The 72,089-nt window shown below is 44.9% G+C and overlaps 1 protein-coding gene across 2 annotated transcripts; it reads right to left on the reverse strand.

Moving 5' to 3' along the window:
- Positions 1–1,559: 1,559 nt before the first annotated feature.
- CERCAM (cerebral endothelial cell adhesion molecule) lies at positions 1,560–45,566 on the reverse strand. Of its 2 annotated transcripts, none has more exons than XM_063432584.1 (12): positions 45,444–45,566; positions 44,000–44,110; positions 41,534–41,651; positions 15,543–15,677; positions 12,696–12,900; positions 11,974–12,093; positions 11,736–11,815; positions 7,334–7,440; positions 4,314–4,446; positions 3,497–3,624; positions 2,335–2,538; positions 1,560–1,930 (listed from the first exon to the last, which is right to left on the reverse strand). In XM_063432584.1, the coding sequence occupies exons 1-12, from the start codon at positions 45,446–45,448 to the stop codon at positions 1,693–1,695; spliced, it is 1,584 nt and encodes a 527-aa protein (XP_063288654.1). In that variant the 5' UTR covers positions 45,449–45,566; the 3' UTR covers positions 1,560–1,692. The 2 variants fall into 2 exon arrangements, with proteins under 2 accessions (XP_063288654.1, XP_063288655.1); XM_063432585.1 differs by lacking the exon at positions 45,444–45,566 and adding an exon at positions 45,122–45,426.
- Between the last annotated feature and the right edge of the window lie 26,523 nt (positions 45,567–72,089).

The following is a 72,089-nucleotide window of genomic DNA, read 5'->3' on the forward strand; positions in this document are numbered from 1 at the left end:
ACGGATATTGATACTTTAGAGAGAGTTCAGAGAAGGGCTACTTAACTGGTTCATGGATTGCAGGATAAAACTTACCAGGAAAGGTTAAAGGATCTTAACATGTATAGCATGGAGGAAAGACGAGACAGGGGGGATATGATAGAAACATTTAAATACATAAAGGGAATCAACACAGTAAAGGAGGAGACTATATTTAAAAGAATAAAAACTACAACATCAAAAGAACAAATTAAATTAGAGGGGCAAAGGTTTAAAAATATCAGGAAGTATTACTTTACTGAGAGGGTAGTGGATGCATGGAATAGCCGGGTAGGAAAATGAGCTTAATAGAGAAAAAAAGGATATCTACTGCACAAAGACGCTTCCAACGAAATCAGCAGGAACTTTTCTTGCAGTTGCGTGTTTATTGTATAAAAAAATACACACAAGGCAGAAACTATCAAAAATAAATATATCTGTTAGGGGAGTCAAATCCAAACAGAAATCGAGACAAAGGAGGGGTGGGCACCCTAAACAAAAAAAAATGATTAGAACGCGTTTTGTGTCTAACAAGAGACGCCTTCTCGGCATAAGAAAACGGGACTGTTTACTGTGGTTTCATAAGAGGGACCGTACCTTCTTGCAAGCGATGGAACTTGGGAGTTGGGAGTTACAGTGTATTTCAGGGAACAAAAAAAAAACACATCACATAAAGCAGGAATTTACTTACAAACAGATTTATTAGATTTCAAAATATTTCATCATAAAAATAAGAATCTGCAGATTCTGCAATCTACGGCACTCCAGCTGTAGTGGACTACATCTCCCATGATGAAACAAACAACAACAGAAGTGCAGAAGGATGCCTACCCCTGATGTAGATGAATGATGGATGACCATGACACTGCAAATATTTCTGAACTACATTTCCCATGATGCTCATTCACTGGAAATGAAGACCATAAGCAGCTGTTGTGACCGTTTACCGTTAGAATAACACCCTCAGACCCCTTACAGTACAGGTTAGAAATATCAAAATGGAATTAAGTTAAAATACAAAAAAAAGATATAACAGTAAAAAAAATAAAAAAAATTCCCAACAACTTTGCAGCTACTTCGTTGTAAACTGTAATTACCTAGAAGCGGTTTCAGAAGCCTGTATTTAATGCTAGTGACACAGTGAAAAAAAATGCAGTTCCTTAAAGCTGCACTGTCGCCCCCCTCCCTCCACCTCCTCTCTCTCTTTTTTTTAAATGAAATACTCATTTTGATTGTGTTGGAATTTCACTGAAATTCCAACCAAGTCAAGAGAAATACTGAGACAAAGTAGGCACTACCTCCTAGAGATTCTCCTCATGGCAGCTTCTGTGATGCCATCATTACGGACGACTGGTGTTCAAATCCAATGCCTTTCACAGAGAAGCAGTGGGACACACCGACAGAGCACTGAAACTGATGATTTACTTTTTCAGTTTCTAAAAGACTTTTGCTACTGGAAACACAAACCAAAAACGTGATATGCAAAACACATTCAGCAATAATAAATAGTATCAGAGAACATAGACACATGCTGTAAAGTGCACTGTGAAGTCTTCCTTAAACTTTAACTTGTTAGTTCATTTAGTGCATACATCCCTTTTTTATCATCCACGATTAAAAGGAAGAGGTCAGATGGATGTCAAAAGTTGCAACTGTTGATCTAATTTTTCCAGGTCACAGCTCATCATGAGATGAAGAGTGTAAACCATGCTGAATCTCCCCCCTGGAGCCCTTGAGGGTTTTTTGGGAGCCACTCCAATCTGTGTGCACGTTATCATCATCCCAGAGAGTGGAGGTCTCCGTGTCACTCAACCAGTTGGGCTCCCCGGTGTAGTGGGTGGGATAAACAAGGAGTGGGTTCACGGAGTACATCTTTAGGTTGCGGTTCACAAAATGCTTCTTGTACTCCTCACTGTGGGGATGGAGGGAGAATATTGAAGCATGCACACAAAAATAACACAACTCATTAGCTATGAATGAAAAGGGAAGATATTAAAAAGAAACACATAAAATGAGGAAGGATGATTCCAGGATACAATGAATTCACAATTCTACGGGGATCTACGAAATTTTAAGTTGGATCATGCGCATCTGAGATGGGAACATTCTTAGATATCATCACAAAGGTTGACATGCAACATTTTCATGAAATTTCACTTGTAACTGTAGTCACAACTATTGGTTTAATGAATACAGATCAAAGGTAAAGAGATAAAAAAACAAACCCATCACAAACCCAGGCCAAAGAGAGGAGGAAGCTGACACAATGTAAAGACAGAGGCAACACAAAGTAACACTGAGCCAGGTTACACCTACTTTGGGTGTGTGTCGGACATGATGGGTAGAAATTCATCAACTGGGAGCATTTTGGACAGCGGCTCAGCATTCAGCAGTTTCAGGGCTCCTTGCAGTGAGATGATGTAGCACAGAGTCCAGTAGGAATAATCAGCCACCACTAAGTATGGTACATCGTCCACAGGCTCCTCTGGATCTGTAGTCACCTGCTTCCTTCCAATGTATCTGCAGGAGACAATGATCTGTCATTAGCCAACATTCTAAATAATGAGTATTCATTATTAGAAATGAGTACTCATGATATCTCACAGGAAATAGGGGTTGTGTAAGACCACCATGGCATGTGATTTATTAGTTAGAAATAGGGCACCTGTCATATCTTGCAGGAGATAGGAAACCTGTTAACCACTGAGACTCCATGCCATTTATTTTAAATTATAAAGTGACCTCATGTAATCATGGTGGTAAACCCAATCACGTCATGTTATTTATCAGAAGCACACCTCAAACCTTCTGTGCTTTAACCTAACCAAAGCTTCCATAAAAAGGTACAGGCAGGGCCGAATAAGGGATCATTGATGATGGATCCCAGGCTGGTCTCTGCTAGCAAGGCCTTTTTATTTATCATTGTTTAATACATATGGTAAGTGTGGGGCTTCATGGCAGAAGTGAGAGTGAGGTAGAGTTGGGTTGAAGAAATAAGGCAAGGCATGGAGCAATCACATGTAAGTGGTTTCGGCATAGCAAGGAAACAACCATAATTTATATATTTATTGATTCTACTGCCTCGCTAATTAGCTTCTGAGCTCTTACTATTAATACTGCTACTTAATGCGGCTGCCTGTCAACCCTCGTGACGCATTACATCATACCTTACTGTCGTAGAAGATGTGTAGAAGCAAGAAATTGTCGAGAGAGAGAGAGTGTGTGTGTGTGTGTGTGTGTGTGTGTAATGACAGCACTAAAGTTATAAAGTCCGATTTTATCTACAATAGTACAGTTAATAGGATGAAAAAAAAAGATAAAAACCAGGAGTGAAAGATATATAAAGCATAGTATACATTTGCCATTATTTAGAAGAGTGTCATTTAGTAATTGGGCACTTTACGATTTGCCTTGCCCTGCAGACACCATTAATAATACCCAGTGTTCATTACTAGTCACTGCATGCGTTTCTCCTTACATCAGGTCCCAATCGAGCTGAGCTTTGCGGACATCGTCCATGAGACGCATCATTTTTCTTTTGAAGAATGATCCAAAGCGAACATCATCCTCAAACACCAAGGTCGCGTTGAGCTGGTTCTCTGCAATCTATAGAGGAAAAGAAAAAAAGAAAGTTAAAATTGATAACTAGAGAGGGAAAAAAGAAAATAAAAAAGAGAGATTCCTCCCCCCTCCCCCCCCCACAAAATTGATATTCCAGAGGGGACATCACTAGTCTAACTAATGCAGTGGTTATGATTCTTCTTTGACAGAGAGCCCAGTAGTGTAAATTATGTCGGCTTTGGACATCACATTCTGAAACACCTCTGTTACTGCTATTCCCAGTTTAGAGAAGGCTCCAATGCTCTGGGCAGGGCAATGCTGCTTCTGATGCCTGTTGACTATTATGGGCAAGATTCAGCAAGGCTAAACGTGTGCTATTTTGAGGAACAAGGTGCTAAATGTTGTTAGTCATTCTATTAGTTTCCATGGTGATTGCTCATTATTTAGTTCTTGGTCCAGCAAACCTGTTTTTATCTTGATTACTTGATTAGCCACTTTACTGCACTAACATAAACAGGCAAACAGCAGTTCAATATATATAAAATATACACGAGGTTTAGCTGCTGTTTAGACAAAATTTGTAACGGACGACATGTGATCCAAGTGACTATGGATATGTATATGTTGTTGGTTCTGTGGGCGTACTGGTACATAATAGAAATGGCAAGTCAAGTGGCAAAAGAGTGTGTTTATTGGGAACAAAATCAAGGAAGACTCTGTCCTGTAAAAGTTACCTCTTTCCATATCTGGAAATGGCTCAAAAAGCAGCCAACCTCACCCTTCGTAAGAGTTCTGCCAGAGAATGGGTCATAATATCCTGGAAGCAGGTTGATGCCCATACGTTTAATAGCACTGCTGTTGAGAGCACTGGGAAAACAGAGATACACCATATTATTAAAGAAAGCAGTACACCCTTCTGCCCTGGCAGGTACCCTTAAACTTGAAGTCAAAGAAGTCACAGTTTTCTTACTACACAAAGTACGTGATGACTAAATTATGGGCACACCGTTTGCCCATGTAGGAAATAAAACCAAGCAATCACTCACATTAAACTGTATTTGCAAGGATCATCTAATACAGTTTCTGTAATATGCTCCAAATGTCTCCGGTGTAATGTGTCTGGACAGTAATACACATCAGTTACACCAGAGAGCCATCAAATATTTTAGAACATTCTGAATCACAAGGTGAATGACGGGCAGAGCTGCCAAGTGTGACATACGACCCACACATGTCATCCAAGCATCACTGAGGAGAACTTGAGAAAGGGATATGGAAATATTGTACTAAATGCCATTGGCATTTTGTAGAGAGCATTTGGTTTATTACGAGAAAACAGAAGAAAATAAAAATAAAATATAAAGAAATTGTCTATATTGCACCAACCCTAGCTGTAGCTCACTCAAAAAAAATTAATAAGGCATCTTGACCAGACCAACTCCATTCCATTTTGGATTGTATAAAATATTTAAAACCGGTTTAGAATTTGGCCTTTTGTAAAGGAACATTCCACTGCCCAGATTGTATTTTTTGTTAAATCACTATTTGTAGTTATTCCCCCAATGAATACATGCATGCATTTAATTAGGCGTATATCTAAAAACAGCTTGTAAAAGTATAAAATAATTTGCAAGCCCTCCCCTTCTAACCCCGCCCAGGCTTTCTGTGACTGTCCAATCACAGACTTCCCAGTGCGGCTCAATGAGAAGTCTTTGCAAGGCAGGTGTCTTTGCAAGGCAAAGTGGCAATATCTACTGAAATTAGCTCTTTTTATAAAATGAAAAATGAGGCAAACTCCTCGAAGCATTTCATCAAGCTAAAGTGCTCTAGGGGTCTGGAGTGTTCCTTTAAAGTATTGTCTCACAAAGGGCAGGGCTACCTTTACAGATCTACAGTTAGATGGTGTTTGCAGAGGATTTATATCTCTAGGCAATAATGAGGGGAAAATCAGCTCTTGACCCAAAGTTGGGTCCCCATGCTGTTTCAGTGGGTCCCTATTGGTTGCAACAGATCATATTGAAAAACAAAGCAAAAACCAAAGTCCATTAAATTGAATATAGCATATTGATAACAAGCAACTTTCTCTGTAACAAATTAACCTACTGCTGAACAATTACTGTTACTTGTTTGAGCAGGGCTGGATTAATGGAGCTGTAGCTCCAGGCCCAATGATTTAAAAAAAAAAGTAAAAAAAGTTTTTTTTGTTTTGTTTTTTTTTACACACTATTCTTAGGGTTGCCACCTGGCCAGTGCTGCTATTGCAGTAATACTGGCAATACAAATGGCGGTATTTTTCTCAGTATAAAAAGAGATTACTCTGCAATACCAGCACTGGCCAGTAGGGGTCGCTGTGTGTGTGGAGAGAGGCAGGGCTAGGAAGTTACAGCATATACCTGCATCTCTCTACTCACTAATCCGCGGGGGAGCAGCTACATAGCACAGAGAGTTCAGACAGCAGCTCCCAGCCTGCAGAGACTGCCTACAGCTCAAGGATGGGGTAAAGGCTGCAAGGACACATGGGGACACAGAGAGACCTCTGGGGATGCTGAGACACTTGTAGACACGGGGATACAGACAGACATGGGGACACTGAGACATGGGGACACAGACACACATAGGGACACTTGGGGACACTGGGAGACATGGGGCACTGAGACACTGTGACACATAGTCTCAGTGTCCCAAAGTGTCTCAGTGTCCCCATGTCTCACAGTGTCCTTTAGTAACATGGGGGCACTGGGACCATGGGGACACAGACACTAGGCGACATGGGGACGCTGGGCGACAGGGAGACACTATGACAGGAAGACACAGAGCAATCCATCTATACAGCAGAATCAAACTAAGTCGTTTTTTGGTGATTTTACAGAATTTTCTCTTATGTCACACATACATAATTAGTTATGTAAATTAGCAAGGCCTGTATTTTTTTTTTTCCAAGAAAGGTGGAAACCCTAACTACTCTTCACATACTCTTGCTTAAGTATGGAAACTTAAGAGGGATATATAGAAACAAAACTTATGTGGAGTAGCTGAAATGAAATTAGTTAAGGTAATGCTGACTTTGGTTTCTCTAACACTGTGGCATGTTCCCTTTCTTCTACACTCACTACATCCACCTTTTCTCTGTCTCAGACTATATACCAGGAGCTTCTTCCTGCTAGTAAGAAGGTAAGGAGACAAGTGGACATGTGATTGCAAGGGGACAGTCCTTAGAAAGCATGACGCGAGCGCATCATTAGATGCATTTATGCCATGCTCAGGATGCTGTTGGCCAGCCTGCATGATTGGCAGGCAGCCTGACATGCATTCATGCCAGGGTAGCCTTCCAATTCTTTAGGGGAGACACGCCTCCTCTTTGGGCATGTTCATCCCTTTCGGAAGTTCTGGTTATATGATCCACGTCAGTGGCCCACCCTTTTAGACCACCTATTGATTTCCTGCTTCACTGGACACTGCTGTTAGGGGGTATGGATTTACTTGAAAGATGAAAACATGAATTAGAGAGAGATTAGCCTATTTTAAGAGATTTTGAGTTTTCTTATAGCTGCAGCCTGTGAGTTTCCCTCCACCAGATACATAAGGCTTAAGAGGTATGACTGTTTTAGTGTTTTTTGTCGATAAGATTCTGTAATTAGGCCCCTCATAATTGTCACCTCCAGGCCCACTGGGCTCTTAATCTGGCCCTGTCTACAAGAACCAGTAATATTTATACAAGAACAATTGATAACACTACTCCTAAATAACAGCATACCTGCCATCTACAGCATCCAGAACTCGACACGATATCTCCTGTTGATGCAGGGAGTGTAGCATTCTCTCCCGTTTCTCAGGACGACGTAGCAAGTTAATCAGGAATATCTAGGATGAAGGCACAGAGACAAAGATTTTAGTACCACTGGAATCTATTCTAATTGGCAGGCAGATTGGGGAAATAAAGTAAAATCAGAAAAATTTGAACAGCAGAACGAAGAGTTCAAACAAACTGTCCGGATAATCTTAAAGGGACACTATAGGCACCCAGACCAATTGAGTTCATTAAAGTGGTTGCAATGTCACAGTCCCCCTTAGTCCTGTAATGTAAATCATTGCAGTTTTAGAGAAGGATTTCAGGATTAAGACGGCCTCTAGTCGCTGTCAATCAGACTAGAGGAACTTTCTGCTTGCTAGGCGATTTTTGATCGTCTGACACATGCGCATTAGCTCCCCGTTGGATGGCATCGGAGGAGGTGGAGCGGCGACGCATCGCCGAGGGGTATCGGGGCTGTATAAGGTAAGCGTTACATTTTTTTGTTTTTGCTGACGATGTCATGCTCACCATCTCTAAACCGGAGATCTCTATCCCAATACTCCAAGATATACTAACAGAATTCAGCAATTGTTCATACTATAAGCTTAACACCACTAAGACGCAAATTATGGGCTTAAACATCAGTAAAAAGCAACTTAAACTCCTCCAAACTAAATACCAATATGACTGGAGACTAAACCACTTAACGTTTTTGGGTATAGACATTACGCCTCAACTACACCAACTATATAAAGCGAATCGCATAAAACTACTCAGCTCCATTAAACAACAACTACAAAGTTGGAAAAATAAATATGTCTCATGGATGGGACGAATAGCAGCAGTCAAGATGTTGGTATTACCTCGACTGCAATACCTTTTCAGAACACTACAAATAAAAGCAGTTCCTCAGAGAATCTCAATAATGTATAAATCACTTTGTATGGGGAGGGAGACGCCCGAAAGTAGCGGCAGAAGTCATGTATAAGTACTTTAAAGACGGAGGGATGGGGATGCCAAATGTAGCTAGATACTATAAAGCAGCTATGTTGAGCACATTAGTACATTCACATCATTACACCAACCCACCATCATGGGGGAAAATAGAAACCACACTGGCGGGAGGGCTCCCACTCCCAACGCTGGCTTGGTTGCCTAATGAACATAGACCCAAGAAAATATCCATTAGCCCAATTACAGCAGCGACACTTCAAACGTGGGACGAACTTATAGGGAAAGATCGATTTACCTCACACATCCTACCAGTACTACCTCTTCAGATATACAAAATCCTTATCCCCGGGTTTGACTATGGCTTATGGACTAAACATGGGATTAGATATCTATCACAAATAATGATTGACGGTCGCATGGTTGATTTCACCTCTCTTGCCCAACAATTTAACCTATCAGGGAAAGCTCTTTTTTCATATATGCAATTAAAATCATGGGTAGGGAAACATTCGAACGCCAACAAGCCACAGCAATGTAATAAAGTAATACAAGAAGTAGGGAAACTATGTACATCCTCCAAATCTCCCCCCAGAATATTATCACATTTATACCAATTGATTACAAAATACGATAAATCATTTGAACCTAAATTCAAAAAGGCATGGGAAAGAGACCTCAACATGACAATACCTGAGGAAACATGGTCACAAATATTCATGGCACATAAAAACCTTACACTAAATACTATGCATATCGAAATTAGTAGGAAAGTCCTATATAGGGCATATCTAGTACCAACTAAACTACACAAAATGGACGCAAAAAGAACTAAGACATGCTGGAGATGCCAAGCAGAATTAGGAACCATGCTCCATATGTGGTGGTCCTGTCCACAGCTTAAAACGTTTTGGGAGGAGGTCTCCAGTACGATTACATCAATCATAGGAACAACGCTACCACATACACCAGATACATATCTCTTGTTGGTAATACCGAAAGACCTATCAACAATTGACCGTTACTTAACATACCATTCTATAATAGCAGCCCTAGCCGCAATAGGGAGATCATGGTTAAAAACTTGCCCACCAAACTTTCAAAAATGCCTTGAGGACATAGACATAACTAAAACATATGAACTGGAAACAAGAAAGAAAAGATCTAGAAACACAACGTGGTCCACAGCATGGGACAAATGGGAATTATGGAGACAGAATAAAAACCTTCCTACAAAATGACCTGCTGGTTACTTCAGGTTAAGCAAAATCGCGTAAGACAAATGACCGAATTCCTCCCTTCCTTCTCCCCCCTTGTTTGATCCGTCCTAGTTCACCCCAGTTACTACCCCTCTTACATAGCTAGAGAGGGAAAGGAATGAGGTTAAAAATCGAACAACTAGCAAACAAAGCAATAGAACATCTAGAGGACAGACAACATCTAAGATGCTGGAATATAGACACATGTGAAAACATTATAGGAATACTAAGTTAAGGGTACAATTTATATCCCTTTGGATGGGACTACATCACAATAAACATGCAACTCGAAAGATCTATAATTATATCTTCTAGTATTACTACACCTACGCATACCCTACGAACACCCTATCACACTATACAATCAAGAGAGAGACTACAAGGTTGTAAAGGGCAGCATAAGCTGACAGCATGCTACAGTTTTTCAGGAACATAACTCAGGATTTATTAAAATAAGAGGATATAGATATACTGTGTTGCCATATGGTTTACTGTACTGACATTGTCTTGCATGAGGTGATTTCATTGTAAAAAGCACCATCGATGAAATGTATTGTCTTTACCTCCCTCTTCCTTTCTGTATCCCTTTATGCTACTTGAAAACAATAAAATATTTTTACAAAAAAAAAAAAAAAATTTGTTGTTTTTGTTTTTGTTTTTTTTAACTCTTGCAGTGCTGGGGAGGGGGACAGAGGGAATTACAGTGTAAGACAGCGTTTCCCAATTGGTGTTCCATAAGGACACAACTGGGGTTCTGCCAAACTTTTTTTTATTAAATGGCCGCTGGCGGCAAGGGAGCAGTGGGCAGTGATCTCTCTGCTCACAGCAGGGATGCTGGAGCCAGAATATGATATCACTCCAGCTCCGGCATTACTAAGAGGTGCACAAGGGAGCTGAGCAGGGAGATCACTGCTCCCTTGCTGCCTGCTCGCCAGTGGGCGCCACTGGACCCCAGGGACCGCACACTTAGCCCAGCAGCCCCACTGAACCAGCGGTAAGAAATATTACATTGTGTGTCTGTTGGGGAGTTTGTATGTGTTTGTGTGTCTGTCAAAGAGTATGTGTGTGTTTGTCAGTGAGAATGTATGTGTGTCTGTCAAAGAGTCTGTGTATCTGTGTGTCAAGGTTTGTGTATGTGTCACTGTGTGTATTTAAGTATGTGTGTGTATGTGTGTATATGACACTGTGTGTATGTGTCAATGTGTATGTGCCAGTGTGTGTATATGTCACTATGTGTATATCTGTGTGCAACTATATGCCAGTGTGTGTGTGTATATATCTGTGTGTCAGATACATATACATACACACAGAAACACACTGACACAGAGATACACACACTGGCACGTACATAGATATACACACCTTAACACACACCGGCACATACAAACACAGATACACACACTTTGACACATATGGACACAGATAGATACATACATACACACACACACACACACACACACACATACACACTGTGTCAAGGTGTGTGTGTGTGTGTGTGTATCTGTGTGCTACGATGTGCCAGTGTGTGTGTGTATCTGATACACAAATATACACACACACACACACACAGATGCATACACTAGCACATACAAACACCTTAACACAGAGACACAAACCGGCACATACAAAAAAACTGCGCAATTTTATTTATTTTTTCCGGGAGGGGGGTATACAAATTTCTATTCCTTACACTATAGAATGCCTTTAAAAGAATGTCTGTACTTTTGATATAGATGTAGCTTTACTTATGTCATCTCATGGTTGATTAAGCGTCTCAAGTACACACCCCAGCCAATCATAATAGATCATCATGAGGTCTCTCAGGTAGGTACCATCACTCACAGCAACTGCAGAGATAAATCTTTATTTTGTATGTGCCTTTTAAAGACCAATTACGGCACTCTTAATTCTGACCTTCTTCACAAACTGGTCTTAGGTTTACTATAGTGGCATTTTCAGTACACATCCAAGTTTAATCTAACTCACTGTATCTGGTTGTAGTAAAGTTCTGTAAATTAGTAGTTTACAAAATGAATAAAGAGGATTATTAAAATGTAAGTCACATTGAAATAAGGAGGTGGTTAGAGAATGTGTGTAGTCAGGTAGAGCATAATATGAGAGAAAGGACAAATATTAGTGACAAAAAAACATGGTACCTCATCAAACCCCATCTTGTCGGGGTTCCTTTGTGGGGCAGGAACAAACTCAGAAGGAAGGAACGTGACACCTTCAACTGCTAAAGACCAAAGAAAACAAGCAATAGGCTGTGATTAAATCAGGGTCTACCAATCTTTCCATTTACTAGGGTTGACACTTCCCGCCACCAAAAATATTTTTAGAACAAATCTTCTTGATCTCCTTCACCCTTTCTCACCCCCCACAACTGTTCCTCACCCATGGCTTCCAGCATAAGGTGCACAAAGTTTAGATGGTCGTCCTCCATTTCTTGATGTGGCTGAGCCGGAACATTGATGTAACCGTAGTGGTGGTTGTTACACACATAGCCTTGTACTCCTAGAACAGATACAACAAGACACTCAACCAGGGTGGCCTTACATTCAGTGGAGACCTGTTTTAAAGAGCTTGCAATCTTAAGGCCGGTGAAATAGCTCAGTGGGCTAATGCATCAGCAGAATCTGTTCTAACCCTTGGGTCGCAGTTTCAAATCCTGGCAGGGTTGACTCAGCCCTTCAAAGTATAATAAATACTTTGTTAATATTATTATCTATTATTTCTAAACAGTAAGATAATATCTTCTGATATGTGTTTACCTTTCATTTTATCTTAAAAAGGGAAAGCTGTTGGCCATGTGATAATGATTGCAGTCGGTGGTGGGAACCTTTTTTTTTTTTTTTTTTTTTACTTGGAATACCCAAATGGGTACAAGGGGTGCCCACAAGGTTGCTTTTTGTAGAACTGCAACTACCATGATGCTTTGCATGCCTTTAGAATGACAAAGCATCATGGAAGCTGTAGTTTTAAAATATATGGGCTAGACTTAGTCTCTAATGTTCCTCAAACATCTCCCCCACTAGACTAGAAACTGATGGGTATAAAGCCTAGCTCATAGTGATTTTGAATTAAGAATAGTAGCTTTTTAAAAAGGTTTCACACACCTTCTGCTAAACATGAGTAAGCAAACACGATGATGTCATCAAAGGTCCAGGTGTAGTTGACGTGAGGAGGGTAAAAAGCCAAGCGGTGACTCTCCTCCCTTCGAAGATCCACAAGGAATGTGGAGTGAACCATGGGTACTGGAAAACAGCCTGTGCGCTGCCGGTTCACAGTTGGATAATAATCAGGTGTCCGGCGGTAAAAACCCTGTTGGAGAAAAGTGCGATAAGAAAGATATTGCAAAAAAAATAATAAAAATAAGTGAATTATAAGAAATATACCTTTTTGAAACTGAATATTGTGTAACTAATTTGTATAAAGTCATAGATATGACTTATTAATACATTTGACTGCAATCAGTAGCAGTGGTGTATTTAGGATTTGTGCTGCCCTAGGCAGGACGGTGCTCGGGCACTCCCCTTCCCCTTTTAATTTAAATTTTCCCCACCCCTTCAAGGCCGCACTTTGACTGACAGACGCACAAACTTACTGATAGATGCATACACTCATTGACAGGCATGCAATCTCATATACACTGACAAACAATGACAAACACACACACACACACACTCACTATTACTCGGGAACACACTGACAGATGCACACTCTCACTGACCGACACACACACACACACATTTACTCACAGACACACACACACACATTTACTCACAGACACACACACAGACATTACCAATTATTTTTTTTTTATTTTAAATCCACCCAGCCTCCCTGGGAGAGCTGTAGTGGATTACTTACCTGTCCAGTAGGGCTGCTGGTCGGGCAGGCAGGGGCGGACAGGCTGAGTAGGCGGCGAGGGAGCTCTGATTTTCCCGCTCAGCTCCTTCACGCGCTGCTTAGTGATGCCGGGAGCCGGTCTGACGTCATATTCCGGCTCCCAGCTTCATTAAGCGGCGCGGAGGGAGCTGAACAGGAAGAGCTCAGGTGAGTATGCTCCCTCGCTGGTCTCTGCCAGCCTCGGGGGGGCTCAAAAGTGGCCAGCTGGCCAGCTCTTGAACCCCCCAGAACACGAGGCAAGCAAGGGACCTGCCTGTGCGTTTGGGGGTGGCTTTTTTTGCCGCCCCCTCCAAAGTGCCGTCCAAGGCAGATGCCTTGTTTGCCTCGTGTAAGATATGTCCCTGATCAGTAGTTATTTTTCCATTTTCTTGTCATTCACTAAAATGTGATCAGTCTGGAATTCATTTGATTTTCACATTTTAGGTCAAAATATACAAAATAAAAAACATAGCTGTCTCAGAGAATTTTTTTTTTTTTTTTATTCTTTATTTTGTCGTGCATTGGTTAAGCAAAATACATTATGCCAGCAATGCCACAACAGCAAATGCCAGTATTTTCAAAGCATGGAAAAATAATCCTATGGCATGGATAGGCTATGCACATTTTTTTTATATTATATTATATGAGAATAGACAGTAGTATAGTGCAAATCTTTGCGTGCATGTAAGAGGTTAATCAGGCTTATCCGCTGGTAATGTGATATAACAGTGTAGCAGACGCTTAATGAGTGAGTAAATGCTTATTCCTGAGTAAACCAACATTACACTTAGCTTAGTTACTAGGTAGCTCGATAACAATATTATGTGAGAACATCTGATAAGTGAGCTTATTCTGAAGCTTTTCTACCCCCCGCCGCCCCCGTGCTAAAAAGATGACAGTAAGTGTCCGAGGGATCTGAGGAATCAAGGAGGGATGACAGCATGATAGTCTCCGTGGTGGTTTTATGCCAGGTGAGTGTCAGAGTGGTAGTCCCCAGGTGATTAACTTGCGTCTCCTCAAGTTAGCCGTCCCATGCAGAGTACGGATCCTAGTAGACGTGCTACTCCCCAGTTTTAACTCCCCAGCTGCAGGCAGTCAGCCCAGGTTTTTCGCCTATTACGCATTGGTTTGGGAGGTACGGCAGGTGAGGCAAGAACGGTGGATCAATGCCTCTGGCTGAGGGTTGTAGGTTGGAGCGTGCTTGGGCAGTGATTTGCATTTGCCGACCTCGGCTCTTGCGTTTGTGTGGTATTTGGCTGCTCTACCATATTTGGCTCATCCCAGGACCGGATCTCTGGCTCTTAGTGTGGTCATAGCAGGTAATCACCGATTCTGGTTTAATTCGCTCCGGCAGTCCGCTGATGCTGAGTCAAGTGAGGAGGGAGCTTCCCTCTAGCAGATGTGGCTCAGCACGCGGTCTCCGCCATCTTGTATGCGGCATCCGTGCTCTAGTTTGACACTGCCGCGGCATGAAATGCTGGTGGTCTCGCTCTCACAGGGGGCCACAGGGTGGGGCCCGGGATCACCCCCAACGGTCCAGAGGGGGGGGGGACGGGGCCACAGCCACCTAACTTTGTGCTTCTGGTAGACCACTGGTAAGCAGGATAGCAGGGCAGCGGCCGTCTGTCCCACTCACCGCCCGAGCGCTCTCCATCTTAGGTGACGGCGAGCACCCCTCCAAGGGACTAAAACTGTGCAGCAAGCCTCTCCTCAGGACCAGGGTGTCTTCTTGCACTGGGTCACAGCTGTCAGTCGGCAAATTAGTGCTGGTTTTTGGTGTTTTTAGGCTAAATTTAGTAAATACTGCAGGAGCTGCTCTGGTGTGTGACTGTTCAGCATGGCGGTTCGGCCCCGCCCCCTAAATTTTCACTAATTCACACTTTAGTGAATAATCCTGTAAAGGAAGTTGTAGAAAAAACCCCACAAGATATGTAAAACATACTAAACTAAATAAAACCCTATTACTAACTACAGTCAAACTCATTTGGACTTTAGAACAGATTTAATGAGAAATAATAGAACTTCTCTAAAAGTCCCACCATGCACTGGGAAATAAACAATGCAAGTGAACCAACCTGAGGGGTTATTCCGCACCAAAAGTTGGAATATCCAGTCTGTGAATCCAACATGGGAGCGATCAGAGTTTTATTCTCAGCCATAAGCAGCTGCAATGTATTCTCATTGGACAGAACATTGTCGGCATCTGTGTACTAGGAGACAAGAGAGAGACAATGAACCAAGTGACAGCACAGCATAGATTAGCACTGGGTACACTACCTCCCTCCAGAGACTAACAACACAGCAAAGATTAGCACTGAGTACACTTCCTCCCTCCAGAGACTAACAACACAGCAGAGACTAGCACTGGGTACCCTACTACTTCCAGAGAACTACAGCACAGGTGAGACTAGCACTGAGTACACTACCTCCCTCCAGAGACAGACAGCACAGCAGAGACTAGCACTGAGTACACTTCCTCCCTCCCTCCAGAGAATGACAGCACAGCAAAGACTAGCATTGGGTACACTACCTCCCTCCAGAGAATGCCAGCACAGCAGAGACTAGCACTGAGTACACTACCTCCCTCCAGAGACTGACAGCACAGCAGAGACTAAGACTGGGTACACTACCTCCCTCCAGAGAATGACAGCACAGCAGAGACTAGCACTGGGTACACTACCTCCCTCCAGAGACTGACAGCACAGCAGAGACTAAGACTGGGTACACTACCTCCCTCCAGAGAATGACAGCACAGCAGAAACTATCATGGGTACACTACCTCCCTCCAGAGACTGACAGCACAGCAGAGACTAGCACTGGGTACACTACCTCCATCCAGAGACTGACAGCACAGCAGAGACTAGCACTGGGTACATTAAGACTTCCAGAGAACTACAGGACAGCTGAGACTAGCACTGAGTACACTACCTCCCTCCAGAGAATGACAGCACAGCAGAGACCAGCACTGGGTAAACTACCTCCCTCCAGAGACTGACAACACAGCAAAGATTAGCACTGAGTACACTTCCTCCCTCCCTCCAGAGAATGACAGCACAGCAAAGACTAGCATTGGGTACACTACCTCCCTCCAGAGACTGACAGCACAGCAGAGACTAGCATTGCGTACACTACCTCCATTCAGAGAATGACAGCACGTCAGACACTAGCATTGGGTACACTACCTCCCTCCAGAGACTGACAGCACAGCAGAGACTAGCATTGGGTACACTACCCCCCTCCAGATAATGACAGCACAGCAGAGACTAGCACTGGGTACACTACCTCCATCCAGAGAATGACAGCACAGAAGAGACTAGCACTGGGTACACTACGACTTCCAGAGAACTACAGGACAGCTGAGACTAGCACTGAGTACACTACCTCCCTCCAGAGAATGACAGCACAGCAGAGACTACCACTGGGTACACTACCTCCCTCCAGAGACTAACAGCACAGCAGAGACTAGCACTGGGTACACTACCTCCCTCCAGAGACTGACAGCACAGCAGAGACTAGCACTGGGTGCACTACCTCCCTCCAGAGACTGACAGCACAGCAGAGACTAGCACTCGGTGCACTACCTCCCTCCAGAGACTGACAGTACAGCACTCCAGAGAATGACATCAGTGTGAGTGAGTGTTACATCAGCACAGACCTACAGAATGCGAGAGTGCTACAATACTACATAGATAGAGGAAGTGTTACAGTGCCTTACAAAGTGCTACAATATCTCACAGCACATATACAAAGTATTACAGTGTCCAACAGCATAGGCTGTAAAGTCGTGCAGTACCACATAGCGCAGACAGAGTGTGCTATAATACCTTACAGAATAGCTGGAACTAGAGTGCTACAGCGCAAACAGCAAAGAATGAGAGCGTGCTACAGCACACCCAGCAAAGAATGAGAGCGTGCTACAGCACACCCAGCAAAGAATGAGAGCGTGCTACAGCACACCCAGCAAACACCCAGCAAAGAATGAGAGCGTGCAACAGCACACCCAGCAAAGAATGAGAGAGCACTACAGCACACCCAGCAAAGAATGAGAGCGCACTACAGCACACCCAGCAAAGAATGAGAGCGTGCTACAGCACACCCAGCAAAGAATGAGAGCGTGCTACAGCACACCCAGCAAAGAATGAGAGCGTGCTACAGAACACCCAGCAAAGAATGAGAGCGGGCTACAGCACACCCAGCAAAGAATGAGAGCGGGCTACAGCACACACAGCAAAGAATGAGAGCGTGCTAAAGCACACACAGCAAAGAATGAGAGCGTGCTAAAGCACACACACAGCAAAGAATGAGAGCGTGCTAAAGCACACACAGCAAAGAATGAGAGCGTGCTAAAGCACACACAGCAAAGAATGAGAGCGTGCTAAAGCACACACAGCAAAGAATGAGAGAGTGCTACAGCACACACAGCAAAGAATGAGAGAGTGCTACAGCACACACAGCAAAGAATGAGAGCGTGCTACAGCACACACAGCAAAGAATGAGAGCGTGCTACAGCACACCCAGCAAAGAATGAGAGCGTGCTACAGCACACACAGCAAAGAATGAGAGCGTGCTACAGCACACCCAGCAAAGAATGAGAGCGTGCTACAGCACACCCAGCAAAGAATTAGAGCGTGCTACAGCACACACAGCAAAGAATGAGAGTGTGCTGCAGCACATACAGCAAAGAATGAGAGAGTGCAACAGCACACCCAGCAAAGAATGAGAGCGTGCTACAGCACACCCAGCAAAGAATGAGAGCGTGCAACAGCACACACAGCAAAGAATGAGAGAGCTCTACAGCACACCCAGCAAAGAATGAGAGCGTGCTACAGCACACCCAGCAAAGAATGAGAGCGTGCTACAGCACACCCAGCAAAGAATGAGAGCGTGCTACAGCACACCCAGCAAAGAATTAGAGCGTGCTACAGCACATACTGCAAAGAATGAAAGAGCACTACAGCACACCCAGCAAAGAATGAGAGCGTGCTTCAGCACATACAGCAAAGAATGAGAGAGCGCTACAGCACACACAGCAAACAATGAGAGTGCTACAGCGCACACAGCAAAGAATGAGAGAGTGCTACAGTACCACGAATCATAAGCTGATAGAGTGCTACAGTACTCCACAGCATAGGAGAGAGTGCTACAGTATCTCACATCAAGCACTGAGAGAGTTACAGTACCAGACAGCATAGACTGTAGACAGAGAGTGCTAGAGTATCACACAGTATAGACTGTCGAATGAAAGAGTGCTACAGTAATAGACAGTACAGACTGCGGACTGGAAGATTGCTGCAGTAATACATAGTACAGACAGCGGACTGAGAGAGTGCTACAGTAATACACAGTACAGACTGCGTACTGAGAGAGTGCTACAGTAATTCACAGTACAGACTGCGGAATGAGAGAGTGCTACAGTAATACACAGCATAGACTGCAGACAGAGAGTGCTACAGTAATATACAGTACAGACTGCGGACTGTGAGAGTGCAACAGTAATACACAGTACAGACTGCGGACTGAGAGAGTGCAACAGTAATACACAGTACAGACTGCGGACTGAGAGAGTGCTACAGTAATACACAGTACAGACTGCGGACTGAGAGAGTGCTACAGTAATACACAGTACAGACTGCGGACTGAGAGAGTGCTACAGTAATACACAGTACAGACTGCGGACTGAGAGAGTGCTACAGTAATACACAGTACAGACTGCGGACTGAGAGAGTGCTACAGTAATACACAGTACAGACTGCGGACTGAGAGAGTGCTACAGTAATACACAGTACAGACTGCGGACTGAGAGAGTGCTACAGTAATACACAGTACAGACTGCGGACTGAGAGAGTGCTACAGTAATACACAGTATAGACTGCAGACAGAGAGAGTGCTACAGTAATACACAGTACAGACTGCGGACTGAGAGAGTGCTACAGTAATACACAGTACAGACTGCGGACTGAGAGAGTGCTACAGTAATACACAGTACAGACTGCGGACTGAGAGAGTGCTACAGTAATACATAGTACAGACTGCGGACTGAGAGAGTGCTACAGTAATACACAGTACAGACTGTGGACTGAGAGAGTGCTACAGTAATACACAGTACAGACTGCGGACTGAGAGAGTGCTACAGTAATACACAGTACAGACTGCGGACTGAGAGAGTTCTACAGTAATACACAGTATAGACTGCATACAGAGAGAGTGCTACAGTAATACACAGTACAGACTGCGGACTGAGAAAGTGCTACCGTAATACACAGTACAGACTGCGGACTGAGAGAGTGCTACAGTAATACACAGTACAGACTGCGGAATGAGAGAGTGCTACAGTAATACACAGCATAGACTGCAGACAGAGAGTGCTACAGTAATACACAGTACAGACTGCGGACTGAGAAAGTGCTACCGTAATACACAGTACAGACTGCGGACTGAGAGAGTGCTACAGTAATACACAGTACAGACTGCGGAATGAGAGAGTGCTACAGTAATACACAGCATAGACTGCAGACAGAGAGTGCTACAGTAATACACAGTACAGACTGCGGACTGAGAGAGTGCTACAGTAATACACAGTACAGACTGTGGACTGAGAGAGTGCTACAGTAATACACAGTATAGACTGCGGACTGAGAGAGTGCCACAGTTGATGTGGAATTATTAAAAATCTTTATTGTACTTGTATTGAATTATTGTACTAACTCCATTTTAACTTTATACTGTGACTTCATCCTCCATTTTGTCCTCATAACCTGACTTCTTCAATCCTCCATTTTGTCCTCATGACTTAACTTGTTCATTTTAAAACTACATTACGTGACTGAACTTCTCAACCCAATTAATACAGTAGACAAAGACCGTGTTTCCTTCAAGGACAAGTACCAGGAGGTGCTGGCTACTCCTTAAGACTTGCTGGCTACTCCTTAAGAGCTTGTAAGATAGTATAGTTTGAAGGCCACAGAACACAGTAGTAATGAAATGTTCTATTCATAAGAGACCTTGCACCTGGACATAAAGCCTGATATCACTGACCGTGTAAAATGACGCTTAGGACCCCCTTGTCCCCCACCCGTGTCCAGAATAATCCCACCTCTGATGGGTGGGCACGGGACTAACCTCTTAATTTCACTAACCAATAGGTAAGACACTAACTCCGTCACTTAACAATTAATCCAATTGATGATGTTTATTTGCTGATATTCTAATAATCAATGATGACGCAAAATGCCTCTTAAAAGGGCCTGCGCGCCCGCTTTTTCTTCACTTGCCAATAAACTTTCTCGAAGTTATTTTAACCTGAACCTCGTGTGTCAGACTTAATTACTTCAGCGTATATACGCAATTTAATTTTATTGATTTGGACAGGAACAGATAGACTCTGAACTTTTTGGTTTACTTTCAAAAAGTACCATAACAACTTGGCGCCCAACGTGGGGCACCGGGCTATGTCTGGCCGGTGAGCCGTCCTAAGGAAGACAAGGGTGGACGGAGGAATCCAGGGGGAAGGAAGGGAGACTGATCACCTCCAGATACACGGTAGAGACTTCTGCAGAGCCACCGGTACGTTCCAGCCCCTTTGATTGACCCGTCCACGTGTCTGTGACTGCTTCCCGGGAGGACATCAAAGACAGGTAATATCTTGCCCGGTGTCTCGTTACTCACTTGTTTACCTGCATTTTAGTCTATCTGTTGCCTGGGTGTGTTTGAATTGTTTGCCTGTTTCCCCATTTTGAGATAAAGGGGGGGTGGACCTGCAGGGGATTTGCCTGGGGTTCTGTCTTGCTTGTTTTCCCCTTTTTGGGATAAAGGGGGGTGGACCTGAGGGAATTTGCCTGGGTCTTCGGTTTGTCTGCTTATCTATTTGTATTTTGCCCCTTTTTGGGATAAAAGGGGGGGTGGACCTGTGGATGTGTTCCTGGGGGTCTTCTGTTGCCCGTTTTACAGTCTAGCTAGCGTTTTGGTAACCCACAGCTTTGGCTGAGGGGAGTCCGGTTTTGGTAACCCACAGCTTTGGCTGAGGGGAGTCCGGTTTTGGTAACCCACAGCTTCGGCTGAGGGGAGTCCGGTTTTGGTAACCCACAGCTTCGGCTGAGGGGAGTCCGGTTTTGGTAACCCACAGCTTCGGCTGAGGGGAGTCCGGTTTTGGTAACCACAACCCTGAGCGCTGGGGTTTGTGGAATTCCAGTTTTCTGTTTTATTTGTGAGGGGGACTCTGTTTCCTGGGGGGATTCAAGTAGGCATTGCTTGTTTTCCGCATCACGTGGTAGTGAGACTTATAAAGTGGGTTTTATAGGGGCACTACGGGAGTGAGGATAGACGTGGCCACATTCTTGTGGACTGCAGAGTAGAGAGAGGCTGACGGAACTCAGACCGGTGTCAGTTGTTTTCCGTGGCCGCTGGTAGTGAGACTTACGAAAGTCGTTCTCCGAGCGGAGACACTACGGGGTTGAGGGAGGTGACTTTGGAGTAAGCACACGAGTAAAGGAAAGGGATTATTGTTGATTTCATTTGAACTGCGATGCATGCACTGTATTTCAATTGTATTGTTGTCTTGTTTGTCTAATTAGGAGTCTCATGAACTCCTGTGTCTGTCTCTAAGGATTTTCCTTGTCTTTCATCTTTTCTGTACTTCCTATATTATTATACTATCCACTCCCATTCCTCTTAAAAGAGAAGTGATTGGTCACACACTTCTCACCTCGCTCCAATCCGTGTCTACCACCCCGGGTAGGCGGATTCAGTGACTAGTCTACGTTTTGGGAAGACGCACCTGAGAAAGTCCCACGATTCTCGGGTGGCAGTCGAGCATTGTAGACGTTCTTGTTCAGTTTTCCTTCTCTCTCCCTATATCTAGGACGCTGGTATAGGGATAAAGGGATTATGGGACAGGATTTAGGCAAGCCCAGTAAGGGCTGGTTAGCATGTGATTTAGTCGAAGACAGAGAGGGTGAGGAAATGGTTAAAGGTGTTGAAAAGATTGCAAAAGTGTGTAGAATTGCTGTACCGACATGTGGAAGATTGCAACCAGAAAGTTGGCGTAGATTACTGACAGAAAAGAAAGGCAAACTTACAGATAATGGTTTATTAAAGACTGCTGAAGCATGGTATAGAGTAGCGAAGGCTATTCAGCTAGAAGGTTGGGTTGAGGAAGAGATAAATCACAAAGGTGTGAAATTGTTTGTGTATCATAATAATTGTGTTGCTGGGGTCTATCCTCAGCCAGCGCCCAAAACCGGCGCCCAGGGAATGTCTATCCCCAAGGTTCAGTCAGCAATTAGTGATAGCCAGCTGACTATGTTCCCCACTCCCAATACCCATCCCATCACCTCCCCTGTCTGCCCGGTCTTGAATTCTGATGGATCTTTCTTTTCCCCTGCCCCATCTTTAACATTCCCATCATCCTCATCCATCCCTACGCTACCTGCTATACCTTCCCCTAACATTTCATCTGCCATTCCTGCCCTACACTCTCTCTCTGTTCATGACCCCCTCCTCTCTTCTTCCACCCAACTAACCACCTCCTCCGCCCTTGCCCCGGCTCCTCCCTCTACACCCACCCCTACCAATCCCTCTCCGTTCCCTCCCATCTCCACCCCAGCTCAATACCCCACCTCCTTCCCCTCCCCAGCCTGGCCCTACCCCTTCCCATATCCCATGGCCCTGCCCTATCCCGGATATCCACTCTCCACTCCCCAAGCCACGCCCCAGGTTCCGGTCATGCCCAGTCCGGCACAGTCTGTCCCGGATGTGCCCTCTTCTAACATGGCCACCACTTCTTCCCTTAACCCTAATGTAGTACCTTCTCCGGCCACCAATATGGCGGCCCCCAGTTCGGCCCTGATGCCGGTAATTCCCGGTGACTACCTATCCCCAGGTTATGACTCGCTAGCTACCCCCGCATCTGGGGCTCGTTCCCAACCACCGATCCTTTCACCTCATTCAGGCCCTGCTCCACGGAAAAAAGCCAATATCATAGAATTCGATGATGACGAGATGGACAGGGTGTCCCATGTCTCATCGGAGCTTGCCGCGGGAGCCCCAACTCATCGTTCTATCGATGACCCCTTTGGCCACAAGGGTCGAGGAGAACAAGCCCCTCCTAAATATGTTGCTTTCAATCCCACTCAAGCTAGTGCTCTAATGAAATCACTCCCTGACCCAGAAAAACAGCCTATGCCCTTCTACCGAGGGATAGTTCAAATTCAAAAGACTTATTCCGCAGCATGGCGTGATCTACTGAGCATTTGTGCTATTAAAGCAGGGGATGCATATTGGCCGAGCATGGCCCGACACCTCAGTACTAATCTACTCAGCAGTGATGTTGATTACTCCTCTGGAGTAACTTTTTGCACCCAACTAAGAGAATGGGCTAAGGACAAACTTGCGGATCAGGCTGCTGGCCTTACTGATGTTATTCAAGAAAAAGGAGAATCAGTGGAAAGGTTTCATGCAAGACTGTACCAAATGTTTACAGATTTGGGGTTTGATCTCACTGACAAGATTCATTCACAAATGTTATCCGGTGCGTTCGTCCAAGGTGTTAAAGACCCAATACGTAAGGGAATCATTGCTGCACGCCCCGAATATAAGGTTGTTCCCCTAGATACTTTACTCCTAGTTGCTAGGGGCCTAGAGTCTGTCCAGACCCTTAGAAGGCCAAATTCTGCTCCCCTCATGGTGGCACGCACTACCCCTATTCCCAAGGGTACCAGACCAGAGGAAGGTGTTTGTTTTAATTGTAAGGTCAAAGGGCATTTTAAGAGCGACTGCCCGGAACCCAAGAGAGAGACAAGAAAGCCACACAGGCCTGCCCCGGCCCCTAAGACTGAGAAGGGGGTTCCAATAATTGAGGAACCAGATGACTAGGAAATTGGCAAGCCTGTGTCACTAACCCCTGTTATGGCAGTGTCTACAGGGGATAAGGGGGGGCCACTTGCTACAGTAACTTTGCCCATTGAAGGCCACCCTACCACATTTCTTGTTGACACAGGTGCAGCCCGTAGTGTTCTACGAGAACGAGACCTGCCAGACCCATCTTTCCTGTCCAATATTGATGTCTCTTGTGTTGGAGTGGATGGCCAGCCAAGACATAGCCCTCTAACAACCCCGCTACGAGTTGGCTCTAGCCTGCTCGCTCGCTTTGTAGTATCCTCCACATGCCCCATTAACCTGTTAGGTGCTGATGTCCTCTCACGCCTGCAAGCATCCATCACTTTTACCCCGGATGGGCAGGTAGAAATGTTTACACCCCTGTCTGTATCAGACACCTCAGCCCTATGCTCTTTGCCTCTGATGCTGCATTTAGAAAAGCCCCGTGAGGAGACAGCAGAATTAAGGTCCAATTTCCCAGAGGAATTAAAAACACAGGTGCCCGCAAAGTTATGGTCCTCAGGCCCAGAGGACATAGGTCACCTAAATGTTCCCCCTGTGGTGGTAAAGCTTATTCCAGGAGCTAAGTTACCAAGAAAACCACAATATCCATTAAAACCAGCACAGTCAGCTGCAATTTCTGTCCACATTAAGGCACTCTTGGAGAAGGGTGCCCTTGTCAAATGTAAATCTGAATGCAATACCCCGTTATTTCCTGTGAAAAAGAAAACTCCAAAGGGTGAACCAGAGAAGTACAGGATGGTCCAGGACCTCCGTGCTGTTAATGAAGCTACCGTCCTGGACACCCCTCTTGTACCAAATCCTCATACTCTGCTCTCTGGAGTCCCACCATCTGCACAATTCTTTACAGTTATTGACCTGGCCAATGCCTTTTTCAGTGTCCCACTGGACCCTTCCTGTCAATACCTGTTTGCTTTCACTCATGAAATGCAACAGTATACCTGGACTGTCATGCCCCAAGGGGCACAAAATTCACCAAGTCAATTTGCAAAGGCCATGGCCACCATCCTTGACCCATGGCAAGCCGAGCACCCAGAAGTTGTCCTGCTTCAGTATGTGGATGATTTGCTGCTCTGTGGAGATGACATACCCACTACCGAAGAGTGCTCAATTAGTCTGCTTTGTTATTTGGCAGAACAAGGATGCAAAGCTTCGCTCATCAAGCTACAGTTCTGCCAACCTTCAGTAATTTTCCTTGGACACTGCCTATCTCAAGGTACCAGACATCTTACTCGGGACCGGGTAAGAGCTGTGCTGGATATTCCGCCTCCAAGGACTTCTAAGTCTCTTCATGCCTTCCTAGGCCTCATTTCCTACTGCAGAGCATGGATCCCAGAAGCCTCTCTGCTCATGCAACCTCTCTATGACGCACTTAAGTCTGACCCTTTCTGTTTAACTAAAGAAGCTATGGACAATTTTAATGCTCTCAAACGAGCCATTGCTTCCGCTCCTGCCTTGGGCCTACCTGACTACTCCAAAGCTTTCAAATTGTTTGTCTCTGAAAGACAAGGCCACGCAACAGGAGTGCTCACCCAAACTAATGACTTAAGAGGCCGCCAGAGGCCTATTGGATATTTCTCATGTCAACTGGACATTGTGGCCAGAGGGACTCCTTCCTGTCTCAGGGCTGTTTTTGCTGCGAGAGAACTCATAGAGAAAACCTCAGACCTGGTCCTTGGCCACCCTCTGGTTGTTTTGGCCCCTCATGACATCTCTGCCATCATCAACCAAGTCCAGCTCAAGCACGTGTCTCCAGCCAGACACCTACGCTTACAGTGTCATCTTCTTTTGCCTGACAACATTTCCATCCAAAGATGTCAGGTACTTAATCCGTCCACTCTTCTTCCACTCCCTGAGGGGGGTATCTACTATGGATTTATCACGGATGAAACCTACATTCACCTGCTCTGTGGATGTATCAAGAAAGTCATGCATCCACATTTGACATTTTATGAAGGTGAAAAACCTCTCTGTGAAGGCCCAGATTACGCCTTCTGCACCATGTGGTACAAACCGAACATTACTCCTGAACCTTGCTATGAAGATGAGCTTTACCACCGGACCGATGTAAAGCTCACTGCACAAGACTTCTATTGTGACTCTGAAGGCAATAGCATGGTCTTGGTCCAACTACCTCAACAACTTAACTACCTTTACCGTCATTGGGATACTGCTATCCCACATATTCCTGTTACCAAGTTGAAGACAAAGTCATGGAATGACCTTGGGCCCATGGCAAAACTATGGGCCACCATGAATGAAGAACAGCTACAGGAAAATGGTATTGTCAAATACCCAACAACTGACCTTCTAGAAGCATGGCCACGCCATTTCCTGGAAAAGGAATTTCAAGATCTGGTCATAAAGAATGATTATGACCCAGAAACACCTCATGACTGTTTTGAACAGATGAAAATGGAAACAGTGCACTTACCAACTGTGCATGAGAACCCATTACCAGATCCGGATTTTACCCTGTTTGTGGACGGATCGAGATATGCCGATGAAGGTGGAACATATCACACAGGATATGCCGTAACCACAACAGATGAAGTTATTAAATCATCATCCTTACCACCAGCAATGTCTGCACAAGAAGCTGAATTACAGGCTCTGACTTCAGCCTGCAAAATTTCCGAAGGAAAACGTGCCAACATCTATACAGATTCAAGATATGCTCTAGGCGTGGCACATGACTTCGGCCTAATTTGGAAGACTAGAGGATTTCTTACCACCGCCGGTACACCAGTCAAACACAGCACTGCAATCAAGGAGCTAATGGATGCCCTCCTACTCCCCAAAGAAGTGGCCGTTTTGAAAGTAAAGGCCCATGGGAAATTGGATACAGATGAAGCAAAGGGCAACCATTTGGCTGATCAGGCTGCTAAGTCAGCGGCCAGGGATTTGCAGGAAGTGGATGAAGAAGTGTCCGGACAAGAAGAAGAAGTCCCTATTTTTGCCCTGCAAACTCTTCCTACTGATTTGCGAATTCTACAAGAACAGCAAGCTGCAGTCACTCCTGAAGAAATCCAGAAATGGAAAAAGAAAGGAGCTGTCCAAAAGGACGGAATATATTACAACAACTTCAAATTTTGTCTTCCCAGAAATTTGTATCCAGCAGTTGTCCAATGGGCACATGGGCCTGCACACCTGTCAAAAGAATTGATGGCCGCCCTCATACAGAAGTATTATGAAGCACCTGGAATCACAACATTGATCAATAGCTTCTGCAAGGCCTGTGTCATCTGTGCAAAATGCAATCCAGGAAGACCAGTTAAAGTACCTGCGAAACACCTGGCAAAGCCCATGTACCCCTTCCAGCGAATTCAAATTGACCACATCCAAATGCCCAAGAGTGGGCCCCATGAATATGCACTAGTAATAGTGGACATGTTCTCAGGCTGGCCAGAAGCCTACCCAGTGGCCAATATCACTGCAAAGACAACCGCAAAGCGCCTAATTACAGATATTGTATGCAGATTCGGACTCCCAGAAGTCATTGAGAGCGATCAAGGCCCAGCCTTTACAGCAACTGTGACTAAAGAAATTTGGACTGCTCTAGGGGTGACTCTGGCCTTCCATACCCCTTACCACCCACAAAGTAGTGGTAAAGTGGAGCGCATGAATGGCACCCTAAAAACCAGAATGTTAAAAATGTCACAAGAAACAAAGATGCCCTGGCCAGAAAGCCTACCAATAGCCCTATTTAGTGTTAGGCACACACCTAGAGGGAAGCATTCACTGTCCCCATATGAGGTTCTATTTGGGACAGCACCCAGACTAGGTTGTTATTACCCACAGCAGTTACAGCTCCAATCAGATGTTTTAGTAGACTATGTAACTGAACTTGCAAATGTCCTAAACAAAATACATGCCCAAGTTTTCTCTTCAATTCCAGATCCCGAATTGGATACAGGTTCCCATAACCTACTCCCCGGAGATTGGGTCCTGGTTAAGAAGTTTGTGCGGAAAAATACCCTAGAACCAAGATTTGACGGTCCATTCCAAGTTCTCCTGATCACCACAACCTCCGTCAAATTGGCCGGTAGGCCAAATTGGGTCCACGCTTCCCACTGCAAGAAATCTCCTGCCCCAGAGGAAGCGAATATCGCACCAACATGTATCTCTGGTACATCTTCTCCTTAATTAGCCTTATGAAGGCCCAGCAAGTAGCCATTACCAAAGACATTAGTGGGTACACCTTCTGGTATAATTCATCATGCACCCAGGTGGCTACTTATACCTTTGACTATTGTGATATCGTAGAATGCCCATTTCCCACACCACAAATCCAGAGCATCTATAGAGATATCCCTCATTCGAAAGACCCATATGTTTGTGTAGTTGACAAACAATGGGGGCACAATTGTGACCATTGGGGGGCGGCGGGATGGAATGCCGGGCCTGCCTGGGGTTACAAACCAAAAAGTGCCGTAGCTAAAGTAGATGATCATGGTAGATCGCTTCTCCAGAGAATGACTTTGAGAAAGCCTGGGGGGAGCACACCAATGAAATTAATCCTTAACATTGAGCGCCCAAGCCCAACGGATGCGGACCAGTATGTGATGGGAATGTACTGGAAAAAGGGTTCCTACCAGAAATTAGGGCATTTCTACCTTAAAGATATGTGCAACTCTTCTGAGTGGCAAGGGGCCACCCATATGGTCCCTAACCCATTAAAACCTCATATCCAGACCTTTCAAGACATGATGGCCATTGCTAACCCCACTTTTGAAGATACCATGGCCGCTGAAACAGGTTTTAATGATGTAAATTTATGGTTAGAATGGATGAAATATAATGCTAATAAGCATAATAGAACCGCATGTTATGTGTGTGGAGGTGCCCGGCCTCACCTGGGTACCGTACCTTTAATCCTACCCGTAGATATAGAAGAATGTGTTTTAAGCCTTTTTGCCTATCACTATAATTTTAACAGGTCCATATGTATTGCATGGACAAAGGAGTATCCTCTTCTAGCCAAAGACGTCAAACCCCCTGATGGTATTACCGTATATAAAGGTAATTACACTTGCTATGCCATGTACGATGGTATTGGTAAATTTGTAGGTAACTTTTCCAAAGGCTATTGTGCTACATATAGAACTGTCCCTGTACGTTTGTTGCAACATCACACTAGGTCACTAGGGGACATTTATTGGTTGTGTGGGGATTTACAGCTAAGATCCAGAATGGACACAGAATGGTGGGGAGAGTGTACTTTGACTAAGGCCATTATGCCTATACATATTATTTCTGACACACACCTCAACACCCATGAGTTTAGCCACACTAAGGTTAAACGTGACGCCCCAGTGAAAGGAAGTTTTGATCCTCATGTATATATTGATGCCATTGGAGTGCCCAGGGGGGTGCCCAACGAGTTTAAAGCTAGGGATGAAGTTGCTGCAGGATTTGAATCAATTTTTACCATAGTTACCGCAAACAAGAATCTAAATTGGATAAATTACATTTATTATAATCAACAGCGTTTTGTCAATTACACCAGAGACGCCCTCCAGGGGTTGGCCGAACAGTTGCAGGCCACATCCCAAATGACTTTCCAGAATAGAATGGCCCTAGATATGATCTTAGCCGAAAAAGGAGGGGTTTGTAAGATTTTGCCCGACACTATGACATGTTGTACCTACATCCCAGAAAACACGGGCCCTAATGGTAAAGTCACACTAGCTATAGAAAAATTAAATGACTTGTCTGAAGAGCTAAAAAGGAATTCTGGGATAAAAGATCCCTGGGAAAGATGGTTTGGTTGGATGACAGGATGGCAAAAGGCTTTAATGCAGATTGGTATGGCTATACTAATTTTTCTTTTTATTTTTGCTCTTCTCTTTTGTTGTGTCCTCCCATGTCTGAGAAAATCCCTCATGAAGACTGTTGACCAAGCAGCACCCACTTTGACCCATCTCGAAGTTGATGACCAAGAATTCCAAGACATCAACTCACCCTGTCTGCCGCTGCAAACATTCCCTTTTGTCGATAAAGTGCAGGAATTCTAGGAAGGGACTAGCTCAGGGACAGCATCTGTCAGTGAATGGTAAAGGCCCCATGTGGAGAAGTGGTGGGTTAGCTGCCATGGGATACCCTTGGGTGTGAAGCGTTCGAGAGCCATACTGACGGATGGTTAGCCTATTAGGGTCAGATCTAGGGACAGCCTTGCACTTTGCATTAACATCTAGCTAGCAGCCACGGGGTTTCTGTGCCTTTGGGTTAACACGTCTTCTGATACTAACATAATAAAGTTTTATCTCTTAGAATCTAACATTTCATAGGGGGGACTGATGTGGAATTATTAAAAATCTTTATTGTACTTGTATTGAATTATTGTACTAACTCCATTTTAACTTTATACTGTGACTTCATCCTCCATTTTGTCCTCATAACCTGACTTCTTCAATCCTCCATTTTGTCCTCATGACTTAACTTGTTCATTTTAAAACTACATTACGTGACTGAACTTCTCAACCCAATTAATACAGTAGACAAAGACCGTGTTTCCTTCAAGGACAAGTACCAGGAGGTGCTGGCTACTCCTTAAGACTTGCTGGCTACTCCTTAAGAGCTTGTAAGATAGTATAGTTTGAAGGCCACAGAACACAGTAGTAATGAAATGTTCTATTCATAAGAGACCTTGCACCTGGACATAAAGCCTGATATCACTGACCGTGTAAAATGACGCTTAGGACCCCCTTGTCCCCCACCCGTGTCCAGAATAATCCCACCTCTGATGGGTGGGCACGGGACTAACCTCTTAATTTCACTAACCAATAGGTAAGACACTAACTCCGTCACTTAACAATTAATCCAATTGATGATGTTTATTTGCTGATATTCTAATAATCAATGATGACGCAAAATGCCTCTTAAAAGGGCCTGCGCGCCCGCTTTTTCTTCACTTGCCAATAAACTTTCTCGAAGTTATTTTAACCTGAACCTCGTGTGTCAGACTTAATTACTTCAGCGTATATACGCAATTTAATTTTATTGATTTGGACAGGAACAGATAGACTCTGAACTTTTTGGTTTACTTTCAAAAAGTACCATAACACAGTAATACACAGTACAGACTGCGGACTGAGAGAGTGCTACAGTAATACACAGTACAGACTGCGGACTGAGAGAGTTCTACAGTAATACACAGTATAGACTGCATACAGAGAGAGTGCTACAGTAATACACAGTACAGACTGCGGACTGAGAAAGTGCTACCGTAATACACAGTACAGACTGCGGACTGAGAGAGTGCTACAGTAATACACAGTACAGACTGCGGAATGAGAGAGTGCTACAGTAATACACAGCATAGACTGCAGACAGAGAGTGCTACAGTAATACACAGTACAGACTGCGGACTGAGAGAGTGCTACAGTAATACACAGTATAGACTGCGGACTGAGAGAGTGCTACAGTAATACACAGTACAGACTGCGGACTGAGAGAGTGCTACAGTAATACACAGTACAGACTGCGGACTGATCGAGTTCTACAGTAATACACAGTATAGACTGCATACAGAGAGAGTGCTACAGTAATACACAGTACAGACTGCGGACTGAGAAAGTGCTACCGTAATACACAGTACAGACTGCGGACTGAGAGAGTGCTACAGTAATACACAGTACAGACTGCGGAATGAGAGAGTGCTACAGTAATACACAGCATAGACTGCAGACAGAGAGTGTTACAGTAATATACAGTACAGACTGCGGACTGAGAGAGTGCAACAGTAATACACAGTACAGACTGCGGACTGAGAGAGTGCAACAGTAATACACAGTACAGACTGCGGACTGAGAGAGTGCTACAGTAATACACAGTACAGACTGCAGACAGAGTGCTACAGTAATACACAGTACAGACTGCGGACTGAGAGAGTGCTACAGTAATACACAGTACAGACTGCAGACAGAGTGCTACAGTAATACACAGTACAGACTGCGGACTGAGAGAGTGCTACAGTAATACACAGTACAGACTGCAGACAGAGAGTGCTACAGTAATACACAGTACAGACTGCGGACTGAGAGAGTGCTACAGTAATAGACAGAGAGTGCTACAGTAATACACAGTACAGACTGCGGACTGAGAGAGTGCTACAGTAATACACAGTACAGACTGCGGACTGAGAGAGTGCTACTGTAATACACAGTGCAGACTGCAGACTGAGAGAGTGCTACAGTAATAGACAGAGAGTGCTACAGTAATACACAGTACAGACTGCGGACTGAGAGAGTGCTACAGTAATACACAGTACAGACTGCGGACTGAGAGAGTGCTACAGTAATACATAGTACAGACTGCGGACTGAGAGAGTGCTACAGTAATACACAGTACAGACTGCGTACTGAGAGAGTGCTACAGTAATACACAGTACAGACTGCGGACTGAGAGAGTGCTACAGTAATACACAGTATAGACTGCGGACTGAGAGAGTGCTACAGTAATACACAGTACAGACTGCGGACTGAGAGAGTGCTACAGTAATACACAGTACAGACTGCGGACTGAGAGAGTTCTACAGTAATACACAGTATAGACTGCATACAGAGAGAGTGCTACAGTAATACACAGTACAGACTGCGGACTGAGAAAGTGCTACCGTAATACACAGTACAGACTGCGGACTGAGAGAGTGCTACAGTAATACACAGTACAGACTGCGGAATGAGAGAGTGCTACAGTAATACACAGCATAGACTGCAGACAGAGAGTGCTACAGTAATATACAGTACAGACTGCGGACTGAGAGAGTGCAACAGTAATACACAGTACAGACTGCGGACTGAGAGAGTGCAACAGTAATACACAGTACAGACTGCGGACTGAGAGAGTGCTACAGTAATAAACAGTACAGACTGCAGACAGAGTGCTACAGTAATACACAGTACAGACTGCGGACTGAGAGAGTGCTACAGTAATACACAGTACAGACTGCAGACAGAGAGTGCTACAGTAATACACAGTACAGACTGCGGACTGAGAGAGTGCTACAGTAATAGACAGAGAGTGCTACAGTAATACACAGTACAGACTGCGGACTGAGAGAGTGCTACAGTAATACACAGTACAGACTGCGGACTGAGAGAGTGCTACTGTAATACACAGTACAGACTGCAGACTGAGAGAGTGCTACAGTAATACACAGTACAGACTGCGGACTGAGAGAGTGCTACAGTAATACACAGTACAGACTGCGGACTGAGAGAGTGCTACAGTAATACACAGTACAGACTGCGGACTGAGAGAGTGCTACAGTAATACACAGTACAGACTGCGGACTGAGAGAGTGCTACAGTAATACACAGTACAGACTGCGTACTGAGAGAGTGCTACAGTAATACACAGTACAGACTGCGTACTGAGAGAGTGCTACAGTAATACACAGTACAGACTGCGTACTGAGAGAGTGCTACAGTAATTCACAGTACAGACTGCGGACTGAGAGAGTGCTACAGTAATTCACAGTACAGACTGCGGACTGAGAGAGTGCTACAGTAATACACAGTACAGACTGCAGACAGAGAGAGTGCTACAGTAATACATAGTACAGACTGCGGACTGAGAGAGTGCTACAGTAATACACAGTACAGACTGCGGACTGAGAGAGTGCTACAGTAATACACAGTACAGACTGCGGACTGAGAGAGTGCTACAGTAATACACAGTACAGACTGCGGACTGAGAGAGTGCTACAGTAATACATAGTACAGACTGCGGACTGAGAGAGTGCTACAGTAATACACAGTACAGACTGCGGACTGAGAGAGTGCTACAGTAATACACAGTACAGACTGCAGACAGAGAGTGCTACAGTAATACACAGTACAGACTGCGGACTGAGAGAGTGCTACAGTAATAGACAGAGAGTGCTACAGTAATACACAGTACAGACTGCGGACTGAGAGAGTGCTACAGTAATACACAGTACAGACTGCGGACTGAGAGAGTGCTACTGTAATACACAGTGCAGACTGCAGACTGAGAGAGTGCTACAGTAATAGACAGAGAGTGCTACAGTAATACACAGTACAGACTGCGGACTGAGAGAGTGCTACAGTAATACACAGTACAGACTGCGGACTGAGAGAGTGCTACAGTAATACATAGTACAGACTGCGGACTGAGAGAGTGCTACAGTAATACACAGTACAGACTGCGTACTGAGAGAGTGCTACAGTAATACACAGTACAGACTGCGGACTGAGAGAGTGCTACAGTAATACACAGTATAGACTGCGGACTGAGAGAGTGCTACAGTAATACACAGTACAGACTGCGGACTGAGAGAGTGCTACAGTAATACACAGTACAGACTGCGGACTGAGAGAGTTCTACAGTAATACACAGTATAGACTGCATACAGAGAGAGTGCTACAGTAATACACAGTACAGACTGCGGACTGAGAAAGTGCTACCGTAATACACAGTACAGACTGCGGACTGAGAGAGTGCTACAGTAATACACAGTACAGACTGCGGAATGAGAGAGTGCTACAGTAATACACAGCATAGACTGCAGACAGAGAGTGCTACAGTAATATACAGTACAGACTGCGGACTGAGAGAGTGCAACAGTAATACACAGTACAGACTGCGGACTGAGAGAGTGCAACAGTAATACACAGTACAGACTGCGGACTGAGAGAGTGCTACAGTAATAAACAGTACAGACTGCAGACAGAGTGCTACAGTAATACACAGTACAGACTGCGGACTGAGAGAGTGCTACAGTAATACACAGTACAGACTGCAGACAGAGAGTGCTACAGTAATACACAGTACAGACTGCGGACTGAGAGAGTGCTACAGTAATAGACAGAGAGTGCTACAGTAATACACAGTACAGACTGCAGACTGAGAGAGTGCTACAGTAATAGACAGAGAGTGCTACTGTAATACACAGTACAGACTGCAGACTGAGAGAGTGCTACAGTAATACACAGTACAGACTGCGGACTGAGAGAGTGCTACAGTAATACACAGTACAGACTGCGGACTGAGAGAGTGCTACAGTAATACACAGTACAGACTGCGGACTGAGAGAGTGCTACAGTAATACACAGTACAGACTGCGTACTGAGAGAGTGCTACAGTAATACACAGTACAGACTGCGTACTGAGAGAGTGCTACAGTAATACACAGTACAGACTGCGTACTGAGAGAGTGCTACAGTAATACACAGTACAGACTGCGTACTGAGAGAGTGCTACAGTAATTCACAGTACAGACTGCGGACTGAGAGAGTGCTACAGTAATTCACAGTACAGACTGCGGACTGAGAGAGTGCTACAGTAATACACAGTACAGACTGCAGACAGAGAGAGTGCTACAGTAATACATAGTACAGACTGCGGACTGAGAGAGTGCTACAGTAATACACAGTACAGACTGCGGACTGAGAGAGTGCTACAGTAATACACAGTACAGACTGCGGACTGAGAGAGTGCTACAGTAATACACAGTACAGACTGCGGACTGAGAGAGTGCTACAGTAATACACAGTACAGACTGCGGACTGAGAGAGTGCTACAGTAATACACAGTACAGACTGCGGACTGAGAGAGTGCTACAGTAAAACACAGTACGGACTGAGAGACTGCTACAGTAATACACAGTACGGACTGAGAGAGTGCTACAGTAATACACAGTACAGACTGCGGACAGATAGAGTGCTACAGTAATACACAGTACAGACTGCGGAATGAGAGAGTGCTACAGTAATACACAGTACAGACTGCGGACTGCGAGAGTGCTACAGTAATACACAGTACAGACTGCAGACAGAGAGAGTGCTACAGTAATACACAGTACAGACTGCGGACTGAGAGAGTGCTACAGTAATACACAGTACAGACTGCAGACAGAGAGAGTGCTACAGTAATACACAGTACAGACTGCGTACTGAGAGAGTGCTACAGTAATACACAGTACAGACTGCGGACTGAGAGAGTGCTACAGTAATACACAGTACAGACTGCGGACTGAGAGAGTGCTACAGTAATACACAGTACAGACTGCGGACTGAGAGAGTGCTACAGTAAAACACAGTACGGACTGAGAGACTGCTACAGTAATACACAGTACGGACTGAGAGAGTGCTACAGTAATACACAGTACAGACTGCGGACAGATAGAGTGCTACAGTAATACACAGTACAGACTGCGGAATGAGAGAGTGCTACAGTAATACACAGTACAGACTGCGGACTGCGAGAGTGCTACAGTAATACACAGTACAGACTGCAGACAGAGAGAGTGCTACAGTAATACACAGTACAGACTGCGGACTGAGAGAGTGCTACAGTAATACACAGTACAGACTGCAGACAGAGAGAGTGCTACAGTAATACACAGTACAGACTGCGTACTGAGAGAGTGCTACAGTAATACACAGTACAGACTGCGGACTGAGAGAGTGCTACAGTAATACACAGTACAGACTGCGGACTGAGAGAGTGCTACAGTAATACACAGTACAGACTGCGGACTGAGAGAGTGCTACAGTAAAACACAGTACGGACTGAGAGACTGCTACAGTAATACACAGTACGGACTGAGAGAGTGCTACAGTAATACACAGTACAGACTGCGGACAGATAGAGTGCTACAGTAATACACAGTACAGACTGCGGAATGAGAGAGTGCTACAGTAATACACAGTACAGACTGCGGACTGCGAGAGTGCTACAGTAATACACAGTACAGACTGCAGACAGAGAGAGTGCTACAGTAATACACAGTACAGACTGCGGACTGAGAGAGTGCTACAGTAATACACAGTACAGACTGCAGACAGAGAGAGTGCTACAGTAATACACAGTACAGACTGCGTACTGAGAGAGTGCTACAGTAATACACAGTACAGACTGCGGACTGAGAGAGTGCTACAGTAATACACAGTATAGACTGCGGACTGAGAGAGTGCTACAGTAATACACAGTACAGACTGCGGACTGAGAGAGTGCTACAGTAATACACAGTACAGACTGCGGACTGAGAGAGTTCTACAGTAATACACAGTATAGACTGCATACAGAGAGAGTGCTACAGTAATACACAGTACAGACTGCGGACTGAGAAAGTGCTACCGTAATACACAGTACAGACTGCGGACTGAGAGAGTGCTACAGTAATACACAGTACAGACTGCGGAATGAGAGAGTGCTACAGTAATACACAGCATAGACTGCAGACAGAGAGTGCTACAGTAATATACAGTACAGACTGCGGACTGAGAGAGTGCAACAGTAATACACAGTACAGACTGCGGACTGAGAGAGTGCAACAGTAATACACAGTACAGACTGCGGACTGAGAGAGTGCTACAGTAATAAACAGTACAGACTGCAGACAGAGTGCTACAGTAATACACAGTACAGACTGCGGACTGAGAGAGTGCTACAGTAATACACAGTACAGACTGCAGACAGAGAGTGCTACAGTAATACACAGTACAGACTGCGGACTGAGAGAGTGCTACAGTAATAGACAGAGAGTGCTACAGTAATACACTGTACAGACTGCGGACTGAGAGAGTGCTACAGTAATACACAGTACAGACTGCGGACTGAGAGAGTGCTACAGTAATACACAGTACAGACTGCAGACTGAGAGAGTGCTACAGTAATACACAGTACAGACTGCGGACTGAGAGAGTGCTACAGTAATACACAGTACAGACTGCGGACTGAGAGAGTGCTACAGTAATACACAGTACAGACTGCGGACTGAGAGAGTGCTACAGTAATACACAGTACAGACTGCGGACTGAGAGAGTGCTACAGTAATACACAGTACAGACTGCGTACTGAGAGAGTGCTACAGTAATACACAGTACAGACTGCGTACTGAGAGAGTGCTACAGTAATACACAGTACAGACTGCGTACTGAGAGAGTGCTACAGTAATTCACAGTACAGACTGCGGACTGAGAGAGTGCTACAGTAATTCACAGTACAGACTGCGGACTGAGAGAGTGCTACAGTAATACACAGCATAGACTGCAGACAGAGAGTGCTACAGTAATATACAGTACAGACTGCGGACTGAGAGAGTGCAACAGTAATACACAGTACAGACTGCGGACTGAGAGAGTGCAACAGTAATACACAGTACAGACTGCGGACTGAGAGAGTGCTACAGTAATAAACAGTACAGACTGCAGACAGAGTGCTACAGTAATACACAGTACAGACTGCGGACTGAGAGAGTGCTACAGTAATACACAGTACAGACTGCAGACAGAGAGTGCTACAGTAATACACAGTACAGACTGCGGACTGAGAGAGTGCTACAGTAATAGACAGAGAGTGCTACAGTAATACACAGTACAGACTGCGGACTGAGAGAGTGCTACAGTAATACACAGTACAGACTGCGGACTGAGAGAGTGCTACTGTAATACACAGTACAGACTGCAGACTGAGAGAGTGCTACAGTAATACACAGTACAGACTGCGGACTGAGAGAGTGCTACAGTAATACACAGTACAGACTGCGGACTGAGAGAGTGCTACAGTAATACACAGTACAGACTGCGGACTGAGAGAGTGCTACAGTAATACACAGTACAGACTGCGTACTGAGAGAGTGCTACAGTAATACACAGTACAGACTGCGTACTGAGAGAGTGCTACAGTAATACACAGTACAGACTGCGTACTGAGAGAGTGCTACAGTAATTCACAGTACAGACTGCGGACTGAGAGAGTGCTACAGTAATTCACAGTACAGACTGCGGACTGAGAGAGTGCTACAGTAATACACAGTACAGACTGCAGACAGAGAGAGTGCTACAGTAATACATAGTACAGACTGCGGACTGAGAGAGTGCTACAGTAATACACAGTACAGACTGCGGACTGAGAGAGTGCTACAGTAATACACAGTACAGACTGCGGACTGAGAGAGTGCTACAGTAATACACAGTACAGACTGCGGACTGAGAGAGTGCTACAGTAATACACAGTACAGACTGCGGACTGAGAGAGTGCTACAGTAATACACAGTACAGACTGCGGACTGAGAGAGTGCTACAGTAATACACAGTACAGACTGCGGACTGAGAGAGTGCTACAGTAAAACACAGTACGGACTGAGAGACTGCTACAGTAATACACAGTACGGACTGAGAGAGTGCTACAGTAATACACAGTACAGACTGCGGACAGATAGAGTGCTACAGTAATACACAGTACAGACTGCGGAATGAGAGAGTGCTACAGTAATACACAGTACAGACTGCGGACTGCGAGAGTGCTACAGTAATACACAGTACAGACTGCAGACAGAGAGAGTGCTACAGTAATACACAGTACAGACTGCGGACTGAGAGAGTGCTACAGTAATACACAGTACAGACTGCGGACTGAGAGAGTGCTACAGTAATACACAGTACAGACTGCAGACAGAGAGAGTGCTACAGTAATACACAGTACAGACTGCGGACTGAGAGAGTGCTACAGTAATACATAGTACAGACTGCGGACTGAGAGAGTGCTACAGTAATATACAGTACAGACTGCGGACAGATAGAGTGCTACAGTAATACACAGTACAGACTGCGGACTGAGAGAGTGCTACAGTAATACACAGTATAGACTGCAGACAGAGAGTGCTACAGTAATACACAGTACAGACTGCGGACTGAGAGAGTGCTACAGTAATACACAGTACAGACTGCAGACAGAAAGAGTGCTACAGTAATACACAGTACAGACTGCGGACTGAGAGAGTGCTACAGTAATACACAGTACAGACTGCGGACTGAGAGAGTGCTACAGTAATACACAGTACAGACTGCGGACTGAGAGAGTGCTACAGTAATACACAGTACAGACTGCGGACTGAGAGAGTGCTACAGTAATACACAGTACGGACTGAGAGACTGCTACAGTAATACACAGTACGGACTGAGAGAGTGCTACAGTAATACACAGTACAGACTGCGGACTGAGAGAGTGCTACAGTAATACACAGTACGGACTGAGAGACTGCTACAGTAATACACAGTACGGACAGATAGAGTGCTACAGTAATACACAGTACAGACTGCGGAATGAGAGAGTGCTACAGTAATACACAGTACAGACTGCGGACTGCGAGAGTGCTACAGTAATACACAGTACAGACTGCAGACAGAGAGAGTGCTACAGTAATACACAGTACAGACTGCGGACTGAGAGAGTGCTACAGTAATACACAGTACAGACTGCGGACTGAGAGAGTGCTACAGTAATACACAATACAGACTGCGGACTGAGAGAGTGCTACAGTAATACACAATACAGACTGCGGACTGAGAGAGTGCTACAGTAATACACAGTACGGACTGAGAAACTGCTACAGTAATACACAGTACGGACTGAGAGAGTGCTACAGTAATACACAGTACAGACTGCGGACTGAGAGACTGCTACAGTAATACACAGTATGGACTGAGAGACTGCTACAGTAATACACAGTACGGAATGAGAGAGTGCTACAGTAATACACAGTACAGACTGCGGACTGCGAGAGTGCTACAGTAATACACAGTACAGACTGCAGACAGAGAGAGTGCTACAGTAATACACAGTACAGACTGCGGACTGAGAGAGTGCTACAGTAATACACAGTACAGACTGCGGACTGAGAGAGTGCTACAGTAATACACAGTACAGACTGCAGACAGAGAGAGTGCTACAGTAATACACAGTACAGACTGCGGACTGAGAGAGTGCTACAGTAATACACAGTACAGACTGCGGACTGAGAGAGTGCTACAGTAATACACAGTACAGACTGCGGACTGAGAGAGTGCTACAGTAATACACAGTACAGACTGAGAACTGAGAGAGTGCTACAGAACCAGACAGATTTAAATGGGAAAGTGCAAAGCTAGCACAACATGGACACCAGAAATAATGTGTCTGAATAAAGAAGGAAACAACGCTCAGATACAATAGGGAGATGTATCAAAGTGTCACACATAGTTTTGCTCCTTGTTTGGTCACTTTATTTAATCTGTAAGGTTTTTTGATATGTTGCTTGTTTTGCATCCTCTCCCTTCATTCTAAATGCACACAGTTTTTTCTGTGATACAAAGTATCTATCACATGTTACCCCTATGCCCTATTTTCCCGTGCACCTATCCCAATAAAGCTCTCCTGTTACCAAAATATAATCTGCATTGTTCCTCCGTGCGTAGTCCAGAGCCTCCTGTCTCAGCCTCATAACATGCTCGTAACGTTCCTTGGGCCACTGCTTAGGACCAGTCTCTTCCGGATACCAGCTATGAAAGACACAGAAAAGCAAAGAAAGGCATGATTGAGGAGAGCCGAGAACATTGTTGCATTTTGTAAGCCCTATAAATGTAATCTATACTCGTACGGTTAGTTGGTGCTCCCCCTCATACTGTGAATTTAGTATAAGGAAACAGTGATGGGAAATGAAGCCCCCAATTAGGACCCAGCATAGCATTCAGTAGAAATCGTATGTGGTTCTAGGTGCCATATGCCTGCCCACAGCATTTTACTGGAATACTTTTGCTAAATGGTAATAAATGGGGAAAGAGATATTGTCTGGGTTACATGGAGAGAATAAAATAGAGAAAGAAGGAACATGGTATCCCAATGCCGGGGAGAGGTGCAGGAATAAAGAAGTTTACTAAAAAACTGTATATAGCTCCTGGCAAGGTGGAGACAAACTGTGACGTCTATAGGTTGAAGAGTCCTTGTGGACGCCTCTCTAATTAATACAATTAATTTAAACATACTCTAAAAGAAACCAATAGTTCCAAAAATAAATATTTTGTTTTTATGGATTATAGATGCTCTTTATGACCTCTGTCCATTCCCCTTTGCTGCTAACAAAGGCATACTATATCTCACCAGAACAACTACAGCTTAATGTTGTTGTTCTGGCTTCTATAATATGTCCCTGGTCCCTGCAGGCATTTTAATGTAGACACTGCCTTTTCAGAGAAAAAGCACTGTTTACATTACTGCTTAGGGACACCTCTAGTGGCAGTCACTCAGTCGGCCACTAGAGGTGCTTCCTGGGTCAGTGCTGAGCAGCACTGACGTTGAGCGTCTCCACGCTCTGCAAGGAGGCCCTGAACTTACCCATAGAGATGCATTTAGTCATTGCGTCTCTATAGTGAGATGCTAATTGGCGCCGAGCGGCATTTTGACGCCCAAACGCGATAGCTTCCTAATTATTTCTTATGGGAAAGCATTGGATTGGCTGAGATCATCAAATTTAATGATCTCAGCCAAGGTGGCAGAGCCAGCCGCGACCGTGCGGCGCTGGATAAAGGTGAGTAAAACACCTTTTTAAGCGGAGGCCTAAACAGCTCTTCACACCTATAGGGTCAGGAACACACATTTGTTCTCCTGACACTATAGTGTTCCTTAAATTTAAAATAAAGTTTTCTTAGGTTGTTTCCAGTGCCTAGACACCCCTACTGCAGCCACTTGCTCTGCCTCCATCAGCATGCCTGCTGATGTCTTCCATGATCTTGTCCAATACAATGCTTCTCATAGAGAAGCAATGGGGACGAGATAAACATGCACAGCAAATCACTGTGCTCTTCCAATCAAATACTGCTATGAGCTATGAGCTACATTTGATTGAAGGACATAGTTTGACTCGGTTCTGGAGGCGAAAGTGCCTCTAGTGGCTGCCAGGAAGACAGAGGCGTATTTAACCCTGCAATGTTAACATTGCTGTTTCTACAAAACGGCAATGTTTTACATTATGCGTTAAAACGACAGGACAACAGCTCCAAGACCACTTTGTTGAGATTAAAGGGTTACTCCAATCACAATAACCACTAAAAGCAGTCAGCTTCCCATTGCAGCCCAAGCTAATACTTCCTCATTAAACAAAGTCGCACAGAGGGGAGGAGCTGCTGTGGACTCTTGGTTAGTATTAAAAAATAAAAAATAAAATAAAAAAACATTAAAGGGATACTATAGTGCACACTTGCTCCGTCCCTTGCACGCCCCTCCCCAGTGAATAAATGGTTAAAAACCCTTTATTTACCTACCATACCCCAGACGACGCTCCGCCCCTCCAACGTCCCGCGGCGAGCGAGCGCTAATGCACATGCATGGCAAATGCCGCGCCTGCATTAGACCTCCCCATAGGAATCAATGCTTTCCTATGTGGAAAAATCAGACGCTGGATGTCCTGTTACAAAGGTCCGTTTTGATCAAGTAAGGATCATTGCAGACTTAGTGCTGCAATGTAAACATTGTAGTTTATTTGTAACTGAAATGTTTTACATTGCAGCACTATGTGCAAAAGGGACACTGCACCCAGACAACTTCAATGAGCTGAAGTGGTCTAAGTGCCTATAGCGTCCCTTTAAATACTGTTTAATGCTGAATGAAATGACGGTACCAAAGGACTACAGCCACTATAACCAGTTTAATTAGATGAAGTAGGCACAGTGCATACAGTGTCCCTTTAAAGCAAAAAATAAATGTCAGTGATGTAACAATATAAGCCTGTATAAAAGTGTCTTAGTATTGTACTGTTTATTATCAGGCAGGAGCTGTAGCAGCTGTTTTACATGGTTGCAAAATCTATAAATACAAAACCCAGGCAGTCACTGGAGATGGACTTAATAATCACCTGGGTGTCTCCTGTGCGATCCACTCCACCGTGTTGTACAATGGCCACACACCTTCCAGCCAATCCTGAAGCACCTTGCTAGTTTGGTCCTCATTGTGATCTGTAGCACTCCTGTATGTAATAAGTACACAAATATCATTAAAAAAAAAAAAAAATCCGTGATCCAGGTATATAAATCATGTCCATTGCAATTTCTTTATTACGTTTTTAAAATATACAGAAGGAAAAAAGAAATAAAGGGGCAGGGCATGACAGGCACCATAACCACTACACTGCGTTCTAATTGTTATGGTGTTTTGAGAGTGTTAAGTTTGCATGTATTTATATTTACACATACCTGTCAGATATAGATAAGTTTATTTCAATTGTTTTCATCTGTTAATATTTAGTAACATTGAATACTTTTATTAAGCTGCCAGCGTACATTATTATTCATTTTATTATTTATATAGCGCCATCAAATTCCGTAGCGCTGTACAATGGGATGAAACATGCACAGGGAAATTAGGTTAGCCTCTGGGGCAATACACATGGGTTCTGTCACAGACGAATGCACTAATAGGGTTCTCCAAATGTTGCTGAACTACAACTCCCATGATTCTCTGGCTATCTCTCTCATTCAAAGAATCATGGGATGTAGTTCAGCAACATCTAGAGGGCCAGAGTTTGGAGAACCCTGCACTTATCAATGAGAACACTGGAGCTATTGTTGGAGTAAGTTCCAAATAAAGTGTCAAGGAATGTTTCTCACAATGTAACTTTTCCCCTGAATAGCAGGTTTTGTCCTTACAAAGTGTGTAAAGTTGCAAAGATGAGAGGTCCTGTTTTTGTGTAATGTCTAGTACCCAAAGGGACCTTAAATACATTTATAATATATATGTGAAATAAAGCAAAATAAACTCTGCTTAGACACAAAATAAACATTAATTTACAGAGATTATCTGTAGACATGTTGTATCAGCAAGCATAACCAAAGTTCTACAAATTGAGATTTTCCATTGGACACCCCAAAAGTTGCATGCTACTCCTATAGAGACCCCCCAGCCCCCTCCTCACCAGACTGAGACCCTCCCCCAGCCCCCTCCTCACCAGACTGAGACCCTCCCCCAGCCCCCTCCTCACCAGACTGAGACCCTGTCCTTGGGGTACTGGAACCTCTCCAGCGCCCCCAGGCTGTAGGGCAGAGAATAGGCCGCGTTGCGGGCGATAATGGCGATGACCAGGGAGGGCGGCCTATCCTGAGCGGGTTCGGTGAGCAGTGCCTGCCCGGCAACCAGCGCCAGGCCCGGCAGGAGGAGCAGGATAACAGCGGGGTCCATCCAGCAACACCGGGAGGGACGTGTCAGATCAGAGGAGGGGGAGAGGGGAGAGGAGAGAGACCAGGAGGGGGAGGGCTGTGGGTGGAGAGTCAGGGGTACCCTGGGCAGGGAGAAGGGGGTCTTACATCATTTAGGGCATGTTCAGCCAACTGTTGTAACTCCAGAGGTTGGGAAGTTGAACAGATGCTGCCTGGGGCTGATGGGAGTCATTGTTCACAAATACTGAAGAGCTAGTGGATTTCTATCACTAATTTAGGATAACTGACTGCTTATTTACCAAGTTTAGCTCCTGTATAAGTTGGCAAATCAGTGACATCCCAACTTGATCATGTGACACTTGTGATCATGTGAGTCTCTCCTTCCTTACATCTAAAGCTAGACTGTTGTACACTGGTTTATCCACTGCATGGTTACATTTCAAAATTTACAAACTCAGTTAATTTTCTAGAATGTTGTCTAGAATTGCAGTGATGTACCAACCAGAGGAAAATAAACAGGCTTGTTCCTACATGTGTGTCTGACCTTTAAATCCTACAAACTGTTTTCCATGAATATGTAATCGTTTTTGTGTAAGCCATACTAAACTAAGCAACATAGGAGGTGTTATATCAGATATATGAATTGCATTGTTAGTATATACATAAAAGCACTATTGTGATGTAATTCCAGTAAAATACAAGTTTAGCAGGCTAAGATTGCCACAAGGCATATGTATGTATATGTGTTTGTAGTATCAGTTAGTTAATAACACGTAGCTAAGATACTGTCATCACTGTACTGACCAGGTGCAGGAATGTAAGAACTGGAATTACGCGTCCCTCTCCTTTGTATCAGATGAGCCACGTGGTTAGACCGGATGGATGAGTTTAGACTCTATTCATTAAATAGGTTAAGGGTATGTGTGGGTGTAGTTAATTGTGGGAGGAGCTACAGTGCTATATAAGGAATGTACTCTATGTATTCAGTACTCAGACTTTGCTGTATTTTGGTGACGCTAGTCCCTCTGAGTCCCGATCGGTGATCCAATAAAGAATCTCTTCCTTCCTGAAGAAACCTGTGTCCATCTCTCTGTGCTTGGCTTCCGTCAGTTTCTCCGGTATCATTTGGTGCATTGGCCGGGAAGCTCATCGTTCAACGGTAGCTGAGAGGCAGAGGCGTGAGACGGTCTATCTTTGCCCACGTTCTCTACGGCTGCACCCCTGAACTTCTGCGTGGACCTCCCTTCGTCTCGGCGCCACTGGTCTGTTGTCCAGGAGATCATCGGCCTCTACGTGAGAAGTGCTGGGGTGTCCCCGTCGATGAGTGTGAACTCAGGTTCAGGAACGAGGAGGTAAGATAACTGCTGTTTTAGACGGCAGGACCCGCTAGGGGTATACCGATTGTGCGGTAGGCCCAAAGGGGTTTTTGAATCTGTATCTGCCCCCTCTGTCGGAGGGAAGGAGCGAAGGCGCACCGCTCGATCGAACGCTCTTTAGTCAGACCGTTTGATTTGGTTAGTCAGGCGGGGTCCTGGTGTAAGATAGCCCTAGCCGGACACCGGTGTCTTGTCTAGACTAGCGTTCTAGGGTGTATATTACGTTCGCTAGGTCGGAGGGACCGGGAGACTAAGCGGCGCCTGTGTAAATTCGGTTCGCTAGTTCTCATCCTATCTGGGCTAAGTGGGAAGGCGTGTAAATTTGGAACCCACTAGACTTTTGATAGTACGACTAAGAGGCGCCTGTGTAAATTCGGATCTCTAGCTCGTTGTATAGTGCGACTAAGAGGCGCCTGTGTAAATTCGGTTCTCTAGCTCGCTATGTATATGTGGTGATTGGGCAGTGTGGCTAACCAAAACGGGTGTATATAGTTTTAGGTAGTCCATTCAAGGTACTGGCCAATAGTTTAGTTGGGAATTGTAAATGTGTTAACGATTGTTTTAGTAAAGTGTATATCTTGTTAGATAGCGCGAGCTCAGCCGTCTAGCGAGAGTGTTAATAGTGTGTTGCTGTATTATAGTGCACGGTACCATAACCCTGTATATTTACTGACATTATATAATAAGTACTAATCATTGTCGTCCATTGCATGTTTAACACCATAACCACTAATAATTGTATTGTGACCTTAACTTGTGCTTTGACCTATGCTAACCGTACTGTAACCGCTATTTGTAAAAGACGATGTTACTGGGGTGTGTTATAGACGGGTAATTCGTATATAGAGAATTATAGCGTGGGTGACTGTGTAGTTACGCCAAAGGGCATAATATTGATTATATAGTGACTGGTGTAGCAGCTGTGTGTGTACGGGAATTCCCTGAGTGTTTATTGTTATTGTGTACGTTTCACTTGGTAACCGTACCACGTGGTGCTGTTGCCAGAGGAAACGGGTGTGACTGTTGAATAGTACGCGTGTATAGTAATCGTTGTCGACGACGTTCCACTGTTAAATATGGGTGCGTCGCAGTCAACGATTCCGGATCCCTTAGGATGTATGGTTAAGAATTTTAAAAAGGGATTCAAAGTTTGTGATTTTGGGGTTAAGATGTCCCCTGTACGTTTGGTCACTTTGTGCACTAGGGAGTGGCCTACTTTGGTTGCGGCATGGCCGCCACGTGGCAGTTTCGATCCAACTCTGGTACAGCGCTTACACGTGGCTGTATCAGGTAGGCCTGAACTTTACGGCCAGTTTCCTTATATTGATTGTTGGAGACAGGCCGTAAATGACTCGCCAAAATGGCTCCGGACATGCCACGAGGAACAGTGTCGCCTCATGGTAGCTAGGACTTGTTCGTCCACTAGGGCTGGTGTTAGGCCCATTTTGGACACGCCCCCTGAGTCCGAGATCCCTTTGCCGCCCCCTTACTTTCCGGTAAGAGGAAGTGACGCAAATACAGGAAGTCCTGTAACCCTTCCCTCATTACCCTCATCCACTTCCGCTTCCTCCTCCAGTACAGGATCCACCCCCCCTCGTACTAAATCTCCCCTTCCGGAACCAGAACCCACCCCCATTAGAAACGAATATCCTGATTTGGCGCCACTTCAGACTTCCGGTCAAGCTTCATCTAGCTCGGCCCGAAGTGTTCTATTCACTACCTTTTCCCAAAACCAACCTCCCACATCCCCATACCCTATATCTCCCCGACCGGAACCCATGACTGACGCTTCCCTACGTAGCCCCATCCAAACCCGACAGTTGACTGGTGCCCAACAATTAAAGCACTATCAGATGCCTCTTCGCTTAAATCCCGGGTCAGCTTATATCGATGCCGCAGGTCAAATGGCACACGCTGACCCTGTCTTCGTATATGTCCCTTTCACCACTACCGACCTTTTAAACTGGAAGACCCATAATTCCTCGTATACTGAGAAACCACAAGCCATGACTGATCTGTTCACCTCAATAGTACAGACGCATAATCCGACATGGGCTGATTGCCAGCAGTTATTAATGACTTTATTTAACAATGAGGAAAGGACAAGAATAAATCAAGCAGCCATTAAAGCATTAGAGGATAGAGCCCGTGCTTTGAACCAAGCTAATCCAGCAGCATGGGCCGCAACACATTATCCCAACACTGATCCCGATTGGAACGTAAATGGTGCTGATATGGTTCAACTCAGAGCCTATAGAGACGCTATAATTGCTGGCATGAAAGCCGGAGGAAAGAAAGCCATTAACATGTCGAAGACAGTTGAGGTGATCCAGAAAAGCGATGAAGCGCCCAGTGTCTTTTATGACCGATTATTGGAGGCGTACCGCTTGTACACCCCCTTTAATCCGGAAGACGCAGACAATTCCCGAATGGTTAACTCCGCCTTTGTCAGCCAAGCTTACGGAGATATTAAGCGCAAGCTACAAAAGTTAGAAGGGTTTGCAGGTATGTCAATCTCCCAACTAATGGAGGTAGCTAATAAGGTCTATATGAATAGGGAAACAGAAAGCAAGAAAGAGGAGGAGCGCAAGATGCGTAAAAAGGCTGATATGCTAGCGGTAGCGATCGCAGGCGTAGATAAACGGGGCCCAGATAGAGGCAATAATAGATGGAGTAGGGAGCCTTTGAGTAGGGATCAGTGCGCGTATTGCAAGGAAGAAGGGCATTGGAGGAACGAATGTCCGCAAAGAGAGCAGTACGAGAGGGTCCTACCCAGGGCAGGCTACGGAAACTTTAGAGGCAGAGCGAGAGGTAGAGGAGGCCCCGGAGGGAGTAATGGTTATAGAGGGAGTAATGGGAACAGAGGAAGTGTTAGGGAAGACAGATATATTCCAGCAGCGCAAAGGTCCCGCGATAGAGAAGGTAGGGACTTCGTAGGATTGGCTGACACGGTCATGGAGGACTATTGATACCGACCGGGCTCCATCCCCCTTGGTCGAGCGGAGCCTATGGTCGATGTATCAATAGGGGGGAAAAGGAGTGCGTTCATGATCGACACTGGTGCTGAACATTCAGTGGTGACTAATCTAGTTGCTCCTCCATCTGGAAGGACTATTACTGTGATAGGAGCAACTGGAAGAAGTGCTGAAAGACCGGTTCTTAAAAGTCGACTCTGTACATTGGGAGGCCACGTAGTAAAACACCAATTCCTTTATATGCCTGAATGTCCAGTCCAATTGCTGGGACGTGATATGCTATCCAAATTACAAGCGCAGATTACGTTCCTACCAGATGGAACAACATCTTTAAAGTTTAATGGACCTTCAGGTATTATGACTTTATCCGTACCAAAGGAAGAAGAGTGGCGACTTTATACAGTGTTGACTAGCCAAAACCCTAGGAGTGATGAGACATTGTTTAACATACCAGGAGTTTGGGCAGAGAACAACCCACCAGGACTGGCCCGCAATATTCCACCAATAAAAATTGAACTGAAACATGGGGTTTATCCAGTGAGCCTAAGACAATATCACATTCCGCAGAAGGCTAAGAAGAACATCCAATCCTATCTGGATAAGTTCATACGGTATGGTATCCTAAAATTCTGTACTTCCCCCTGGAACACCCCATTGCTGCCTGTTCAAAAGCCCGGCACAGATGAGTATCGACCTGTGCAGGACTTAAGAGCAGTCAATGATGCGGTTGTTAGTATACATCCAGTTGTACCCAATCCATATAACCTGCTTGCTTTAATTCCGGGCGGGGCTACTTACTTCACAGTTTTAGACCTCAAAGATGCCTTCTTTTGCCTCCGAATTGCCGCAGAAAGTCAATGTATTTTTGCTTTCCAATGGGAGAACGCTGTAACGGGCTCAAAACGCCAAATGACTTGGACAAGACTGCCCCAAGGGTTTAAAAATTCACCTACCCTATTTGGTTCAGCCCTAAGTCAAGATCTATTGGATTTCGAGTCCATCCCAGGAGAGTGTGTATTGTTACAATATGTAGATGACTTGTTGATAGCAGCAGTTACAAAAGAAATCTGTCAGCAAGCAACGCACGATCTACTACACATTCTCTGGAAGGCAGGATACAAGGTGTCTAGAAAGAAGGCTCAGTTGTGTTTGCCAACTGTCAAGTATCTGGGGTTCCATATCTCTGAAGGTCAAAGAATTATGGGGCCAGAGAGAAAAGAGGCTGTCTGCCAAATACCAATACCCAAGAATAGAAGACAAGTGCGAGAATTCTTGGGGGCAGCAGGCTTCTGTAGGATATGGATTCCCAGCTATGCGATACTAGCAAAACCTCTGTACGCAGCTATCAAAGGTACAGAGCACGACCCCTTCTTATGGACCCAAGAACAGCAAACGGCATTTGAAGATGTGAAGAAGGCTTTGATGAGTGCCCCAGCATTAGGTCTACCTGATCACACACGACCATTCTACTTATATGTACACGAGCAAAGAAGAATGGCTGTGGGAGTATTGACACAGTACTTGGGATCATGGCAAAGACCTGTTGCCTACATGTCTAAGCAACTGGATGCAGTGGCCAGCGGACTTCCACCTTGTCTAAGAGCCGTAGCTGCAGCCGCCCTGCTAGTAGCTGAAGCCGATAAACTCACTCTGGGTCAAGAACTTTATGTACGAGTCCCACATGCAGTACAGACGTTGTTGGATTACAAAGGAAATCATTGGTTTAGTAATAGCCGTATGACCAAGTATCAAGCAATGTTGTGTGAAAACCCAAGAGTGCATTTAGAGACTGTAAACACCTTAAATCCAGCTACCCTTTTGCCACAACCTACTGAAAGTCAACATGATTGTTTGGAAGTAATGGATGAAGTATTCTCAAGTAGACCAGATCTTCGTGATTTTCCCATCCAGAACCCCGATGTTCAATATTACACCGACGGCAGTAGTTATGTGAAAGAAGGGATCCGCTATGCAGGATATGCAGTGACAACAATAGACAAGGTGATAGAAGCTCGGCCACTGGCGAAAGGAACATCAGCACAAAAGGCAGAATTAATAGCACTAACACGAGCGTTACAATTGGCTGAAGGTTTAAGAGTAAATATCTATACGGACTCTAAGTATGCGTTTTTAACCACTCATGCCCACGGAGCTTTGTATAAAGAAAGAGGACTACTGAATTCAGAAGGCAAAGAAATCAAGTACGCAGCTGAAATCCTACAACTATTGGAAGCAGTGTGGGAGCCGAAAGAAGTCGGTATTATTCATTGTCGAGCACATCTGAGAGGTGATGGTGATGTAACCAAGGGAAATCGGATGGCAGATAGTGCAGCTAAGCGTGCTGCTGAATCAGGAAGACAGGAGTATGTAGGGCATATAGCTGCTCTTATACCAACTCCACTGTCCCAATGGACTCCAGTTTATACAGCTCAAGAAGAGGAGGGGTTAAAGACTGAACCGGGAAAGTATTTGGAGAACAAGTGGTATCAGCTAGAAGATGGAAGAATAGTTATACCAGCATCACTAGCAGTAGAAATTGTCCAAAACTATCATAACGGGACACATTCTGGGAGAGACAGTACTGAAGAATCTCTTAGAAAACATTTCTACATACCAAGATTGTCCAACTTGACTCAGGCCATTGTACGTAGATGTGTAACGTGTGCTAAAAATAATGCAAGACAAGGACCAGTAAAGCCACCAGGAGTCCAGTTTATGGGGGGACTCCCCATGTCCGATCTACAAATAGACTTTACAGTGATGCCTAAGTCGGGTGGACATCGTTACCTGCTGGTAATTGTGTGCACCTATTCAGGCTGGGTAGAAGCATGTCCTACTCGTACAGAGAAAGCAGGAGAAGTTGTGAGATTCCTGCTACGAGAAATAATACCCCGATATGGACTACCCTGTTCTATAGGATCGGACAATGGTCCAGCTTTTGTTCACCAGTGCCTACAACAACTGACTCATATGCTTGGTATAAAGTGGAGGCTTCATACTGCATATAGACCCCAGAGTTCTGGTAAGGTAGAGAGAATGAATAGAACTATAAAGAACCAGTTGGCTAAAATGTGTCAGGAAACCCAACTTAAGTGGAACGTTCTCTTACCCATAGCTTTATTGCGAATCCGCAGTACCCCTACCAGAAGGATGGGCCTCTCTCCTTTTGAAATCATGTATGGGCGACCACCTCCCGTACTTGGTAACTTAAGGGGGGACTTGAGTCAGTTGGGAGAAGGAATTACTCGGCAGCAGGTTGTAGAGTTGGGTAAAACTATGGAGGAGGTACAGAAATGGGTACAAGATAGATTACCTGTGAATATTTATCCCCCTGTTCATAGTTACCATCCAGGAGACCAAGTGTGGATTAAAGAGTGGAATAATGTACCGTTAGGGCCCAAGTGGAGAGGTCCTTATGTTGTTCTTTTGTCTACCCCTACAGCAATAAAAGTAGCAGAAGTGACTCCGTGGATACATCACTCCAGGGTTAAACCAGCAGCAGTCGATTCTTGGCAAGTTACAGCAGATCCAGAGAATCCCTGCAAGATCCGGTTAAAACGCACTACTCAGTCGGAGTAACGAGGAATTATTGTGGATTACAAATTTTATTGTTACAGGTGTGAGTGAGAAGGCCATAATAAAGCCTGTCCGCTTACCATCACATAGTGTATAAGCCAGGAAAGTCTCGAAGGGACACCTGTGAAGACGAGCAGAACTCCATTCCCTGCAGCCCCTCACATCCTGGAAGCTGAGGCGCCATCGCACGGACGAAGACTGAGGATGACGGCGAAAGATGTGCTTTTGATAGTGTTTATTTATATGTGTTTTTATATTCAGGAAGGTAGAGGTACCGACACTCCTAGCTGTGAGGTATGCATTAAGACTACGAGAACAGGTAACCATATTTCCCAAACCCTAATTTGGCATTCACAATACGAGTGTAAAGGAGATGTATCGAGATGTAGATACTTAAATATAGATTATAGTGTGTGCCATTTAGGAGTAGGAGAACCTAAGTGCTTCAGTCCGGAGTATCAACCTCGTACAATTTGGTTGACTCTCAGGAATGGAGATCCTCAGGGGACCCTAATTAATAAAACGGTGTTAGAATCCGTACATTCTTCGGGTGTTCTGCTATTTGATGCGTGTAAAGCGATATCGAGTGGTAGAAAGCCGTGGAATGTATGTGGGGATCTTAGATGGGAGAGGACGTATGGGTCTAACGATAAATATATTTGTCTCAGTAGCAAAAATAAATATGTAAGTCCTAGATGCCCAAATAGAGATTATAACTTTTGTCCATATTGGTCTTGTGTGGGGTGGGCAACTTGGGGACAGACAGTAGACAAAGACATGATAGTGACTAAGTTGCCGACTAGCCCTTATTGTAAGTCTATGGAATGCAATCCAGTCCATATTCTTATAAATAACCCCGACAAGTTCTTAGATAAATATGGTAATTTATTTGGGTTTCAAATATACGGACGGGTTTAGACCCTGGGACAATATTATTTATAGGGATAGAGACTGATACGGTATCCTCCCAGACTCATCAAGTATACCATTCCTTTTACGAAGAGATGAGTATAGATAATAAGATCCCCCATAATGCTAAAAACCTGTTCATCGATTTAGCTGAAAGTATTGCCGGTAGTCTTAATGTTACCAACTGCTATGTGTGTGGAGGTACTAACATGGGAGACCAATGGCCTTAGGAAGCAAAGGAGGTAATGTCCGGTTCTGAGGCAGTTCAACAATTAATATCTACACAAGCCGATTATCATATGAGTGTTAGAGGTAAATCTGAGTGGAGATTAAAGACCTCCATCATAGGTTATGTTTGCATAGCAAGGAAAGGAATAATGTATAATACTTCTGTAGGAGAATTAACTTGTCTAGGGCAAAAAGCTTATGATGATGATACAAAGAATACAACTTGGTGGTCGGCTTCAAATGTCTCAGAACCATCTAACCCGTTTGCTAGATATGCCAATTTAAAGGATGTGTGGTTTGATCTATCCATCACATCTACTTGGAGAGCCCCAGCAAATTTGTACTGGATCTGTGGTAAGAAAGCCTATTCGGAGCTGCCACAGGACTGGGAAGGGGCATGTGTGTTGGGTATGCTCAAACCATCCTTCTTCTTGTTACCGATTGAAACAGGTGAGACTTTAGGTGTTAAAGTGTATGATGTGAATCATAGGAAGAAAAGGGGACCCATAGAGATAGGCGCCTGGGAAGATGATGAATGGCCTCCCCAGCGTATCATAGATTATTATGGGCCAGCCACGTGGGCTGAGGATGGTACCTTTGGTTATAGAACCCCTATTTATATGCTCAACCGTATTATAAGGTTACAGGCGGTGGTTGAGATTATCACTAATGAAACATCACAAGCGCTCAATCTTCTAGCGAAGCATAACACCAGGATGAGGACAGCAGTCTACCAAAATAGATTAGCCTTGGATTACCTTTTGGCAGTAGAGGGAGGTGTATGTGGGAAGTTTAACCTAAGTAATTGCTGTCTTCAAATAGATGACGAAGGGCAAGCAATAGCTGAGCTTACTAGCCATATGGTTAAACTAGCGCATGTGCCTACTCAGGTATGGAAAGGGTACAATCCAAGTAGTTGGTTTGGTAGCTGGTATGAGTGGTTTGGAGGGCTTAAGGCAGTGGTAGGTGGAGTCCTACTGATTTTACTGTTGTGTCTACTCCTACCGTGTCTTATACCCTTAGTAGTTAGGTCTGTGCAAAGCCTGATAGGAAGTATAGCAGAGAGGAAGGCTGCTGCACAGATAATGGCGATATATAAGTATAAGGCTCTAGATCAGGGAGAACCAATGCAAGAAGATGAATGTTGAAGATTCACATCATAAGATAAGTCTGGTCTGGTTCATGGTAACCTGAGGTATATGCAAACCAAGGTTAAGTGATGCCTCAAGTAATTGTGAAATATCAGAGGCATCAAAGGGGGGAATGTGATGTAATTCCAGTAAAATACAAGTTTAGCAGGCTAAGATTGCCACAAGGCATATGTATGTATATGTGTTTGTAGTATCAGTTAGTTAATAACACGTAGCTAAGATACTGTCATCACTGTACTGACCAGGTGCAGGAATGTAAGAACTGGAATTACGCGTCCCTCTCCTTTGTATCAGATGAGCCACGTGGTTAGACCGGATGGATGAGTTTAGACTCTATTCATTAAATAGGTTAAGGGTATGTGTGGGTGTAGTTAATTGTGGGAGGAGCTACAGTGCTATATAAGGAATGTACTCTATGTATTCAGTACTCAGACTTTGCTGTATTTTGGTGACGCTAGTCCCTCTGAGTCCCGATCGGTGATCCAATAAAGAATCTCTTCCTTCCTGAAGAAACCTGTGTCCATCTCTCTGTGCTTGGCTTCCGTCAGTTTCTCCGGTATCACTATAACTTACAACAGATTATTGAAATACACTTTAGCATTTATTTTATATGTTTGACGGGAATTATGGCTTTTTGGGGGCTGAAAAAATAAGGTTTTAGAAGAAAGAAGACTTCTGGTAAGTATGATTTTATTAGTTTCCCCCCTCACTATTTTTAAGGTGAGGGGGGTAGTGATACCGGAGAAACTGACGGAAGCCAAGCACAGAGAGATGGACACAGGTTTCTTCAGGAAGGAAGAGATTCTTTATTGGATCACCGATCGGGACTCAGAGGGACTAATGTCACCAAAATACAGCAAGTTCTGAGCCCCGGACAATAGTGCAGGCTCCTTATATAGGCACATAACTCCTCCCATATTAAGCTCCACCCGCACATTCTCTTGACCAATCAATACAAATAAGAATTAACTTCCTGCTTGACCGCATGGCCTGTCCAGCACAATGGAGGAGGGGAATACTATATCCTGTATTCTTGCACATGCTCCGTACACTACTGATCGTATCTTGCCTTGTGCAACCAACTGATCGATACGTCAGCATATGCACGTACACATGCCACGTGGTAATCTCGGCCTACTAAATTTATTTTTACCGAGATTCCACCACATTCCCCCCTTTGATGCCTCTTGATATTTCACAATTACTTGAGGCATCACTTAACCTTAGTTTGCATACACCGCAAGTTACCTTGAACCAGACCAGACTTATCTTATGATGTGAATCTTCAACACTCATCTTCCTGCATTGGTTCTCCCTGATCTAGAGCCTTATATTTATAAATTGCCATTATCTGTGCAGCAGCCTTCCTCTCTGCTATATTTTCTATCAGGCTTTGCACAGACCTAACTACTAAGGGTATAAGACATGGCAGGAGTAGACACAACATTAAAATCAGTAGGACTCCACCTACCACTGCCTTAAGCCCTCCAAACCACTCATACCAGCTACCAAACCAACTGCTTGGATTATACCCTTTCCATACCTGAGTGGGCACATGCGCTAGTTTAACCATATGGCTAGTAAGCTCAGCTATTGCTTGCCCTTCGTCATCTATTTGAAGACAGCAATTGCTCAGGTTAAACTTCCCACATACACCTCCCTCTACTGCCAAAAGGTAATCCAAGGCTAATCTATTTTGGTAGACTGCTGTCCTCATCCTGGTATTGTGCTTCGCTAGAAGATTGAGCGCTTGTGATGTCTCGTTAGTAATGATCTCAACCACTGCCTGTAATCTTATAATACGGTTGAGCATATAAATTGGGGTTCTATAACCAAAGGTACCGTCCTCTGCCCACGTGGCTGGCCCATAATAATCTATAATACGCTGGGGAGGCCATTCATTATCTTCCCAGGCGCCTATCTCTATGGGTCCCCTTTTCTTCCTATGATTCACATCATACACTTTAACACCTAAAGTCTCACCTGTTTCGATAGGTAACAAGAAGAAGGATGGTTTGAGCATACCCAACACACATGCCCCTTCCCAGTCCTGTGGCAACTCCGAATAGGCTTTCTTACCACAGATCCAGTACAAATTTGCTGGGGCTCTCCAGGTAGATGTGATGGATAGGTCAAACCACACATCCTTTAAATTGGCGTATCTAGCAAACGGGTTAGATGGTTCTGAGACATATGAAGCCGACCACCAAGTTGTATTCTTTGTATCATCATCATAAGCTTTTTGCCCTAGACAAGTTAATTCTCCTACAGAAGTATTCTACATTATTCCTTTCCTTGCTATGCAAACATAACCTATGATGGAGGTCTTTAATCTCCACTCAGATTTACCTCTAACACTCATATGATAATCGGCTTGTGTAGATATTAATTGGTCAACTGCCTCAGAACCGGACATTACCTCCTTTGCTTCCCAAGGCCATTGGTCTCCCATGTTATTACCTCCACACACATAGCAGTTGGTAACATTAAGACTACCGGCAATACTTTCGGCTAAATCAATGAACAGGTTTTTAGCATTATGGGGGATCTTATTATCTATGCTCATCTCTTCATAAAAGGAATGGTATACTTGATGAGTCTGGGAGGATACCGTATCAGTCTATATCCCTATAAACAATACTGTCCCAGGATCTAAACCCGTCCCATATATTTGAAACCCAAATAAATTACCATATTTATCTAAGAACTTGTCGGGGTTATTTATAAGTATATGGACTGGATTGCATTCCATAGACTTACAATATGGGCTGGTAGGCAACTTAGTCACAATAATGTCCTTGTCTACTGTCTGTCCCCAAGTTGCCCACCCCACACAAGACCAATATGGGCAAAAGTTATAATCTCTATTTGGGCATCTAGGACTCACATATTTATTTTTACTACTGGGACAAATATATTTATCGTTAGACCCATACGTTCTCTCCCATCTAAGATCCCCACATACATTCCACGGCTTTCTACCACTTGATATCGCCTTACACGCATCAAATAGCAGAACACCCGAAGAATGTACTGATTCTAATACCGTCTTATTAATTAGGGTCCCCTGAGGATCTCCATTCCTGAGAGTCAACCAAATTGTACGAGGTTGATACTCTGGACTGAAGCACTTAGGTTCTCCTACTCCTAAATGGCACACACTATATTCTATATTTAGGTATCTACATCTTGATACATCTCCTTTACACTCGTATTGTGAATGCCAAATTAGGGTTTGGGAAATATGGTTACCTGTTCTTGTAGTCTTAATGCATACCTCACAGCTAGGAGTGTCGGTACCTCTACCTTCCTGAATATAAAAATACATATATAAAAACATTATTAAGAACACATCTTTCGTCATCATCCTCAGTCTTCGTCCGTGCGAAGGCACCTCAGCTTCCAGGATGTAAGGGCTGCAGGGAATGGAGTTCTGCTCGTCTTCACAGGGGTCCCTTCGAGACTTTTCCTGGCTTATATACTATACGTCGGTGAGCGGACAGGCTTTATTATGGCCGTCTAAACACTCACTTTACCAAATCTCTGAAACAATAACATTTGTAATCCACAAGGTTCCTCGTCACTCCGACTGAGTCGTGCGCTTTAACCGGATCTTGCAGGGATTCTCTGGATCTGCTGTAACTTGCCAAGAATCGACTGCTGCTGGTTTAACCCTGGAGTGATGTATCCACGGAGTCACTTCGGCTACTTTTATCGCTGTAGGGGTAGACAAAAGAACAACATAAGGACCTCTCCACTTGGGCCCTAACGGTACATTATTCCACTCTTTAATCCACACTTGGTCTCCTGGGTGGTAACTATGAACTGGGGGATAAATATTCACAGGTAATCTATCTTGTACCCATTTCTGTACCTCCTCCATAGTCTTACCCAACTCTACAACCTGCTGCCGGGTAATTCCTTCTCCCAACTGACTCAAATCCCCCCTTAAGTTACCAAGTACGGGAGGTGGTCGCCCATACATGATTTCAAAAGGAGAGAGGCCCATCCTTCTGGTAGGTGTACTGCGGATTCGCAATAGAGCTATGGGTAAGAGAACGTTCCACTTAAGTTGGGTTTCCTGACACATTTTAGCCAACTGATTCTTAATAGTTCTATTCATTCTCTCTACCTTACCAGAACTCTGGGGTCTATATGCCGTATGAAGCCTCCACTTTATACCAAGCATATGAGTCAGTTGTTGTAGGCATTGGTGCACAAAAGCTGGACCATTGTCCGATCCTATAGAGCAGGGTAGTCCATATCGGGGTATTATTTCTCGTAACAGGAATCTCACAACTTCTCCTGCTTTCTCTGTACGAGTAGGACATGCTTCTACCCAGCCTGAATAGGTGCACACAACTACCAGTAGGTAACGATGTCCACCCGATTTAGGCATTACTGTATAGTCAATTTGTAAATCGGACATGGGGAGTCCCCCCATAAACTGGACTCCTGGTGGCTTTACTGGTCCTTGCCTTGCATTATTCTTAGCACACGTTACACATCTTCTTACAATGGCCTGAGTCAAGTTGGACAATCTTGGTATGTAGAAATGTTTTCTGAGAGATTCTTCTGTGTTGTCTCTCCCAGAATGTGTCCCGTTGTGATAGTTTTGGACAATTTCTACCGCTAGTGATGCTGGAATAACTATTCTTCCATCTTCTAACTGATACCATTTGTTCTCCAAGTACTTTCCAGGTTCAGTCTTTAACCACTCCTCTTCTTGAGCTGTATAAACTGGAGTCCATTGAGACAGCGGAGTTGGTATAAGAGCAGCTATATGCCCCACATACTCCTGTCTTCCCGATTCAGCGGCACGCTTAGCTGTACTGTCTGCCATCCGATTTCCTTTGGTTACATCACCATCTCCTCTCAGATGCGCTCGACAATGTATAATACCGACTTCTTTCGGCTCCCACACTGCTTCCAATAGTTGTAGGATTTCAGCTGCGTACTTGATTTCTTTGCCTTCTGAATTCAATAGTCCTCTTTCTTTATACAAAGCTCCGTGGGCATGAGTGGTTAAAAACGCATACTTGGAGTCCGTGTAGATGTTCACTCTTAAACCTTCAGCCAATTGTAACGCTCGTGTCAGTGCTATCAATTCTGCCTTTTGTGCTGATGTTCCTTTTGCCAGTGGCCGAGCTTCTATCACCTTGTCTATCGTTGTTACTGCATATCCTGCATAGCGGATCCCTTCTTTCACATAACTACTGCCGTCAGTGTAATATTGAACATCGGGGTTCTGGATGGGAAAATCACGAAGATCTGGTCTACTTGAAAATACTTCATCCATCACTTCCAAACAATCATGTTGACTTTCAGTAGGTTGTGGCAAAAGGGTAGCTGGATTCAAGGTATTTACAGTCTCTAAATGCACTCTTGGGTTTTCACACAACATTGCTTGATACTTGGTCATACGGCTGTTACTAAACCAATGATTTCCTTTGTAATCCAACAACGTCTGTACTGCATGTGGGACTCGTACATAAAGTTCTTGGCCCAGAGTGAGTTTATCGGCTTCAGCTACTAGCAGGGCGGCTGCAGCTACGGCTCTTAGACAAGGTGGAAGTCCGCTGGCCACTGCATCCAGTTGCTTAGACATGTAGGCAACAGGTCTTTGCCATGATCCCAAGTACTGTGTCAATACTCCCACAGCCATTCTTCTTTGCTCATGTACATACAGGTAGAATGGTCGTGTGTGATCAGGTAGACCTAATGCTGGGGCACTCATCAAAGCCTTCTTCACATCTTCAAATGCCGTTTGCTGTTCTTGAGTCCATAAGAAGGGGTCGTGCTCTGTACCTTTGATAGCTGCATACAGAGGTTTTGCCAGTATCGCGTAGCTGGGAATCCATATCCTACAGAAGCCTGCTGCCCCCAAGAATTCTCGCACTTGTCTTCTATTCTTGGGTATCGGTATTTGGCATACAGCTTCTTTTCTCTCTGGCCCCATAATTCTTTGACCTTCAGAGATATGGAATCCCAGATATTTGACAGTTGGCAAACACAACTGAGCCTTCTTTCTAGACACCTTGTATCCTGCCTTCCAGAGAATGTGTAGCAGATCGTGCGTTGCTTGCTGACATATTTCCTTTGTAACTGCTGCTATCAACAAGTCATCTACATATTGTAACAATACACACTCTCCTGGGATAGACTCGAAATCCAGTAGATCTTGACTTAGAGCTGAACCAAATAGGGTAGGTGAATTTTTAAACCCTTGGGGCAGTCTTGTCCAGGTCATTTGGCGTTTTGAGCCCGTCACAGCGTTTTCCCATTGGAAAGCGAAGATACATTGGCTTTCTGCGGCAATTCGGAGGCAAAAGAAGGCATCTTTAAGGTCTAAGACTGTAAAGTAAGTAGCCCCGCCCGGAATTAAAGCAAGCAGGTTATATGGATTGGGTACAACTGGATGTATGCTAACAACCGCATCATTGACTGCTCTCAAGTCCTGCACAGGTCGATACTCATCTGTACCGGGCTTTTGAACAGGCAGCAATGGGGTGTTCCAGGGGGAAGTACAGAATTTTAGGATACCATACCGTATGAACTTATCCAGATAGGATTGGATGTTCTTCTTAGCCTTCTGCGGGATGTGATATTGTCTTAGGCTCACTGGATAAACCCCAAGTTTTAGTTCGATTTTAATAGGTGGAATATTGCGGGCCAGTCCTGGTGGGTTGTTCTCTGCCCAAACTCCTGGTATGTTGAATAAGGATTCATCACTCCTAGGGTTTTGGCTAGTCAACGCTGTATAAAGTCGCCACTCTTCTTCCTTTGGTACGGATAATGTCATAATACCTGAAGGTCCATTAAACTTTAAGGATGTTGTTCCATTTGGTAGGAACGTAATCTGCGCTTGTAACTTAGATAGCATATCACGTCCCAGCAATTGGACTGGACATTCAGGCATATAAAGGAATTGATGTTTTACTACGTGGCCTCCCAATGTACAGAGTCGACTTTTAAGAACCGGTTTTGCAGCACTTCTCCCAGTTGCTCCTATTACAGTAATAGTTCTTCCAGATGGAGGAGCAACTAGATTAGTCACCACCGAATGTTCAGCACCAGTGTCGATCATGAACGCACTCCTTTTTCCCCCTATTGATACATCGACCATAGGCTCCGCTCGACCAAGGGGGATGGAGCCCGGTCGGTATCAATAGTCCTCCATGACCGTGTCAGCCAATCCTACAAAGTCCCTACCTTCTCTATCGCGGGACCTTTGCGCTGCTGGATAGTACCTATCTTCCTATACCTATACTTCCTCTGTTCCCATTACTCCCTCTATTACCATTGCTCCCTCCGGGGCCTCCTCTACCTCTCGCTCTGCCTCTAAAGTTTCCGTTACCTGCCCTGGGTTGGTCTCTCTCGTACTGCTCTCTTTGCGGACACTCGTTCCTCCAGTGCCCTTCTTCCTTGCAATACGCGCACTGATTCCTACTCAAAGGCTCCCTATTCCATCTACTATCGCCTCTATCTGGGCCCCGTCTATCTACGCCTGCGATCGCTACCGCTAGCATATCTGCCTTTTTACGCATCTTGCGCTCTTCCTCTTTCTTACTTTCTGTTTCCCTATTCATATACACTTTGTTCGCTACCTCCATTAGTTGGGTGATAGACATACCTGCAAACCCTTCTAATTTCTGTAGCTTGCGCTTAATATCTCCGTAAGCTTGGCTGACAAAGGCGGAGTTTACCATTCGGGAATTATCAGCGTCTTCCGGATTAAAGGGGGTATACAAGCGGTATGCCTCCAATAATCGGTCATAAAAGACACTGGGCGCTTCATCACTTTTCTGAATCACCTCAACTGTCTTCGACATGTTAATAGCTTTCTTCCCTCCGGCTTTCATGCCAGCAATTATAGCGTCTCTATAGGCTCTGAGTTGAACCATATCTGCGCCATTTACATTCCAATCGGGATCGGTATTAGGGTAATGTGTTGCGGCCCATGCTGCTGGATTGGCTTGATTCAAAGCACGGGCTCTATCCTCTAGCGCTTTAATGGCCGCTTGATTAATCCTTGTCCTTTCCTCATTATTAAACAATGTCATTAATAACTGCTGGCAATCAGCCCATGTCGGGTTATGTGTCTGAACTATCGAAGTGAACAGATCGGTCATAGCTTGTGGTTTTTCAGTGTACGAGGAGTTGTGGGTCTTCCAATTCAAGAGATCGGTAGTCGTGAACGGGACATATACGAAGACTGGGTCAGCATGTGCCATTTGACCTGCGGCATCGATATAGGCTGACCCAGGATTCAGACGAAGAGGCATCTGATAATGTCTAAGTTGTTGGGTACCGGTCAGTTGTCGGGTTAGTATAGGGCTACGTGGAGGGGCGTCAGTTATGTGTTCCAGTCGGGGGGAAATAGGGCATGAGGATGTGGGAGCTTGATTTTGGGAAAAGCTGGTAAATAGAATACTCCCAGCCGAGCTAGAAGAAGCTTGACCGGAAGTTTGAAGTGGCGCCAAATCAGGATATTTAGATCTAACGGGGGTTGGTTCTGGTTCCGGAAGGGGAGGTTTAATACGAGGGGGGTCGGATTCTGTACTAGAGGAGGAAGCGGAAGTGGATGAGGGCAATGAGGGGAGGGGTATAGAACTTCCTGCATTCGCGTTACCTCTTCCTGTAGGGAAGTAAGGGGGCGGCAAAGGGATCTCGGACTCAGGGGGCGTGTCCAAAATGGGCCTAACCACAGTCCTAGTGGACAAACAAGTCCTGGCCACCATGAGGCGACATTGCTAATGTCACGACTAGTAATGTGGTCCAGCACGCAGAAACTATGTAAACATATACATAAGTAAGAAAAGGAAAATAATAGGAAAGAGCGTAAACCGGTCCTTAGAATGGCCGGACTAATACGCTAGAGACAGAGAATGGTCAAAGGGAAAGCCGAGGTCAAGGAAGCCAGAAAATACTCAATACCGATAAACAAGCCAAGTCAGGGAAACCAGAGATCAGAATAACCAGGAAAACGCCAAGGATCAGGATACCAGGAAATCAGAAACACGAGAATAGCACTTTCAGGAAACCAGGAAACTGAAACCACGACATGGCAAAGTAATGGGGAAAGCTAGGGGTTTAAATACCCCTCTCTAGGCTATGATTGGTCAGAGGGCGACCTCTGACCCCAAAACGTGCGTGTGCGTTGACGTCGTGACGTCACGCACACGTTGGTATAATTCTCGGGGGCGGGGCTGGTAATAGACGCGACCACGCGGTCGGCGCCATCTTGGATCCGGGCGCGATGCCCGGAAGAACTATGTGCGCGGTTCCCGGCTCGCCGACGAGCAGGTAAGCTCGTGTAGTCGGAGCGGTCGTGCCGGTCGGGCACGACCGTGAGGCTCGGCGGGCCGGCGACCGCAACAGTACCCCCCACTCGAAGACCGCGCACCGGGCGGGAAGGACCCGGCTTAAGAGGAAAGCGGTTGTGAAACGACCGGATAAGACCCAACAACCCAACAACGTTCCTCGGGACCATAACCCTTCCAGTCAACGAGATAGGACAAGACACCTCTGGATAATTTGGAGTCCATGATAGAATGGACTTCGTATTCTTCTTGATCACCCACTACCAAGGGCGGAGGAGGAGTGGATACCCTGGTGTAGCGATTGCAAGTAAGGGGCTTGAGCAGAGACACATGGAAAGTATTCGCTATTCTCATATGAGCCGGTAGTGCCAAAGAATAGGTCACTGGATTAATACGTTGGGTAACTCGAAAGGGACCAATGTACCGAGGGGCAAATTTCATGGATGGGACCTTAAGCTTGATATGTCTCGTGGAGAGCCACACCCTGTCACCTGGAAGATAGACAGGATTAGCGCCCCGTTTCTTGTCAGCTTGGACCTTTGCTCGGAATGAGGCTTTTTGCAGAGCTGAATGGACGGAATCCCAGGTATCATGAATCGATTCTAAACGGGTGTCCAAAGCGGGGATTTCTGTGTCTGAGAATGCAGAAGGTAAAACAGCGGGGTGATAACCCTGATTAACAAAGAATGGACTGTGATTAGAAGATTCATGAGTGGCGTTGTTTCTCTGCGAACTCAGCCATGGGTAAGAGCTCATACCAGGTAGATTGATTGGCATTTATAAAGCAACGTAAATAGGCTTCTAAAGACTGATTCGCCCTCTCTGCTGCTCCATTTGTTTGAGGGTGATATGCTGATGAAAAGGAGAGTTCGATGCCCAATTGTTTGCAAAAGGAACGCCAAAACCTAGAAACAAACTGGGTACCTCTGTCAGATACTATGTTTTTGGGTACACCGTGCAACCGAAAGATCTCTCTCAAGAATATTTGAACAAGATCTTGAGCAGATGGTAATTTCTTAAGTGGGACGAAATGTGCCATCTTCGTGAATCTATCAATAACCATAAGGACTGTATTAAACCCGTTTGAACTGGGTAGATCCACAATGAAATCCATGGCCAAGTGGGTCCAGGGAGCACTAGGTATGGGCAGTGGTTGTAACAGTCCAGGAGGTGACCTAGGAGGAACTTTAGAAACTGCACATATTTGACATGCCCCAACATAATCTTTGATGTCGTTTCTGAGAGCAGGCCACCAAAATCTCCTGGAGACGGCTGAGAGAGTTTTATGGACTCCAGGATGGCCCGCTGTGAGGTTGTCATGGAACAAATCTAGTATCTTCTTTTGAAACTGAGGTGACACATACAGTTTGTCCGGAGGTTTTCCCACAGGTGCCTGAGTTTGATCTGCTATTATGGCACAGAAGAGTGGAGAAGACACTTCGGAAACAGTAGTGGCAATGAGGCATTCAGGGGGTACAATAGGATATATCTCCTGTTCTGGTACTTCATCTGTCTCAAACTGCCGAGAAAGTGCATCTGCCTTGATGTTTTTAGTACCAGGCCGGTACGTAATTACGAAATTGAATCGGGAGAGGAACAATGACCACCTAGCCTGACGAGAGGACAGTCTCTTAGCGTCCCCAATATAAGCTAAATTCTTATGATCAGTAAAGATCAAAAGTGGCTCTTTGGAACCTTCTAAGAGATGCCTCCATTCCTTAAGGGCAAGTACAATGGCCAAAAGTTCCCTATTCCCTATGTCGTAATTCCTCTCTGCAGGTGTGAGTTTGCGAGAGTAAAATCCACAGGGATGTAAAGGCGTATCAGGACTTTCTCTTTGAGACAGAATGGCTCCAACTCCTGTTTCTGATGCATCCACCTCTAGGATAAATGGTTTGGATGGATCAGGATGGGTCAGGACAGGTGCTGAGGAAAATAAAAATTTTAATTGTTCAAATGCCTCTCTTGCTTCTTTGGGCCAAGATATACAATTTGTTCCTTTTTTTGTTAAATTGGTTATAGGGGAAATCACGGAGGAAAATCCCCTTATGAATTTGCGGTAGTAATTCGCAAAACCTATAAAGCGTTGAGTAGCTTTAAGGCCCTTGGGTAATGGCCACTGTAAGACTGCCTCCAGTTTATGAGGATCCATCTGGAAACCAGACGGAGATATAACGTATCCAAGGAATTGTATCTCCGTTTGGTCAAACTGGCATTTCTCCAGTTTACAGTAAAGGCCGTTTTGTAACAGGGTTTTCAGTACAATTCTCACATGTTCGTGATGTGTCTCTAGGTCTGGGGAATAGATGAGAATGTCGTCCAAATACACTAGAACGAACATGTGAAGGTACTCTCTTAGGACATCGTTAATAAAATCCTGGAATACCGCTGGAGCGTTACATAATCCAAACGGCATAACCAGCTATTCGTAATGTCCCATTCTTGTGTTAAATGCGGTCTTCCATTCGTGACCGTCCTTAATCCTGACTAGATTGTATGCACTTCGGAGATCGAGCTTGGTAAAGACTCGAGCTCCCTTCAATCTGTCAAATAGTTCTGATATAAGGGGAATAGGGTAGGCGTTTTTAATGGTAATCCTATTCAAACCCCTATAATCAATACAAGGGCGTAGGTCTCCTTCTTTTTTAGAGACAAAGAAGAATCCAGCCCCGGCTGGTGAGGAGGACCTACGGATATGACCCTTTCTGAGAGCCTCCTTAATGTATTCCTCTAAACAAAGATTTTCCTGGGGGGACAAGGCATAGATTCCTCCCTTGGGAGGCATAGTCCCTGGTAATAAGTTTATGGTACAGTCATAAGGTCTATGAGGAGGTAACCCTTCTGACTGGACCTTGTTAAATACCTCTTTCAAATCCATATACTGTTGTGGAATTTGTGTGGTCAAGGGAGGTGTAACAGGAACATTAATGGTGCCAATAGGTTGTGGGATTTGTTTAAAGCAGACATCTTTGCATCTCTCACCCCAACTCACAATCTCTCCTTCAATCCAATCCAAACGCGGATTGTGTTTAAGGAGCCAAGGGAAACCGAGTATTATCGGAACTGTAGGTGAAGAGATAATTTGAAAGGTCATTTCTTCAGAATGGAGAACACCCACTGAAACAGTGATTGGCAGAGTTTCGTGTGTGATGAAAGGCTGGGTAAGAGGCCTCCCATCAATGGCCTCGACTGCTATAGGTTTCTATTTATGTCTTAAGGGCAGGAGATGTTTTGCAGGGAATTCCTTGTCTAGGAAATTCTCCGCTGCCCCAGAGTCAATCATAGCCTCACATTGAATAGTAGTGTTCTCGAAAGATAAGGTTACTTTGATAAGGAAACGGTTCTTAGTCAATTTAGGGGACATATACATCACACCTAAGGTCGGTCCCCGTACGTGCCTTAGGTGTGCAAGTTTTCCGGCCGAACCGGGCATGATGACCTTAGATGCCCTTTCTTGCCACAATACATACATAACCCCTCGTTACGTCTGTGTTGTCTCTCTGCCTCAGTGAGTTTAGCACTACCCAATTGCATGGGTTCTGGTTCTGGAAGAGGCGTCTGGCTACTCACCACTGGGTTAGAGAAACGAGGAGCTATGGACAAATTAGAGCGTCTGTTACGTTGTTTGTTTTTCTCTCTCTCTCTGAGCCGGTTGTCAATGTCTATCATGTAGGCAATAAACTCATTTAGACTAACCGGAAGGTCTCTAGCTGCAGTCTCATCTTGTATATTCTCAGCTAAACCTTCAGAGAAAGCAGCCACCAGACCGCTATTGGTCCAATCAACCTCAGACGCTAATGTCCTGAACTCTATAGCATAATCGGCTACAGAACGACTGCCTTGCTTGATTCGCATAAGGGCTTTGGCAGCGTTCTTCTCCCTGCCTTTAGGTTCAAATGTAGCTTTAAAAGCCGTAAGAAAAGTATTGTAATCACGAGCTACTGCGTCACCACTTTCCCATAAGGGGTTAGCCCAGGTCAAAGCTTTTCCAGTTAATTGGTTCATCAGATAGCCTATTTTAGATCTATCTGTTGGGAATGAACCTGGAGAGGCCTCAAAGTGGTATTCAATTTGGTTTAAAAAACCTCTGAATTCCTTAAAATCACCTCCATAGCGTGGGGGCGGTGACAAGGTTATGGACGGTGGTTTATGTGGTACGGGAATCACTACAGGTGGCGGAACCACAGGTGGTACCGGAGGGACCTCTAAATAGGCAGTCCTCTGGAGCAAGGTCTGAAATGCCTGGGCAAATTGGTCTAACCTGTGGTCCATATCCTCCACCCTACTCTCACATGCGATCATATGCTTGCATAGTTCTGCAGGATCCATGGCCATGTCGTAATGTCACGACTAGTAATGTGGTCCAGCACGCAGAAACTATGTAAACATATACATAAGTAAGAAAAGGAAAATAATAGGAAAGAGCGTAAACCGGTCCTTAGAATGGCCGGACTAATACGCTAGAGACAGAGAATGGTCAAAGGGAAAGCCGAGGTCAAGGAAGCCAGAAAATACTCAATACCGATAAACAAGCCAAGTCAGGGAAACCAGAGATCAGAATAACCAGGGAAACGCCAAGGATCAGGATACCAGGAAATCAGAAACACGAGAATAGCACTTTCAGGAAACCAGGAAACTGAAACCACGACATGGCAAAGTAATGGGGAAAGCTAGGGGTTTAAATACCCCTCTCTAGGCTATGATTGGTCAGAGGGCGACCTCTGACCCCAAAACGTGCGTGTGCGTTGACGTCGTGACGTCACGCACACGTTGGTATAATTCTCGGGGGCGGGGCTGGTAATAGACGCGACCACGCGGTCGGCGCCATCTTGGATCCGGGCGCGATGCCCGGAAGAACTATGTGCGCGGTTCCCGGCTCGCCGACGAGCAGGTAAGCTCGTGTAGTCGGAGCGGTCGTGCCGGTCGGGCACGACCGTGAGGCTTGGCGGGCCGGCGACCGCAACAGCTCCTCGTGGCATATCTGAATCCATTTTGGCGAGTCGTTTACGGCCTGTCTCCAACAATCAATATATGGAAACTGCCCGTAAAGTTCAGGCCTACCTGACACAGCCACGTGTACACGCTGTATCAGGGTTGGATCCAAACTACCACGTGGCGGCCGTGCCGCAACCAAAGTAGGCCACTCCCTAGTGCACAAAGTAACCAAACGTACAGGAGACATTTTAACCCTAAAATCACATGTTTTGAATCCCTTTTTAAAATGCTTCACCATACAACCTAAGGGATCCGGAATCGTTGACTCCGACGCGCCCATACTTATCAATGGAACGTCGTTGACAACGAATACTATGCACGCGTACTATTCAACAGTCACACCCGTTTCCTCTGGCAACAGCACCACGTGGTACGGTTACCAAGTGAAACGTACACAATAACACAATAAACACTCAGGGAATTCCCGTACACACACAGCTGTTACACCAGTCACTAAATAATCAATATTATGCCCTTTGGCGAAACTATACAGTCACCCACGCTATAATTCTCTATATATGAATTACCCGTCTATAACACACCCCAGTAACATCGTCTTTTACAAATAGCGGTTACAGTACGGTTAGCATAGGTCAAAGCACAATTTAAGGTCACAATACAATTATTAGTGGTTATGGTGTTAAACATGCAATAGACGACAATGATTAGTACTTATATACAGTGACAGTAAATATACAGGGTTATGGTACCGTGCACTATGATACAGCAACACACTATTAACACTCTCGCTAGACGGCTGAGCTCGCGCTATCTAACAAGATATACACTTTACTAACAATCTTTAACACATTTACAATCCCAACTAAACTATTGGCCAGTACCTTGAATGGACTACCTAAAACTATATACACCCGTTTTGGTTAGCCACACTGCCCAAGCACCACATATAGCGAGCTAGAGGACCGAATTTACACAGGCGCCTCTTAGTCGATTACTATCAAAAATCTAGTGGGTTCCAAATTTACACGCCTTCCCACTTAGCCAAGATAGGTTGAGAGCTAGCGAACCGAATTTACACAGGCGCCGCTTAGTCTCCCGGTCCCTCCGACCTAGCGAACGTAATATACACCCTAGAACGCTAGTCTAGACAAGACACCGGTGTCCGGCTAGGGCTATTTACACAGGACCCCGCCTGACTAACCAAATCAAACGGTCTTACTAAAGAGCGTTCGATTGAGCGGTGCGCCTTCGCTCCTTCCCTCCGACAGAGGGGGCAGATTCCATACACAATTCAAACCCCTTATGGGCCTACCGCACAATCGGTATACCCCTAGTGGGTCTGCCGTCTAAAACAGCAGTTGTCTTACCTCCTCGTTCCTGAACCTGAGTTCACACTCATCGACGGGGACACCCCAGCACTTCTTACGTAGAGGCCGATGATCTCCTGGACAACAGACCAGTGGCGCCGAGACGAAGGGAGGTCCACGCAGAAGTTCAGGGGTGCAGCCGTAGAGAACGTGGGCAAAGATAGACCGTCTCACGCCTCTGCCTCTCAGCTACCGTTGAACGATGAGCTTCCCGGCCAATGCACCAAATGATACCGGAGAAACTGACGGAAGCCAAGCACAGAGAGATGGACACAGGTTTCTTCAGGAAGGAAGAGATTCTTTATTGGATCACCGATCGGGACTCAGAGGGACTAATGTCACCAAAATACAGCAAGTTCTGAGCCCCGGACAATAGTGCACATAACTCCTCCCATATTAAGCTCCACCCGCACATTCTCTTGACCAATCAATACAAATAAGAATTAACTTCCTGCTTGACCGCATGGCCTGTCCAGCACAATGGAGGAGGGGAATACTATATCCTGTATTCTTGCACATGCTCCGTACACTACTGATCGTATCTTGCCTCGTGCAACCAACTGATCGATACGTCAGCATATGCACGTACACATGCCACGTGGTAATCTCGGCCTACTAAATTTATTTTTACCGAGATTCCACCACAGTAGGAAGGCTTTTATTTTATTTGAGGGGTGACTAGGGGCTTGGGACCTGTGGTCACCTTGGGAGCGGGTAGTTTCGCCAGCGTTCGTATGCCGAATGAAGCAGCGGGAGAAAGGTGAGAATTGTTGGGAAATTGCTTCGACCACAGGAAATGGAGTGGACTTCTCTGGGTCAAAGCTGGGCAAGCGTAGGAAAAATACATAAGACAAAATAGTACCTACTTTGTCTTATGTTTTAAAGAAAAACAGATTCTGAGAGAGGAAGAGAAGTGGAAGCGATTGGGGAAA

Source organism: Pelobates fuscus, chromosome 9 (genome assembly GCF_036172605.1).
Source record: "Pelobates fuscus isolate aPelFus1 chromosome 9, aPelFus1.pri, whole genome shotgun sequence".
Classification (NCBI taxonomy): Eukaryota; Metazoa; Chordata; class Amphibia; order Anura; family Pelobatidae; genus Pelobates; species Pelobates fuscus.

Excerpts from the sequence above, each read along its gene's own strand:
- CERCAM (XM_063432585.1), bottom strand. The coding sequence starts at position 45,318 with ATGGACCCCGCTGTTATCCTGCTCCTCCTGCCGGGCCTGGCGCTGGTT. Across the intron at positions 41,652-43,999 it reads ATCGCACAGGAGACACCCAG|CTGGTATCCGGAAGAGACTG; the intron begins GTGATTATTAAG and ends TGTCTTTCATAG. Across the intron at positions 7,441-11,735 it reads ACAAGATGGGGTTTGATGAG|ATATTCCTGATTAACTTGCT; the intron begins GTACCATGTTTT and ends CCTTCATCCTAG.